Source organism: Pleurodeles waltl, chromosome 11 (genome assembly GCF_031143425.1).
Source record: "Pleurodeles waltl isolate 20211129_DDA chromosome 11, aPleWal1.hap1.20221129, whole genome shotgun sequence".
NCBI classification, from domain to species: domain Eukaryota; kingdom Metazoa; phylum Chordata; class Amphibia; order Caudata; family Salamandridae; genus Pleurodeles; species Pleurodeles waltl.
The window spans coordinates 73,506,751-73,578,839 of NC_090450.1; positions in this window are offsets into that span (position 1 = coordinate 73,506,751).

Consider the following 72,089-nt stretch of genomic DNA (forward strand, 5'->3'; position numbering starts at 1 on the left):
TCTATTTATGAACTCTTGCTTGGGAACGAAGCATATGATACTTTTTGCATCAAGCAGAACCTAGCTATTGTAAGAAAACTTGATTTAAGACTCTGGAGGGTGCGTATAGAATTTGGGCCTAGCTCGAGCTGGGTTGCTTTTATTTTTACACCCCCATGCATCGAAACCCATGTCTGCCAGAAAGCCTTAGTGGACCCATGGTTCAGGAGTAGGAGGCTGGCTGAATTACGAGACTTGGAGACTTGTTCAGGCAGGGGGCAATAATATCATATGAGGAGTTGGGGGACACATTTGGTGTGTCCTAGAAAGAGTTCTGCAAGTATTTACAAATTTATCATTTTCTAACCATAAAAGGGGGAGGGGCCTTGGGGTTCCAGAATACAGCCCTACTGGGTCAATTGACGGGGGTAAATCACTGTACGATTAGTCAACTGTGCATGGAGCTGAACTCATTAACACCTAATGATCTCAGTCTAAAAATTGGTTGGCTGGGGTTAAGGGTAGCTGAAACCCCCTTTCCTAAATCACTGGAATTAACCAACACCACCCAACTTTCGGCTAACCTACAAGCCCAGCATGACAAAACCTTGTACGACCTCTGGTATGAACCCCTGAAATTTGCGAGATGGGGAGGCACAGCTGGCATCACTTGTCTGTGGTGTTGCTCCAGTGATGCCGACTTAGTTCACATGTTTAGCAGCTGTCCTTCCTTGACTTCTTTTTGGAGTGAGATAACTAAATTTATTGATATGTGCCTAGGTAGGAGGTTGGTGCTAACTGCTCAACTTGGTTTGCTGGGAGTGCAGGGCGATATGGTCCCCGGTCCAGCCCAGAGGTTTATCTTCATTGCCTTGGCTGTAGCTCAGCTGTGGATTGCCTCTTTCTGGTTGGAAAAGGCTTCCCCGGCTTTTCAACACTGTTTTTCCCTGCTTCTGGCAATTTTTTATCTGGAAATGGTGCTGTATGAAAAAAGGGGCAAAAAAGCCAATTGGCCAGGGAAACAGATATGGACAACCTTATTAGAATAGTGTAGATGGGCTTACCCATGCTAAACTCTTCAGAGCCACACCAACTAGAAGGCAAAGACTTGGGGGACTTGAGGGGAGATTGATGGTGGTATGATATGTTGAACTCTTGCCAGGTACTAATGGCATGGTGAACATTCGGGTATGTGCTTTGAATATTAACATGGATAGCAATGCCTGGATTATTTTCTGCATGGAGCAAAAGTCTTTTTTTGCCTTTTTGTGGTGTTCATCTATATACTTTGCATTACAGCAAAATTTCAAATACAAAAGTTATATATTTGCTGTCTCCCCAAATGCTTTGATTTTTGGGTAAAAAATCCAAAAAGATTGTTAAAATAAAGATTGGAATTGAATTGTATATCTGGCCCAGCCACCACCTATATGCATTTTCCCTATGTTAGTGGATTGGACTGAGAATTGTAAGTCTGAACTCCTAACTGTATAAACCTTTGGGTCACATTTAGATTGGATATATATATATATATATATTATCAATGTTAGTTATTTTAAAATGGAATAATACATGTGAAGAATTTCATTGGTTTTGTTGGTAGTTCAATTACATTTGGATCTTGTAAGTATTTACATTACAATTAATTGGTATTTGTTAGTTTGTATAGAACATAACTTATCTACATATGAACACACATTTGCTATACTTTTGTTATTGTTTGTCACATAATCACACGCACCTTCTAAATATTTGTTTCATATACATTTAGGTAGATTTTAATTTTACGTGTATTTACATTTATTCAATACCATGCTTGATTACACATCCTATCGCACCATACCCCTATCACCCATTGTATGTGCAGATTACACAACAATACACTGCAGTCCCCTACATTGACCACACTCAGTTAGTCTATGTCCACTGTCTATTGTCCATCACAGTGAATACATCTCCAAACACTGAGCACACAACACTTACCTGTGCTTACACATGGCTGCCCACTAAGTATAGTGACGACAATCCATCCTGGAGGACAATTCAGATTTGGGCAATTCCAGTCTGACACCCAAACACTTCACATCAGATGTGTCATGCAATACCCAAAGCACTCCCAATCTGCCACAACCCAATAGCCAAGCTGTAAGAGTCACAGGTCATCTGAAGTCCCCCAAATATACATGTCGACATGATTTAGGCAGTCAGTCAGCAATGCAGCAGAGGACAAGCTAGGGCTTTGTTATACATGCCATATACACACCATGGTGACACATCAGGGATCTTCCAGGGCACTTACCAGGACCAGTACTAACTCATACTTTGGAAGGACACATCCCTGCATGTATAGCTCTCAGGAATGTCAGAACTGTGCAATCAGACATCAGCAAATCTACATGTATCAGGTTCCCAGGTTGCCTACCTACACATACCCTACAGTCAACACATCACCTATATATGCCTAGTCAGCTCTCAGCCCAGTACTCCTGTCCCATGAAGGGCAGTGCAGTGATGAAACATTAATAGCAGTCCCACAATCTATTCATACCAGTAACAGTACATGATCCACATAGTCCAAGGGATGGAAGGATAGTTGCACAGTCACATATACAGTTTGGCTACACAGATGGGAGTGGACTGACACCTCTGAGCCACTGATACAGATGGCTGGTGCTGGTCGCACACAATATACTACTGACACTCACATCCATCAAGGGGCCAGGTAGAGTCACGTATTTGTTCATGTCATTTGTGCTTCTTCACATTACAGACCTTGAGAGGTATGAAACAGGGAGATGAAAATCCACTGACAGCAGAGCATGGGGACATAACAACAAAAGATACTCAGCAAAGGTGCCTATTGCCCATTTCCAAATATTGATGCACATGCAGCATTAACTGCAATGCCACTTTGCCAACACTTAGGCACCAAATCCCAATTATGGCCAGCCAAGTCCCAGGATACAGTCAGTACTCACCCACTTGTGGCTACTGTGCTGCCCTCAAACGCACATCCACGTCAGGGTTGGCCACTGCCAAAATGCGGGCCATTAGGAGGGGGTCAGGGTCCGACGGGCACCTCTCCCTCGTTGGAAGGACATCCCCAGCTGGGCCTCCACGCTCCTCCGGGCCCAGCGTCTCAGGTCCTCCCACCGTTAGTGACAATGGGTGCTTCGTCTGGCATGGACCCCCAGTGTCCGCACTTGCTTGGCGATGGCATGCCAACTCCCCTTCTTTTGATGGGCGTTGGCCTGCACGGGTGACACAGACAGAAGGAGAAAGTTACGTAGACTGAAGCCATACCAACAGCAGTGGATTATAAACATCAGACCCACCAAATGCCCACACATACCCATCCTCACAGTCCACACGCCTAAACTCCATGCTCCCTACATGCATGTACTGCCTGACCGGCACACGTACGCCATTCGCCCTCACACACAGCCCTATCAGACATGACTATGGCATTGGGCTCACCTACTCCTCTGGTGCCCCATAAAGCGGTCCACACAGGGATAGGGCCAACAGCCTCTCTAGTGCTTCAGGGGTGAAGGCGGGGCCCTATCACCTGCAGGACGTGGCATGATGGCTCCCAGAGACAGTACACAGCAGCTCACCTCGTGAAGGTCTTACTTGTTAGAGTGTCAGGAGTCAAGTGAGCTAAGCTGCAGAAAATGGTGGTCACGGCCACCGGGTACAGGACCATCACCGCCAGTGGTGATCACCATTGGCTCCAGTCTCCCATAGGCATTAATGTTAGCCAATGCATTGTGCATGGTGGTACAACCGCCTACTGTCATGACAACATACGCCGGCGGAATTAGGTCACTACCAACTGTCCAGTGTGCAGGTTGGGCGGCTGCCATTTTAGCCACATATCATGCCATTCTGCAGAAAAAAAAGTGTGCCATAAACATTATACCACATATAGCGGGGTAGGCCTAAGTGGTGCCATCATGTTTTGGCACATACATGTGAGATGCATGACACAGTGACCCTATGTGGCTGGGTGTCTGATGACCAGCATGTCCGGGTACTTGTCGGCTGATTGGCGGTGTCACTCTATAGGTATATGAAATGACGACACACATGCTCAGTGCAGGACAGGTCAGTGTACCACACATGGGCAGCAATGTGCATCAGGGGAGAAGTCCATGCCTCTTCAGCATGCCCAATATGGTATGTGCCAGCTGTGTGCTCCATGTGGACAGTGTTAAGTGTGTGCAAGTTAGATGTCTTGTGCCAACATGTGTGGTGTGCATTTAACATTGTGCTATTTTTCCTCTCCATCCTATATACCCTGTCCTGAGGAGAATAAGACAAGCAGCAGTGTACCATCCGCTAGTGGATCTTGCAACCCTAGAGAAGAGGCACATAATTTAAATCTATCGTCTGAATCATCAGACCATCATGGAACCAGGTACCCAGTTGGAGCCACATCTATTGCCTGCCATACGTCATCCCTATGCCATCCCTCCCACAGTTCAAGTTCTGTCATTGCTACACTTTCTTGCCACATGATCCTTTCAGAGGACAGTGGGATTGGCAGCAGAGATGTCACAGCCCATGTTCAGCATTGTGGTGAAGGATGTACTGTGTGCTTTATTGACACACCTGGACAGCTACATCAGGTTCCCCCAACAAGGGGATTTGGCCCCTGTGAAGGCAGACTTCTATGATGTGGGACACATCCCTCATGTGATAGGACTATTGATGCACCCATGTACCCTTGTTCCTCCCAGTGCCAATGAACAGGAGTATAGGAACAAGAAAAATTACCACTCCATCAATGTGCAGTGGTGTGTCTGGCAGACCAATACATCTGCCAAGTTACAGCCAGGTTTCCTGGATCTGTGCATGACTCCTATATTCTGAGGAACAGCAATGTCCCACACATAATTACACGTCTACAGAGGGAAAGGGTTTGGTTCATAGGTATGTAAGCATTTGGTTGTATATCCCTGTGATGGCACCTGTCATCCCAATGTTCCCTGTGGCTGTACCCATCCTGTAACAGGTCCTTCCTCTGTACACACAGGTGACTCTGGCTATCTTAACCTTCCCTGGCTGTTGACACCTGTGAGGTACCCTGCCACTAAAGGGGAACACTGTTTCAATGAGGCCCACAACAGGGTGAGGCGTGTAAAAGAAAGGACAGTTGGCCTCCTGAAGGCCAGATTCAGGTGCCTGCAAGTCTCTAGAGGTGCCCACCTCCACAGTCCCCAAAAGGTATGCAGGATCATAGTAGCCTGCTGCATGCTCCACAACCTAGCCTTGAGATATCAGATATCCTTACTAGCTAAGGAGGAGGAGGCAGCTGGACCAGTGGCTGGTGATGCTGACATGGAAAGTGATGAGAAGGCAGATGAGGGAGGTGGAGCTGAGTCCAGGGCTGAGCTCATCAATCAGTACTCCCAGTAACATACAGGCATGTTGTCTGTGTATTTGCAGGTCTGGTATTTCAACATAGATTTTTTTATCTATGGTCCTCCTGATTAGGTATATCAGTGGTGGTGGAATGTGTTCATTTCCCAATGTGTGTGTTGTGGGAGTTGACTGACTGCATGTAAGGTGCTGAGTTGCAATGTATTCTCTCTGACATGTGTAGTCTCTGCAGGTTAAATGCATCACATATCTCATGGACAGGCCAGTATTGTGCAATGTGTCCTGCATTCACCTGTTCTCATGTTATTCCAGCTACTAACTATGCACTGTTAATCTTTGACACTCATACCTATTGCTTGAAGCATGCATGTTCCATATCCTTTGGTTACTGTGCACATTGTGGATTTTAGCACATGAGAGGTACCATGTTCAGTGTTTGGGGATGTATTTCCTGCGACTGTTGCTGTAGGGTTGTTATCTGTTGTGCCCTCTTTAGTTGTCTGCTATTCTGGGCACGTCCACTATGGCCTACATATGTGCTTTAGCTGTCACCATGCCTAATATCCTGATGGTGATTTCTGTAATGCATTTTTTGCAGGTTGGATGTGTAGGTTTACTCTGATGTGTGGCAACACTAGTGACTCCCTTACATCAGCCCTGGCACATATCTGTTGTACTGTGTCTGCTGCAGTGGACACCTCCCTCTGTAGTCCTTTACACTGCCTGTTGGATTGTGGTCCATTCCACTTTGATAAATAGGTAAACATACTTTTGCTACTGTACAAATAAATAAACATATGCAGTGGCTGTGTTCAGTGGTGTTTATTGTGACTTGAGTGACAAACAGGTAATGAGTGTGGTCATGGTAGAAGAAATCCTGAGAGTAGGTGACACAGCTGTAGGTAGCACAGGTCCAGTGTCGATGGGCTATGGGAAAATTGAGTTTAGGCACAGTAAACAGGGTGTCTCAGTGGCACCCAAGGGAGAGCTATCAGGTGATGGTCATTTTCTGGCAGTGGTTTTGGTCTTGGCATCTGCTCCAGCCGAATGTCCACATTTGCGGGGGCTTCTTCAGTTACAGAGGGAGGGATGCCCCAGGACTGTGCGTCCTTAGGCAGGGCCTCCATTCCACTAGCAGCCTCAGATGTTGAGGGCTCAGATGTGATGTGGTTAGTGGAAGGGGCCTGCTGGAGGGTGGAGGAAGCATGCAGGGTGGTGTTAATGTCCCTGTGCACCCCTGCAATGGAGGCCATGGTGGCATTGTGGGCCTGCCACTGCTGCATAATCTCCTGGTGGTATTCCCTCTGCAGCCTCTGTTCTTTCCCCATCATGGATATGATCTGACCCATCCTGTCCTGGGATAGTTGATAGGCTCCCAGGACTTGGGAGATGGCTTTCTGGTTAGATGCCTCCCTTAGGTGCCCTGTCCTCTGGCCCAAAGGTTCCCTCCAACGCCCCCTGCCCCCATGTGTCTGGGCCCCTGGCACGGTGCGCCCACTCCCAGTTTCACCAGGACCTTCATTGTCTTGGGTGTGAGGGGTCGACTCAGGTCCCTGTACTGTGCAGCACACTATTGATTGAACAGTCCTTGGGGCACAGGTTTAGGGACCAAGGGTTGGTTGAGTTGTTGTCACAAGGTGGGGAGGGGAGGGGGGGTTGGTGTGGGTAAGGTGAGGCAGGGAGTGGTAGACTGATCAAGGGTCCCAGATGGGCCAGGTAGGTCGTCTCTGTCCAGACATCCAGCAGCATTTTCCTGACTGGAGCCTTATTCCTGAGGAGGGCTGTCAGTCTCTGGTAACCTCTCCGTTGTTGCTGTGGCAGGGGTACCTGTGGATGGAGTGAGAGAGAGTTAAATGTTGTAGGTGTGTATGGTTGTCTGTTAGTCTGGTGCATACGGTGGCTTGACTTGATTCCCAGCAATGGCACTGACAGGTGCAGCACTGCTAACACTGTTTGTGGATGATGGATTGAGACATGTATACCATGCTCCTTGGGCTTGTTGAATTCAGCATGGTCACTTCAGCTCAGAGGGCTGATTGTGTTTCTGTGTGATGGTTCACATGACAGGTTTGCCCTGTTAGCTTATGTGCATTTTGGCCTGCTAGGTATGTGCTTGGGAATGGCAGTACAGTGCAGCATGGTGTCCAAATGGGAGGTCGGTATGTGTGTATGCAAGGTGTTTGTCCTGTCTGTGCCTGTTGTGCATGCAGTATACCTCCTTACTGTCATGGCCAGGACTGGTCCATTTCAGGGTAGTGTGGCTGGATTAGTGGCCCTTAGGATTGGTGACAGTGCTGTGTCTATGTCTGGGCTAGTTTCCATTGTGTAGTGCCATAGCATTGCTGTCATTGCCATGTAGTGGTCCTCAGTCGCAGTATCCAGTTGTAGCTAGTGCAATTGTCATACATGCAAGAGGTGTGATGTGACTTGCAAAATGCATGTTTTGTGGTGGATGGGCGAGTGCATTGTGGGAGCCTTAGTGATTGTTATTGGTAGTGCTATCCGTACACTTGGCAGGGTGTGTGTGGACATTGCGGGGTGGGTGGCAGTTTGGCATGAAGAAGAGGAGCATTAGGTTAGTAGGTGGGAGGTGTAGTGGGAGATGGAGTGATTTGGGGAGTGATTTTGTGATGAGAAAGCATGCTGGACAGGATGACCTTCTGGCAGGGGAGTGTTAGTTACTCACCAGAGTCCAGTCCTCCAGATATTCCAGTCAGGCCTACAGGATGTAGGATGTCCAAGACCCTCTCCTCTCATGATGTGAACTCTGGGGGAGGAGGTGGGGGCCCACCGCCAGTCTTCATTACTGCCAGCTGATGCCTGGATGCCATGGAACACACCTTCCTCCTAAGGTCGTTCCACCTCTTCTTGATGACCTTCCTTGTGCATGGATGGCTGCCCACTGAGTTGATCCTGTCGACTATTCTGTGCCATAATTCCATTTTCCTGGATGTGGAGGTCTGCTGAACCTGTGCAACAAAGAGTTGTGGCTCTACCCTGAGGATTTCATCGACCATGACCCAGAACTCCTCATCGGTGAAGCATGGGTGCTTTTGGCGTTCCATGGTGGTTGTGCTATGGGGGGTATTGTGTGTATGGGGTACAGTGTAAGGTGCTTGGTGGGGTGGGGGTGTTTGGCAGTGAGTGGTTGTAGGTGGTGTTTGTGTTTAGTTGTGATGTGTGTTTGGTGTTGGTGGTGCTGTGGTGCAGTGTGTGGTGAGTGTGAAGTGTATGAGTGCCTATGGGGTATTTGTGCTAAATGTTTGATTTGTGGCTTATCGGGGCCTGTGTATGTTGTTAGTTGCACAAAGGATTGTGGGTTGTGGGTGGGCTGTGTTATATAGTGCAGTGAGTAGGTGTGCCTGGTGTGTGGATGTGTGTCCGGTGTGGGGTATTCAAACTGTCCAATGTGGTGTTGTGTTCTGACAGGGTGGGTTCTTAGCACGCCGGTTCGGACCGCCACTGGTTTTCCACAATGGAAGGACTGCTGTGCTGATTTGTGAGTCATAATCTGGTGGGTGGAAAGTTGTTGGCGTGGCAGTGCGGGTGCTGCAAGCGCCTCTTTCCCACCCTCCTATGTCATGCCGGATTTGTGGCTGTTTTTGGGCGGAATACCTTGTGGACTCAATACGGCAGGTGGGATACCGCCAACACTGGCTGCCGCCACTGCGGTGGTCTTGCCAAGAGCCCACCAAAGTCATAATGAGGGCCATTGTCTGTTTTGGGCTAGTGTTATTTTATTTTCCATTTGTAAAGTGCTTTCAGTTTAAATTAGGGTTTATGCTTTTGAACCTAGGCATACAATGGTTGCTAGTTTTTCATACAATTGTACTTTATTGCTTAATATGGGCCTCATTATGAGTTTGGTGGTGAAACCCATGGGGGGGACGCCACTGCCATGGCGGTGACGTCCTCCCAAGCATATTACAATATGCCTGCTGGGCTGACCAGTGGGAACATTGTAATAATCGTTCCCACCAGGCAGAACAGTGCAACGACATTGGCTTTGGCCCCTTAAGGGAGCCGAGGCCAATACCGTGGCACCTTAGCAACCTAGGAATGCACACTGTCTAAAAAGCAGACAGTGTGCATTGTGACGATGCTGGGCAGAGGGGCACTGCATTGCCCATGCCATGAGTTCAGCGCCGCCCTGGCTGACCCCGATGCCGTCACCACGTCAGGAACAATGTTTCTGCTGGGACGACAGTCTTCAGGTGGGTCCTCCTGCCTGGTTCATAATGTGGCGGTCAGACCACCTGGTGTGCGGTGGTCCGACCGCACCGTGAGTGTGGCTGCCCTCAGACTGCCACACTCATAATGAGGCCCTGTGTAATTAAAGTATTGGATGTGTTTTAATAGTCTAGGATTTAGGGTTTGGGAAAAGGATTGTTAAATTCGTAAGTCTAGATAGCTGTGTTCCTTCTGTAATTCTTCAATGAATTGGCAGAGTGTACTGTGCCAACCTACTCCTGCACTGTTGGTTGTTGTTTCTTAATTAAATGTTCTATGGTGAACCTTCCAGTATTTTATGTAGAACCTGACTTAGCGTCTGTGTCCTGAGCAGAGATTGCCAACACAGGTGCCTTCAAAGTAATCAAGGAGTGGGATTAATTTGCCTTTATAGTCTTTGTAAAAGGTAGATTCTATAAGAAAGCCATAGAAACGTGTTACTTCTGTAGGTGGTTCAAAGTCCAGAGAAAACATTTTAAAAACAATTTGCAACTGGAAGTTGCTGTTGGTTGAGCACGCTGGATTTTTTTTGTGTTGCCAGATTTCTCTTTTGAAATAAAATGATATTTCATAAATTTTGGTATTTTGCAAATATTGAGTGTACCATAGTATATTTAACACCTGTAACTAATTGTGAAGGTAATTACTTGTTTTCTGTTTTATTAGTTTAGGAGTCAACCTTAGGCTGTTTTTGTACGTTTAGTAGTAAGGCTTTAGTGTTGTCTATGTATTATCCACAATAGTATATCATTCAAAAAATTGATGTGGGAGCCAGGTGGGAGATTGAGTCTGGGTTAATGGGTTTTGTTCTGTTGCAAATATGGCTATTGTGCTCTCATTGTTGAGGTTATCATATATAATGAAATATTTTGTCTGTGTGAGTAAGTATTAGATGGTCAGGGTTGTCTATTTCTGAGAGCAGGGAAAGCAATTCTTTCACTATGTCTTCTAGATATTTCTTTTTTATGTTAGGTACCAAGGGTAGTTGGGCTAAAGAGTGAGTTGGTCTACTATATGCATAGTCTTTCAGTATTGTTCTACTTGGATCTGGGGAGCCTTTTCAGGCCACGTTTTGGATTATGTTGCAGACCTCAATCTCTGGCACTTTAGGTGGGTGATTGTAATCATCTGCATTCTCTACTTGGTTATTTATAGTGATGTCCCTCCTCAGCAACCACTGGAAAAATATTTGTACATTTTAGTAGCTACATTCTTTGAGGGGCTTTGCAAAATTCTGGCAATCGTCTGTGTAATTACAGAAAGTGTAAATTGTTATTTCATGCTATTTTGTAAGGGATATTTTTGTCATCATCCCTTACATTGTTGAGTAATTTGCTTATGCCATTTTGGATGTTTGAAAACTAAAACTTTGCTTTTTTTCCTTTTTTGAGTTTAGCTTCTTTGGAGAGTGTTGTAGGTATAAAACAATAGATGGAGATCTATCAATAGATAAATACAAATAGTTTAAAATATAATAAAGAAAGTTAGTTAAGTTGACTTTTCTGTTTATTTGAACAGTGTAGCAGGCTTTCAACGTCTTTATAGGATACAAGCATGATAATGGCTTAATTTTATTCTCCTTCATAGTGCTTGTTAATTGAATCTTTGCTATGATTTGATATCTGTTGTTTGTTTGAAAGTGATTGGTTTTGTAGCTTATCTAATATTATTTTGCCAATTTCGTTATATAGAATACGGGTCAGTTGTGTGAAAGTATTTAGCAACTGCAAAGTCTGAAATTAGCTAAATCATAGTATTTGCGACTGCTAAATGGTGTGTACAAATCTCACAAACCCATTTAGAGATTCAGAAATATATTACCATATCACTAAATGATTTTAGGAAATCATAAGCAATCACTATTTGGAAGGGTTGTGTTTAGAATGTCCTTCCAAACAGTGTTTACTTATTGTATGTATTCATATTTTGCTATTGAATTCCATTTGCCAACACCTCCTCAAAGGGAGAGGATCTCTGAGTCTCTGAGTGACCCCCTTCCCCCATGAGAATGTTAAAGAAATATTTTTTGGAGTATGCACTGGTTTCACAAACCACTGCCAAACTTTAAAAAATGATAGTTAAATGGTTATTTTTTTTCATCGGTTTTTCATAGGCATCAATGTTTTTTTTAAGAACAAAGAATTGCATTAAAAACAAATGCTTCATTTAAAAGCAATCATAGACACGGTGGTCTGCTGGCCCAAGCAGAGTTCCATCTCTCTGATGGCTGTCATTCCTAATGGGTTGCAAATTGCGACCCATCTCATTCATTTTCATGAGGTTGGTCGATTTGCAACCCACCAGCAATTGGTAATTTAAAAATAAAACTATTATACATTGAGATTAGCGATTACAAAATAGCGATTCAGGAAAAAACCTATTTGGAAATAGCTATCCTAGGCGTTTATACATCTGGCCCTCAGTTAAGTTAGGTGTTTATTTTTCTTACATTGTTTTGCATTATTCATAAAGGTTAATGTCAATTTATTAACTAAACTGTATACATAAATATATAATGTGTTTCATCAATAATCTGTTTCTTATTCATTTTGTGTGTTGTTATTATGGTGACGGGGTCAATAATTGGTATGTATATATTTTGTACATTGGTATTGCGTTAATTTCGATATTTAGAATCATGATATTTGTGTTATGATATTTTTGCATTTTACATAGGGTTCATTCAAAGTCGATATTGTGGTTATTTTTGAAGCAATGTCACTGTAGTTGAATATTGTTTTGGCTGATATGCAATAGTTCAATCCTTTAGTGGGCATCTGTAAGGTGACACTCTTACTTCTCAGGTTTTACACAATCTCTACATGCTGGATCACAGTAACTAACACACTCTCACTGTTACTCATGCAGTCACAGCAGGGTTCCTTCAAAGCCGGGTACTGACCAGCAGGTTGAGGGCACCCCATCTGAGATGTGCATATGACAAGGGCCACTGTTGCTTACTAAGTAGGGAGCACCATCACGGGATCCTTTACAAAACCCAGTATCTTTGGGCATGAAAGGATGCTGAAGAACTAAATAAGCTCTGATGGGCAGTTTGGATTTGGGAGCCAACCATTTTCTTCTCTCGTCTATATGTAGGGTCTGTTTGCACCTCAAATCTCCCACAACACCAAGGATTTTTGGGTATGATGACTGTCAGGGAAAATACTCCATTGACTACAGATGATCAGGCAGTGAGGTGAGGTTGGAAAAATGCAGGGCCCCTCTTAGGAGGAAAAAAGACAATTGTCCATTAATAGATTCCTATGCAGGCATAGTGCAATATTGCCTTTTTTCCTGAGCGCCCACCTGAGACAGGTAGGCAGGGTAAAGAAAGAATGTCCACACTTCATTCTCTATGTAAAGGCCACTTTCAGACAAAAGTGCTGAATAAGACCAGAAGTTTATAGAGGATACTGCATGCTATTTTATTAACGTCTTGAGGAATTGATGTGAGGTCAAGAGGGTTTTGGAAGGTGGAGGGAAGAGATTGAGGAGAATGGGAGCAGTTCTCCACAAAATGTCCTGACTGCTGTCTTCTCTCCTTCTCAGGGAAGAAGGGATTAAAAACACCTACTGTGAGAATCATAAATTCTCTTGAACTAGAATGGTCTGGATTCCCATTTTAATGTATAAACAGAGATAATGTTATTTATGTTGTTAAAAAAAAACATTCCTGGGATGTGCAAGAAGTTCCTAGATATATTACACTATTCTCAGACCAGACAGAGAGATATTTTATATGTATATATGGAGTGACTCAAACAAATCTTTCAATACTACCTTCATGGACTAATTCACAATTTTACATAATCCCGTTTTAAGTCCCACATCCCCTTCTTAGCCATAACTTCCATTCTGATTAAAGCACATCCTGTAAGTACCAAGCATAAATACTGGAAGACAGAGCTGAATGAGCACATGATCAAAGTACTGTGGTAAGGAAAGCCAGGCTCAGAGAAATAAAGACTATTGGTAAATAATCAGGATATTAATCCTTTTTCTGCCTTCTTCATCGTAGTTCCAACAAGTGAGGATGTATCAACTATTAACATTTTTTACACAATGATAAAAAACCACAAGGAAGTCCTGCAAACTGCAGCATCATGAATGTTCATTACAAACAGCAGGCCAATAGAGCACAGCTTCGTAAACCAGCAACAAATGCCACGGAATAAGTACTCCAAACAACCAACTTAATATTTTCCACAAATATGTCTATAGCCTGCAAAGCTGCACAATAGATTCCACACAAACCCAAAATGTGCAAATCGTCCCAGAAAGCCTCTATGCCATAAGCTGAATGACTTACAAAAGCATCAAAGAAAGGAACCCCAGAAGAGGCATATATCTTTTTGATAACCAGCTTAGCATTTCAAAATGTTCTTTTTGAGAAAAAAAAACAAAAGAAAGTTTGGTACAGGGCTCCTTCCTTCCTAAGGAGCCCTGCATTAAAAGGAAAATGCATTGACAGGAACCGCTGTCACAGCACTCCTGGCAGTGCTTTATAAATGAAGACCAACTTGGCGGTCATTTATAAATCTGGGGGATGGTGCCTCCACCAGAACAATGGAGTAATACACTCTGGTACCCAGGTAGAACAATGGGCCTTCTGCCTAAATATAAATCAGGCTCTAGGGGCCAGATGTAGGTAGGTTTCATATTGCGACTTGCAATTTGCGAGACATAGCAACTTGCAAATTGCAACTCGCAATATGAAATGCAGAAAGGTGTCTCAGAAACCTTCTGTGACTCGCTATGGGGTCGCAAAGACCCACCTCATGAATATTAATGAGGTGGGTAGCAGTTTGCGACCCCATAGCGAGTCTAGGCACTCACAGGGATAGTGGCCTGCTGGAGACAGCAGACCACCATGTCTGTGACTGCTTTTAAATAAAGCAGTTTTTTTTTCTTTTTGTAGCCCGTTTTCCTTAAAGGAAAACGAGCTGCAAAAAGAAAAAATACCGAAACCATTTAGTTTCGGTTTTTTCAGAGTAGGCAGTGGTCCATAGGACCACTGCCTGCTCTGAAAAATATTTTTTGTGGCATTCACAAAGGGGAAGGGGTCCCATGGGGACCCCTTCCCTTTTGCGAATGAGTTACCATCCACTTCAAGTGGATGGTAACTGCGAGTTGGTTTGCGACCGCTTTCGCGGTCACAAAGCAACTCAGCATCGCGATGCGGTCGCAAATAGGAAGGGAACACCCCTTCCTATTTGCGAGTCGGAATCACATTTTGCGAGTCGGTACCGACTCGCAAAATGTGACTCTGCATCGCGATGGCCGTTTTGCATGTCGCAAACTGCGTTTTTCGCAGTTTGTGACATGCAAAACGGTTGCTACATCTGGCCCTAAGAGTCTAAAATACAAAAGGAAGCACAGGTCCCAAGAGTCTGAATTACAAAAGTAAGCACAGAAATGTTGCTTACCGTCCTCCACTGGATGGGTTTGGAAGCCCAGATTATCACAAACATGCCTGAGAAGATTCAATAAATCAGAGCCCTTGACATGTTGGCACTATGGGCTCCACTGTAGCTCCTCATCACTCTCAGCAGAAGTCTGACTTAGCCCTAGCACAAATACAATATTTGCAATAGAGGCTTTTCACACACCAGTGCATTAGGGCCTGCAATAGTGAGGGCAAAAATTTAAAAACTAGAGCAGCCTAAGTGACAAAATCGTTATGGACCATTTGCCACATATAACCCGATGATTACTCAGTAGAGGATACTGGAACTGTTGCAAATACCAACCATAGAGAGAGACTTCCATCATCAGTCAATAGCCAATGTTCGCATGACCATGCATGAAAGTGAGGTCTGCCTTGTCAGGGTTAGACAGAAATAGCATCATTCCCTGAAGCCGATGCAGCATGTCTCCTACCCATTCTTTGCTACTCTGATTGACACACCCCTTACAGTGCCAGAAGACAAATAGGGGAAATGTCAGAGCAGCAACCAACAAGAGAGAAGAGCCCTGTTGATGTGAGGCACAAACTAAGCCCAACATCATTTGAGGATTCCACCTGGCTCACTGCTTACTGATGACAGATCTGGTGTCCCAAACTCACTGGTCATTAGAACTCCCAATGCACTGTTGACTAATAGTCCATCTCACTTCTTAAACTTACACGTCATAGATACCACACTCTGATCTCATTTGCAGATTTCTCAGATCCTGGTAGGCCACAGAATTCCTAAATCTCAATTACATCTGTAAGCCCACCCGCAGACTGTTCTTGGTTCAAGCTTTGTTGTATGAGATGAGGTCTGGTGGGACTCCTAAGAGGATTCAGCTGTTGGCAGGAGTCCTCTGTTTGTCCCCCTATTTCAGCAAAATTAGGATTGAGACAGATGCTTTTTTATTTGTGGTCTTGATTGGCGTGCATCATGGTGTTTTGCTGCCTTAACTGTGTAATGTTGTGACTGGGACACGCACCATAGCGGGTCCTAAATCTTCTTCTGGAGTCTTCCTATGATGCTTTTGTGTGTCCTGCAGAAAGAAACGAACAATGACAGTGATTTCAACTTATGGGACAACATCATCACCTACGCAAAGGTAACTCCTGGGAGCTGAATAACCAACATCCCTTTTGTATGATACATGCAATATGCATGACTGCTTCAAGATTTAGTTTAAAAATGGAAATAGATACAGACAATTAAAAAGAGTTTTGAAAACAATACAGGGAGAACTGACTCTTGGTCAAAAGGCAAATTGCAACTAGATTCAAGGGATATTGCATGACAAAGCAATCCAACACAGATCCCCAACTCAAACTAAGATAAAAACAACTCAAGCCTAGCCTGCAGTCTAGAGATCTACTATTTTGATTACTGGCCACAAGCAGGAAAAATGTTGAAGTATCTTGTTCGCACAGTTTTGAAAACCTGGCATACTTGATAACCTCTGTTTTGAGTATTCTTGTGCTGTAGCAGAAACTTTAGGGCTGTCCTTCATGTCGCAGAAGTCATCTATATGTGATAGTTTGTGCATTATGTTAAACATAGTACTAATGGTTTGAATGTAAAACAATGCACTGGTAAGTCATTTTCAATGTGCATTCATTTAGACTAATGTTAGAAACACTTCTGGTATTGAGTATATTATGATGTAATTTAGAATAGTAGTATGTATTAAATGATATTGAAATTCTAATGAGTAATGATTTAAATACATGTCTGAAAATAGAGAAATGTAGTTCCATGTTATATTGACTGAAATGTATTAATAGAGTTATTTTGTCTAAAGTTACTGAATATAAATACTAATGGAGAATTATTAATGAAGAATTAACAGTTTGCATATTAAACTGTTTTATTTGATTTAATAATGTGCTGTATTAATTTACTTTCATTAGCTTAAGTGAGGCCTCCTAGCCCTGTATTTCATGATTGTGCGAAAAAATTCAATGCCATTTTGGTTAACTTTCTTTCAGATCTCGTTCCCATGAGAAGACTAGCTTTGGTAATAGACACCTATTCTTTTATACATAGAGAGAAAGTGAGATACTGTCCTTGAACGTGGAACATCCTGAACTGTGGACTAAATGTATATACAATTGTTTCCAATGCACGTGGAGCTACATGGATGGATGCTGTTCCCATTACAGACCAGAAACATGAATTTTGCAGCTTGGAGTTGTGTGATCAATTTTTGATCCATGATGCCCTTCAACCTAAAATGAACTGTTGCCGGATCAAATCAAATTTCTGTATAAACTTTGATATACTGATGACCAGCTTCACTTTGGTCAGAAACTCTTTATATTCCCCTTGGCCAGATTTTCCAGAACCGTTGGAGATGAAGAACCCTGCATGCTGAGCCCCTTTGAGAGGTAGCTCCCTCTCTCCCACTGCCCCTTTGACATGCCTCTCTAAGATTTAGAGATTTTCTTCCTAACCCCTGCAGAAGACTCTTGACTGATCTTATGACATGCTGATGCTTCCCTCTTTTGCCTATGTTTTGCTCACCTTATTTAGTAGCTTGTTGCCTAAGATTACATTTTACCAAATTATTTTTGACCTTTTTGTCTTTTGCCTGCATGTGTTCCACCCCACGCATGTATTCCCCTGAATTTGAAACTTGTAGGGTTTCCCTGTGCCCAGCTAAATTGACGCTGTTGATAATTGACTTGATGATTATCAAAGCTGAGCAATGCTTGATTTCTATCTCTCAGGTAATCTTGTTGATGTTTTGCATTATAGTTCTTGAATGTTTCATTTTACTAATGTTAGTTCTCCTCAACTTTTTTTGTTGTCTTAAGCAACCCTTGGTGTATCTTTATAACTTTGTTTTGCGAATTGACTACATGACTTTGAGCTTAAGTTTGTAATAAAACCCCTCCCTTCACCATATACCTCACTGAAGTGGTCATACTGTGTAACTTAATTGTTTTGGATTTAAATTGTCTTAATGGTTTTAGCACATCCTATGCAGGTCCAAAGATGCGTTGACCTCGAAGGCTATTGATTCCTGCAAAGGATGAAAATGCTCCAGCACTTAAGTATAAGACACATAAATTCATTCATCATAATTTGCATCCCTGAAGAAATCTTGGTTGCTGTTCATGCACCTAGTGATATGTTAACCTGAAAAGAGTCAAGTACAGTCACATCAGTGTAGGGTTGACATTTCAGAGATAGAAGGTAAAAGAGAGATCCATGGTTGAGATGGAATAAAAAGAAACAAGAAGCTTGATTCTAATTTGGTATTACATTGTATATCTCTTAAGCCCCGTGCAAGACAATGGAAGACAGTTATTAATTCTTGGGCTCTGACAGAAGATGCTATTAAAAAAAAACTTTTAGATTGTCCCCTTCTTATATTCTACCACCACCATTTTTGTTGGGTGCAGTTATCTGGAGGATGGTCGGGATGGTGAGGGGAAGCAACGACCCAAATTATTTGTGGTGGTTATTGGCACAATCAGTGATTGCACCTATCTGTCCTCTGACCCATGAGCTGAAGCACAATACCCAGGTGACAGCCACTGTCAGTAGGCCATGCCAAGAAACAAATACATAGAAACAAGCATCTCATCTCATAAAAAAGCAAAAACACAACCAAAATCACTTAGCTTACCACAAGTAGTACAGCTAAGCATATTCGCCAAAGAGGACAGACTAAACAGAATGTGCTTTACGCAGATCTAAGTTGTAAGTAGAGGGGGATTTAGTGCCAAAACAGAAGTCATATTGTTTGACAGAATGGCCAAAAATCTGAACTCAACTTTGCCTGAGCTTCTTCCAAGTCCAAGCATTTCAAATGCTGAAATGTAAGCTGGGTTAATTGAAGAATACCCATCTCACACCTGTTAGGTTGGCTCGAGCAAGGTTCAGGAGATATTGTGAAAATCAACTCTATAAAAAACAATGGGAAGTAAAAAATATATAATTATAAGGGAATACTGAGTGACAGGCTCAGATCATTGCCAACCCAAGATGGAGTATGGAGTTGTTGTTTTTTAACCAATCAAAAGTGTTTCCTTCGGACTAAACCATCCACAAACATCCTTTCTCTATTTCTGTTATAGTTTAAGACTGCTGTAAAAAGCTCAAAGCAAGACAAACCACTAAGATAACACCACTGAGTTTGTGAATTTTCTAGGAAAGCTTGACACATTTGCCCAGTCCACCAGACTTACATTTTTAAAGTCCAAGCTTTCAGGAAACAACTTCTCTCTCTGCTGGTCCCCAAATCCCCAAACGTTCAGGAAACAATCTTAAGGTAACATTATGAAAAGTTGCAGGAAAGCCACTGACATCTGCAGTTAAGATATCCAGCTCTAATATCTAGTTATAACAGGTTCCTTAGATTCATCTGCAAGTGCTCAGACTCTCTTTTTCACTTTGATATGCTTTTGGATTTCTCTCAAGGACATAACCCGGAAATGGATTTTCTAGACCCCCGGGCACAAAGGACTTAGGTAATACACAAACATGAGACAGAAAAAGTGGTGAAGTACAACAACCCCACAACACTAAGTACTACTTGATTAAGGTGTGCTTTAGGTAATCAGTCCTGTAAGAATTCACAGGAATAGTGGAACCCCAACCCTCTATCTCCATGAACAGGCACAGTCAAAAAGCACTAAGAAGCTAGGATTATTATATTTTTTAAATTCATTGACATCAAAATACTATCCTAGAGCACAATATGAATGGTAACTATAATGAAAATAATATTAAATGATTAAGATAATGGCAATGATACTTGTAAGGATGTAGAACAACAGAAAATATTGTGACATTATGATGGTATTGAAGGGCTTCTTTACATCAATACCTTCAAACTCTCCTTCCTGTAGGCTAACTAAGCTGAACTTAGCATGAAAAAGGGGCTACTCAAGTTCAATAAATGCTTCACACCTGCATACCTTTTTGTCAACAATGGAAGCAATGCCATTGGAAACAGCCACTGCATTGTCCTCAGGTTTGCAGATAGGCCACGTGGAGGACTCAGTGTCCCTTCCCTGTAGCACTGAAAAAGGAAAAGTGATTAGAGCTACTGGATGATCCACAAGCTTAAACGCCTGGAGTGAATTTCCGTTCCATCTAACAATATTTTGCTCCAATTTATGTACTTCATCTGAACACTGTCTTAACATTGTTGAACATTTTTAAAATAAACAATTAATAGTAAAGCCACTCAAATCTTTCACCTACTTACATTCATTGTTTATTGTTTGAGAAAGAAAATTTCAGTTTCTATAAGTATTTGTTCATTGTTTAGAAACAAAAAAGCAGTTCAAACCAGGTAACAATAAACATGAATATATTCAAGCAATCTGAATTATCATGTTGCAGTGAATAAGGACATTAATAATTTTGCATTAGTTTGAAGCATATACCTACCTAAACAAACATATAATCCAAAAGGAGAATATCTAAAATAAAAACATATGAAGATTATTACAACTTCACCTTCTGCACTACCCAGACACAGGGGAGAAGTTTAACAAGGAAGGGCAGTTTTAATGTCAGTTGCAGCTGGTCCACTAGTTCTCTCCAAGGCAACCACATTTTTATCTTCAGGATCTGCACCCTCTATTCACTTACCTGAAAACTGATGTTCGATATTTGCAGCATCGATTAGGTCACTCAATGTGAAAATGAAAGACAGATTATGAGCTCCCCAAAATGTACATTTTGAGGGAATTCCCCTGACTTCACAGTATCACTTCCAGTATTTACTTGACACATTTTGTAACAAAGATAGGTGAGAGAGGGACTGAAGGTAATAAGACAAACTATTATAGCTATGTGACATTCAGTTTTAGGTATTAATAACAAGCCGCTTAACAAGGACTAAACTTTCAAGGAACGTTGAACAAACATCTATGAGTGCCTATTGTTTTTCTGCTTCTTACACACTGGATTGACTCTTTGAAAGCAATCAGTGTTGTATCCGCAGTAGCGCCTGATTCACTGAAACTAGCTATGATGTAATTAATCTTGAAGCACCTTGAGTTGGTAACTGGAAAATTGTAAGAATGTGTTTCTGGAAGTGTGTTTCTTATAAAGGGTGGTAGAGAGTTCACTACACTCAATAAGGACTGTTCAGTTAGTAACATGGAATTAGTGTTGTTATAGTTATGAGTACATTTCAGAGAGGCAGAGAGACAAGCTAAGTCATTTTCAAGCAAAGTCATTTTCAAGTTAAGCCACAAAATTAACCAACCTGTTTGTGTTGCCATACGAAATCACGAAAACAGTTTCAACATATTGTTTCTGGCTGCTAATATGTACAATGAAAGGGTTGCTGAAGATAAAAATGAAAGTTATTTTAGATAGTCAATTTGGGCTCAAACTGCACCCATAGCTGTGCTTCACATTGTAAACATTATTTATCATCAATTTAATGATGATTGCCCATAATTCAACCACCTACACTGTAATTTTCATGGTCATTTATTTATTTCTATTCCTCATGGTATATGTTTACTTTAGGGTGTTTCAAAATTCAACCAAATCAATGTTTTTATCAGAGTACTTGATAAAAAATAGCTTTGAAAATGTCATGAGCATTCTTAATGAAAGAAGATACTTTACGGTTTCCCAATAAATATAGGATATAATGTTATTCCATAATTCTATAAGAAAGGGGCTGAAGTCTGTAATCTGGTGAAAAGTTCTCAAATAATGATTACAGATTTTAAAATGAACAATAACACTGTTTTTGAAGTAGACAGGATGGACATTGCATTCACGTTCTGGACCATATAGTGCACAGAAATGCACCTCACTAATGGGACAGTCACAAAATGTACTATTAAAAGACTACAACCAAGGACTGTTCCAAAGATATCTTACAGATCTTAATTTGGACAGGTCACCTAATCAATTTGGAGAACCCTAACTCCAAATAGTCAAACTACTCCATTTTTTTCAAGAGACAGGTAATAAATAAAAAATAAAAAAACAATTGGGTGAGTTTCAGGTTTGCAAACTCAGAATAATCCAATTTTCACATTAACCAAAAGTCACTGTATTCTTCAAAACACTTAAAATACCTCATTAAACCAATCTCAAATTTGCCTTCAAAACTGAGTATTCCCCTTTAAGTGCACAATGCTAATGGTCAACAATGGTGTGTTGGCCATCAATTTTAGCAAGCTTTTTAACCTCAACATTATAAAGCAATCCATCACTCAATGTTAATTTCAGAAAGTATGCTCTCCCACCCCTGCACATTTAAGGATTTATTTGTCTTGAGACTGCAGATAATCTTAATGTTGATCTTAAAGAGTTCCTTATCCTTGGCATATCCTTCTAAAGAATACAATAACCAGATGAAAATGTGTATATAAATCCCCCAAAAACCACATAAAGAGGGCCACACTTATAATTACATTGTAAAAAACCCTTGCCTAAGTTGATAGTGCTCGTCAGTTGCCTAAGTCCAGCATGGGAAGAAAATCAGAATTTCTTTTCTAATTGGTTGTGAATGCAGCCAAAGACCAATTCCCACAGATGTTACTAGACCCGGGAGCAATTTTTGTTATACCAGTGTAATTTAGCATAATCTCCGGATTCCGCATTGTGAAAAATAAGCACAATGCATAGGATTACACCAATATGCCACATCGTGTACCTAGAAGTGCGTTTGGGTAAAAATGTTAATGCAGGAGTATGGTAAGAACTTGATCGACATAAACAACAATGCAAGTGACCAAAGCATGAGCAGCGTTTCTTTAATGTGGGCACTGCAGTGTTGAATAAAAAGAAGTGAGTTCAGATAAAAATCCTAACCCAAGAGCATAGGAACAACACAATCAAAGTATGGCAACAATGTGAGTCATCCCAAGGCGTGCCACTTTTTTTTACTGCGGGCACTGATAAAATAAAGTTATCCTGTGTGAACCTTTTTTACCCAAGCAGACCATTCAAGTAAATTTTCTCTGTGAAATACATGTTTTTCGGGTTATACAGAGGAAGTGAGGCAACTATGCACAAGTATCAATTTCTTCTTCCCCTCCTGAAGACCCCTTCTTGTGTTTTGTCCAGCTCTTGATCATATTTGATTTGAATTTTGGAGGAAGAATATTCATCTTGTTTTGACTGCAGTCATTCTCCCTTGCAGGCTGTAATCTTTACTTGTTTTGTAAAATCAAGTATGTTCTGTGCAGTTCTTTGCAAAATAATTGCATTGAAGTCAACACTGTTCCAGTTCATTTTGTACTTTTTTGTGCTTTGCTAATGGCCTAGAGATTAAGACAGGGAGGATAGAGGCAGCATATATTTGGATGATAGAGGCCTGGGGCTATTAGCAGGCAGGTCCTCATTTCATTCTGTTTTTTTGAATTTGGTTCAAAATTGACCTCATACTGTGAAATGTTTCACTTTTGGGACCTAGTGTCATAGGCCTTAGATTTATATTTTAATGTATTTTCTTGCTACTTGTGTGATAGAGTCTATTTTTTATTTTTATTATTATAGATGGCCTTTATGGATGGCTCTGTATTCAAGCTAAAGGTGGGGATGATGGATAACAAGTAGAGATGAGGGATGAGAAGCAGGAATAAGAGATAGGGATGATGCATAAGAAGAATGGAAGAGAAATAGGGATGACGGATGAGAAATAGGGAAGACAAGTAGGGATGAGGAGTGATGAAGGAGGATGTCCGAAAATGGATGTTGTACACCTCTTTGATTGTTGCTCACATTGTGCAGTCATCTCCCGAAGAGGCCTCTGCATGGCAGAAGGAAAAAGAGATACAGTCACCCCAATGCATCCAAGCAGATTACTTAATTACTTCTATGTTCAGCAAGTCTGTTTATATAAAGGGAAGCCAGCCAAAAAGTTAGCAATCGATCTACATTTTTCATAGGTGGAAGAAGAGTGTTTTTTGGATTTTGTGGAAGCCTTCTCTCCAAAATGGAAGGTTCCAAGCTAGACCAAGTCTTCCACTATTTTTGTGCCATTGCTGCATCGTCAAATGCTGGAATTGATTGGCTGATCAGTGAAGGAGAGCGCTGTTCAGTCCATTCAACCTCAGGACAGGCATGCAGCCAGTGATCAAGCCACAGACCTTATGCACATCACTTCACAATGGGTCTCCTTCAAGAAGGTTAAGCAAAGGCTAGCCTCTGATCTCTCCATTGAGGATGCTGTTCAAGACATTCAGCACTATGCAACAGCTACAGTGTTTCCTATGGAGAAATCACATGCATCTGCCAAGATATTGGAAGAATGTAGCACCCAGAGCTCTCAGCATTTGGATGCCACTTACACTGGCATTAATATTGTCAAATCCATGGTTGAATGATACTACAGAGTCCTATGTTTAGCGCATTGCATCAACCTCATTTCATTGGGCCTCTTAAAAAAAGCAGTAGGCAACAACATAGAGGTCATCTGTAACCAGATTTGCACTCATTTCAGGCATTCTGTCAAAGCTAGGAAACGTTTGAGGATCATCGATCTTGTTAACTGACTGCCCACAAAATTCCTCATATAGGAGTCCTCAACCTCTTGGAATTCTACATTCTAAATACTGCAGTGTCAGTTTGAGCAGTATAGGTCTATCGATAATCATGTACTACAAAGAAGAGAGCATACAATTGCCAAAGCCATGATAATGGTGGTTGAGAAATGGGGACTAATGGAGTGTCTGATCCAAATGCAAGGGCCTTTTGAAATGTTGAAATGGGAAGTCAGCAAGAGGACAGTTCCATGAGCCAAGCAATCTCATTGTTGTTGTATATGCTGCAAAAACATTTGCAAAAGGTGGAACAAATATTTACCATTGTCAGAGAAGAAGCTGCTGATTTGGTCAACAGCATAATCATTTGTTTAAACACAAATCAAAGTCAGAAAAAAAGATTGTTTTCACCGATCAGCATATCTATGCCACCTTACTTGATTTATGGTATAAAAAAGTGCTAGCATCTTTTCATTCCTTTTTCAACAGCGGATGTCTCAGTTTACTTGAATTGGCTCTTCAGAAAAGCATATGAGCTATAAGATGAAAGATTGCAGATTTAAAGTGATGTCTTCAACCTCCATACAGTGCAATGTTGGGTCAGAATTGAGAAACATGTCACACCTGCGTCAGCATCCACCAGTGGGAATGCTATACCCTGCTACTAAAACTGACAGCATCAACAGCGTCACTTCCAATATCTGCAATTAACTGGCATGTTTCAGGTTTTAAATCAAGTGCACAGGTGAGGCTTTGACAACAAGTATCAACAACACTGACACTTAAGAAGATGGTACAGGACAATTTGGATCACCCAAATGAGGACTTCGTAGACCAAGACCCAGTGACATATTGAAATGGGGAGAGGGAACAGTGTTCAGAACTCAGTAGGCTGGTATCAGTATGCCAGTATTTGGCAAAACCTTTAGCCAGTGTATTTTTGGAGTGTGTGTTGAGTGCAGCTGGGGCAATTGTCGCAGTCAGAAGGACCACTCACTCTCCTCAAAATATGAAGAGGCTGATAATGATTAAACAGAATAAACATTTCATGCCAAAAAATGAAGGCTCATAAAGACAACCGTGGATGAGAAGTGTCTTCGAAATCAAACATTTAAAGAGTGACCATCTGCCACACCACCTACCAGAATTTGTGGATGAACTGTACTTTCCAATACGAAAAAGAAACAGTAACACATCTGAAATGTTTGCTATTAAAAAGAACCAAATGATAGGCAGAGTGCTTCTTTTCTCTCACAATCTTCACTCCACAAAGTATGAAGCACATGACTTGCTGCATGACATTTTGGTAAATGTGCCCCTCTGTTTAATCTGCAGTGGTTTTTAAAAATAGAAGAACTGCTCCCTCTTTGAACCCTGTTTAAAAATCAAACACTGCATCTTAATAACAGCGGTGGAGTGGCAGCATTTATTAATAATTCTGCATTACAAGAGTAACACAGAATTACCAGATTCATCTAGGTCCTCAGATGGAATTACAAATTCCTCTCACCTCTACTTTCAGCTCTAGTAACAAGATCTAGAAGTAATATGTGTTTGGGTTGGGTATTGGTCAGGACTTTCAGGACACAGATAAACATGTAGCCTTTATTCCATCGGTTATTGTAAATAGTATTCCCCCATAGTGGTGAGTGGTATCTGGATGAGGCTAATAGGACAATCCACAGATATTACTGCTACTGACTGCTGAGAAGGTGGGCACTCTCAAGTGACATCAGGTCATAAAGGGGGAAGGTAAAGTTAATGCATCATCAGTTTTCCAACACTGATTGGAAATGGATGTACTTGAAGCATGCGTCCGGGCTAGCATGGAGTTAAGGGAGATCAAGTCATACCAAGAATAGAGAAAGGACAATGAAAATGGACACATTAATTGGACATTGTCTTTATGATGGGCCAGGGCGGGGGTTCAATGGGTGCTCTTGTAGTAGTTAGGTGGAGCAGTCTGTTTTACAGACGTGAGTACAACAAACAGAGCTATTAACACTAAGGTTGATATTAAGCAGCCAGAAAATTTAAAAACTCCTAAGTTGAAAAAATAAAGTATTTTAACAAAAAATAAACAAACCCACTCCACTCCCAAAAAGTCCACACCCTCCCTAAATCTTGCAGAAACCATCCTAATAAAATTACCGTTTCCCCTAGTGTCACTCTTCCACCACACACAACAGCCCCCCAAATGCTAAAAAAAAACCTCAAAATAAAATTACCCGTCCTTAATGTGCTCCACTTTTATCACCCACAATGGTCCTACTCCCTCCCTAAATCCTACAAAATCCATAATAGTAAAGCCATCCTCTACAAAACTGCCCCACCATCAAAACTCACAACAGGTCCTCCTTAAATCCTTCAAAAATTATCCTAATAAAACTATCCCATTCCGAGCTACCTCACCCTCACCACCCACAACAGTCTCACACCCCCTAAAAAAGATGCCCCACAATATCATTTAGTCGTTTACATATTTTTTCCTGGTTTACTTTTTTTTCCTCCAGGCCTTTGATACCTTGAAATTGTGGACAATGTTGGAGGAGGGGGCTGCTCTCTTGGAGGATGTGCTTCTATGGCAGTGTTGCTGTCTCCTCTCTGCTAGCTTGATTCTGAAGGCAGCGGCCGTTGCATTCTCCTCCACCTACAGGATAACTAGCTGATGGAAGGCTGCTGCTATGTCCACTATCGTATGGACGCACCGCTTTGCTGCTATTTCCCACTGCTGATGGTATAAGCCCTTACCCTTGGAAGACTTAGGAGTTGGACCTTCAGTGAGGACAGACTGATGCTCTGAAGAAAGATGTAAAGAACATGAATTGTAGTATTCACTGCAAGAACATATGTGTATAGTCAGACCACATGTTCGTCCTAGTCTCTAGGGTGACTGTCATTTTTTATGTGATCCTGTGCCCCTGTTTATTAAATGGATTCATTGGAGTAATACTTTCACCAAACAATGTATGTTTAAAAAAAATGACTAAACCGCACAGTTATAGTCATGCACAATTTGATTACATATATCATCCAACAATAACTAAGCAAACCTGGTGGGGAGTCATGATTTTGGACACCTACTGCCACATAACTTATACAACAACAGTAATAATGCCAGTAGCTCTGCTCCTTTCCTACTCACTACTCCAACTCCTGCCGCAAAGTCCATTCCCAAGTTCCAACACACGCCACAGCCTTCACCCTAATTTATTTCAGTACAATAAATATATTATGCCTTGGTTAAGAAGCATAAGTGTTAGGTAATGTCTGAAGCATCAGGTCTTGGGCTAATTTTAGGTATGGCCATGGATAGGTTGGTTCATGTTACAAACACATTGTGTGGTCAGTGGAAGGCAGAAGACAGACCAGTGAAGGAGATACCATAAGAAAAAAAGAAACTTAGGAAAATGCTGTGGGAGAAATGTGGCACAAGCTGAGATAGGAATGGAATGGAACATAATAGGAGATGGTAGTAGCTATTGGTGGGCAGTGGGAAACACACCTCTTCTACTATCCATTAATTTAAATGGCAGAGAGGGAGTGACAGAAACACAGGAAGGAAGGTCGACCATTCGGTACTGGCCTTAAAACTGAGTGAGAAAGGGATATCTTAATAAAACAGCATTTGTCATTGAGAAAGGAAAGTAAGTTACTACCTAGTCTAGCAGTAACCATTTCCTCCCCCTTATCTTCCACCTCAGTGCTTTTGATCCTCCCAGCAATACTCCTGTGCCATATCAGCCTGGGTAGGTTCTGGACAAAAAAATTGCATTTATTCTGAAATTATTGCTTGCTAAAGTGAAGGAGGAGGGATTATTCAGGACAAATGTAAAAGAGGGGGGATGAGGGTGAAGCCACAGTAAGAAAAAAAATAGAGGGCAGAAGGAAAAAACAAAAAAAAACAGAATGGAGAAGAGTGCAGAAACAGAAAGAAATATAAAAGGAAGCTCAAAGAGTTGTGAGGAGTTAACGGAGGCTAAAGTAGGCAAGGAGAAATTATTAAAAGTAAGAAAAAAAAACAGAAGGCTTCCATACATGATAACCTAGGTTAGATTAATTGTACATCCAGTAAGGTTAAATAGATAAAACCATGACTTAACAAGCACTTAAGCAAATGTCGGTAGATGTGCTGGGGGCTGCAGTCTTGTTTCTTTGGCTCTCTTCTTGGATAATGCTGAATGAAGGAAAGAAAAACCACATTTAGTAATTTACAGGCAAACAAATCTCCTGAAGTAACCAATCCTATTTGCTCATTTAACCTCCTGTCAGAAATTGGGCTGTTGGTTAACTGGTGGAGAACCCCTGGTCAAGCAGCAACCACAATCCTTGTCAGGGTAAGGAGCAAGCAAAGATATTGCATTTTTAAGTTTTTAGGTAAAATAGTGCCAAAAGGCGTAAAGCTCCAACTGTAGGTATCTGGTCATGTTAGACAGGGTATAAGTCACAAGTTCAGGCTGACAGCAATGGAGCATTGGGTGGCTACAGAGATCCTGTTAGGCCCACTGAACAAGGTATCTTAAATGCATGTTAAAGATGCTTCATGCAGCCAAAACAATGTATCGGTTCTGAGATGCAAAGAGGCTGCTGTGCGATGTCTTGTGTCGTCATTGAGGATCCTGTTGATGAGAAATTGGGGATGAGTCGCACAGTCGGGGAGATGGGCCGGTTGCAAGGAGCTGCAATGTAGAGTTCATCATTGTTATCGATGCTGCTATCGACGAGAAATGCGAGGACCTGTAACAGGGATGTTTCTTGCAGTTGGTGTTCTTCAGGTGATGCAGGATGTGAGCCACTGTGATGGGTCCAATCCACACAACAGCAGGGATGTGGCTGATCTGTTCAGTTTTACGCATGCAACAGACTGGATGCAGTTGTAATATTGGATCCACAGGCTGGCAGAGCACTTTAGGCTCACTTCCAAGTGTAAGGAATGTGGCAACACCACTGAGCAGGACAGTCTCACAGATGGCAGAGTCAAGGGGCAGGGTCGTAGGAAGCTTGTTGTGTCCCAGAGACTTCAGATCAGGAGGCCAGCAAACTAGCCTGGAGTCACTCTGGGTTCAGGATTTAAGAGAGCGGGTCCAGTCCAGCAGGATTCAGGTCAGTACAGCAATGCAGGAGTCCAGCAGTGTGCAGTCCAGCAGAGTGGCAGTCCTTCAGCTGCACAACATTCCTTCCTTGCAGACTATTCACAGGTCCAGAAGTGTACTAAAGTGGTGGTTTTAGAGGTCCATATTTAATACCCTGGTGCTCTAGTTCTGGAAGGTGAGAGAAGCTTCTAGACAGTGGCTTTGAACTGCAAGGAATTCCCTGCACCCCCTGCCGTGGCTCTAAGCTGGCTGGAGTGACAATGCAGGATTGTGACACCCTTTGTGTGAAGACAGGACAGAGAATATTCAGCTGTAATGTAGGCTGTGCCCAGCTCCTCCCTCCCATCCTTCCAGTGATCGCCCATCCAGTCACACCTATGATTTCAATGTGTGTGGCTATCTAAGAGGAATACACAAATCCAAATTGCCAACAACACCCAACCATTTGACCAGAGACCGGTGGTCAGCACCAAATGGGTAAAACATGACATTTTTAAAAGTGCCTTTTTTCAGGATTACAATTTAAAATCAGACTTCACTATAAGTTAGGATTTAAAATTGTGATTCCAGAGACACCAAACATGAATCAATTATCTCTTCCTATTTGGAAATTACTCATATAAAATGTAATAAGGCAACTCCAATGTTATCCTATGAGAGAGATAAACCTTACAGGATTGAAAAATGAATTTAAAGTTTTTTCACTACCAGGACATGTAAAATTTCAAAGTACATGTCCTACTTTTTAAATACATTGCACCTTGCCCCTGGGCTTCTAGGGCCTAACTTATGAGTGAATTATATGTATTAAACAGGAAGATTTGAGACTGGCAAAAGGTTTACTTTTCCAGGTTTACATGGCAGGTTAAACTGCAACCACAGATTCTGCAATAACAGACCTTGACATGTTTAAAGGGCTGCTTAGATGGGTGGCACATTGGTGCCGCAGGACCACTAGTAACGCTTAATTTATGGGCCCTGGGTACATGTAGTGCCACCTTCCTAGGGGCTCACAAGTAAATTAAATATGGTAAATAGGGATAAGTCAATGTTAACATTGACTTATTGACAAGAAGTGAGCACATGCACTTTAGCAGTGGTTAGCAGTGGTAAAAAGCTCAGAGTCCTACAGCCAGCAAAGACAAGGGCAGAAAAATGGAGGAAGAAGGCAAAGGTTGGGGGGATGCGCACCCTAAGGGTTTTAGATTTAACACAACCATTCCAGAAAAAAAAAACTGCCATAAAAATGATTAACTAATTATTAACTAATTAGCTAACTAATTAAATGAAGTAATATTCTTCTTCACTGCATTTTGACTATTGTCACAATAAAGTAATAGAAAGTTCAACAATTTTGCATCCCACAGTGATGGAGAATGTGCAGTAGCAGAAGAGAGTCAAAATGAGCCCCATCATCCTAGTGGTATAACTGTCCTCATCACTTCCTTCCCATCAACCTAAATGTTTTCATACCCTGCTCACTGTGGAACAGACTCTGAGTTCTGACACAATACACTCCATGACATGCCCTACTAGTCTCACAACAAGCACTTCCAAAGTCTCAATACATATTTATATAAATATATATGTTTATCTCTCTCTCTCTCTCTCTCTCTCTCTATATATATATATATATATATATATATATATATATATATATATATATATATATATATATTTTACAGTGGTGGTCAACACTGTGTAGTTATAGTTAGATCAGACTTTCCATGGTATGAGTGCTTTTTGTTTTGCCAATAAGTTTGGAGCCATTTGACAAATCCGCACAAAACGTTTAAAAAAATGTGGCCATCTCAGCTCCTTCCTTGAAAGGTTTGAGCTGATTTGTTAAGTGAGGCTCAAGCACATTGATTTTGCAGGAAAAAACCAGTGGTCAACCCAGCGCTGTGCAAGAAGAAAGGGTTTGGCATCCTGCAATGTGGTTGGCCTTGCTGCCCATGAATTCCTACTGTGCAAGGTTTTTTTGTTGTGCCAATGGGTGGTAGGTAGCCCATGAGGGCACAGGCTGTGGCACCTGCCCACAGGCCAGCCCCTGCTGCACACAGCTTACTGCAGGCGGCTGCTGACCATCTGCAGAGGTGGCTATGCCACTGCATTACAACTAGTTAACATGATCCTGAACCCAGATAGCCACTAATGGATAATCTATGGTCAACAGAATCTTTAGTCCTTCTCACAGATTTTTTGTAACAGGCTTTGGGGCAGATTTAATAGCGTAGGGCCTCCTTGCGTCACACTAGCAGCATTTTCTTTATGCTAATGTGGCCCAACAAGGCCAAAATTGCAGCTTCAAATTTACAAAGTGGCGCAATGCATACATTATGCCACTTAGTAACCCTTTGAGTTACATTTTGTCTCGCCAGGCATAATATATGGAAAGGGAGCGCACTTCTGTTAGGGGGGGGGCAAAAAAATGGTGCAAAGAAATCTAAAAGATTTCTTTGCGTCATTTATTTCAGCACTTTTAATGCATGCTTAGTGCAGGCGTTAAAAGGAAGCATGCCATTGTTTTCAATGGGCCTCAATGGGCTTTGAAGGATTAGCATCAAAACTTTTGACGCTAATCCTGCAAAGCTACGAACTAGCGTAAAAACTTTTGCCACTAGTTCACTAACTACCGCCATGGTGTGCCGTATCTTAGATACACATGGTGACGTTAGGGTGGTGAGGGGTGCAAGAAAAATCTAGTTTGGTCAGTAAACTATAACTGGTGAATATCAGTGATTTGTTTGGTTTATAAACGTGACTGCCCTCTCAATGGCTTGCTAAAGGAATTCAGTACGGTAAATGTGCAATTTGTGACAATTTGTCAATTTGTTTTTTTTTCCCATATCGTTTTTTGTATTTTCTATTGATTCTACAAAATACGTTTCTTCATAAAATATTATCCAACTTACAAAATCCAAAATTAATCAACAGAGCCTTCTGACTGATTCGTTTTTACTGTTTTTTTAATAATACATATTAAAACAGCTACACAAATCAACATAAAACACATGCAAGTAATTGCAGCACTTGAAATTTCCTTCTTTGGCATCTATTATTCATGTCAATTATTGGTCACTGTCTAGAGCTCCTTCTTCCTTTGATGGGAAGGTATTGTCTTTAACAGTTCAAGAAGATATCTGATGTTGTTTCTTTTATATGACTGTTTTACACTATTACGAGGAATTTCCTATTTTTTCCTGATTATGTTCGAGGTCACTCTTGAAAAAAATCCTAAAAAAATCTCTTTGTTTTCTTGCCCTTGAAGACAGGGTATTTTTGGGACAGAATTGCATCTAGTACCCTTGCGCGCATTCACACTCTCCCCGCAGCTTCCTATTTGTGACTGAAGGTCTTACACCAGATGCCAAAGAATCTCTCTTTCAGGCTCAGAGACTAAACTGTGCAAGGATTAATGGGCTCGCGATGCACGAAAGCCATTTCTCTGAAAATCGAACTCAAAATAACGATAAGCATATTTCTCAGCATGACACATAAGCACCGGCTAATTGCATGAAGAGAGAATGGAAGACGCGAAGGCAAATCCTGCAAAAGGCACTATAGCAAGAAGAGTGGAAGCATCTGTTTAATATATAGAATATTAGAATTTAATTTCGTTTTTGTGGTGCTCTTGTGTAGTGGTGGTGCACAGCGGAGCACGCAGGCATTGCAGCACAGTGTCAGCAGGTGCATGCCACCAAATTACTGCTTTTCATTTGCATATTCATCTGCTAAGAAGCATGTCATTATCATATCAAAGGGAGCCTAAGCAACATCTAGCTTGGAGAGATGTGGCATAGTTTCAATATGAGCAATTAATGCGAGATGAGGGCTCTCTTTCTGTCATGTCTCCCAGGGCTAGTGGCAATCGGGCTTATTATGGGCTACTGGTTAGGCTGGGGCACCGGGTGCCAGGCAAGGCTAGGAGTGGAGAACTGCATATTGCATCTAAGCGATATATTTTACATAAGTATGGTTTTGACTAGTGAAAAAATATAAGTAGTACCGGGCCAATAATATACACAGACATCGAGGTAAAATAGGGGAATTTACGTGCAACATTAGATTAAATAGGGACACTGTGCTTGCACATATTTAGACACAAATATATTCATTATTTTATTGTTGTGTTTCTCTTACGGAGAATGGACCTTCATTTATACTTTCTGCTACTCTTTCTAAACTGTTCCCAAAAACAAGGAACCTGGGGCCAGATTTTCTAAGAATTTTATGGTCGCAAACACTCCATTGCGGCGTTAACGACCATAAAATAATGTTTCAGAAGTATTAATCCCATTTTAGGAGTTGGCAAAATGTGTCTGACTCCTAAAATAGGAATGCCAATGGATGCTGATTGAGTATCTGAAATGAGTTGGGATGTGGGTGTCCCTTATAAATACCAAATCGGTATGCTAGAGATCAAAGTTTTGAACCAAGAGCTGGTCGTAAAACACTGAAAAGTTACAGATACCTCAAAGGAAGTGGCAACCCATCCACAAAAAAGGAAGGGGTCCCTTGGGTCGCCTTCCCATTTGTGAATTATAAAAAAAGATGTGCTGGGGAATTGGGAGGAGTCCCCGGGTCCAGTGTCAAATCTTAAACAAAAACTGGGCTTTTCATTTGAAAACTCTTCAATACTCATGAGGTAAGTTGTGTTGCAAGTTGCAACCTGCTAGGAGTAGGAATTTTACAAACTGACCTATTAATAAATAGAACAATTCATAAAATTCTTTGCTGGTCACAAAAATATTGTTCACAATTTGGGACAAGACTTTTGTGACCAGTTATGCATACATCAGGCTTTAAGATACAAAACACGCACTCACCATCTGCTCTTCTACAGATTAAATAGAAAATAAAGCTCTGGCCCTCATTTAGTGGTATACACTCATGCTCTCATTCTAACTTCGGTGGGACTGATAGGAGGTAAAACAACCCAAGGCATATCCATATAGCACCTTTTTAGTGTTCACCCCAGGTGACTTAGGCCCTCATTGCAACATTGGCAGTAAATCCCGCTTACCGCCGTGCAGAAGACCGCCAACACACCGCTGCGGCAGCGGAAATCCGCTACAGCTATTACGACCCACAGGCCGGGATGGAATCCGCCAAAATCTAGACACCCACACAAGTCCGCCACACCAAAGGGCAGTGATAAACTGGGAATAATAAAAACCTCTAACGTCACGCCAACAGGAGTACACCCACACTATCACGACCCACGAATCCACGCAGCGGTCTTTCAACCGCGGTATTCCATCGGCGGTACACACTGCTGCACTCAAAATACACACACATTCTTACAAAACACAACCACATTGGACAATTCGAAATACACACACCTGATACACATACACACACCACTCCCACACACCCAATCCAATATAAAACACACACCCACATCACCCACAAACCCCTACGACAAAAATTGAGAACGAAGCACATAGAGAGACACCACCATCAACAAACTAGCATCCACAGGCACACAACACCATCACTCACACAACATCCACGCACATCACATAACACACACAAACACATCCCCTCACACATCACAACACACACCACCTCACACATCACCCACACCACACCATGGCACCGCAAAGACACCCCAGGTTCTCTGAGGAGGAGCTCAGGTTCATGGTGGAGGAAATCGTCCGGGTAGAGCCACAGCTATTCGGATCACAGGTGCAACACACCTCCATTGCTAGGAAGATGGAGCTATGGCGCAGAATCGTAGACAGGGTCAACGCAGTGGGACAGCATCCAAGAACACGGGATGACTTCAGGAAGAGGTGGAACGACCTACGGGGGAAGGTGCGTTCCGTGGTCTCAAGACACCAGACTGCAGTTCAGAGGACTGGCGGCGGCCTCCCACCTCCTCCCTCACAACTAACAACATGGGAGGAGCAGGTCTTGGCTATACTGCGTCCTGAGGGCCTCGCAGGAGTAGCAGGAGGAATGGACTCTGGTAAGTCAAATCTTAACTATTACATCCCCCACCGTACCTGCATGCTATCACATACTCCCAACCTCACCCTCACCCCCATCACTCCAACACCTCACATATGTCCCACTATCACAAACCACCCATCCTAACACCAAGCCCTGCATGCAACACCAAAGTATGGACACCCATCACCAAGCATGTCCACTACAGATACCCACACAGATCCCCAAACCAAATATCACAGAAGGTCCTAGACAAGAATGTGAGCACTGGGGTATAGGGTCACCCACCAATTGCACACAATGGCACACAGAGATGCAATAATCATGCCTTTACACCCCTGCAGGACCCCTACCCAACGTCAATGGACAGGAGGTTCCAGGCATGTCCACCCCCCCCCACAGAAGAGGCCCACAGTGATGACAGCAGCACTGTCCATCTGGATCTAGATGACCAGCCCGGCCCACCTGGGACCTCGGGACAGTCGGTTCCCCACACACTGGCACATGCCACCACTGAGCCTCCCCCTCAGGAAACACCAGCACAGTACCCACCCAGCGGGCCCATTCCTCTGTCCCCAGGACACGTCAAGCAGCAGTGTGTCCACCACTACAGGGAACCCAGGCACACCCACAAACCCAGGAACATCAGGGACCTGGGGGCAGTGGGCACACGGTTCAGGACGACAGAGGAACAGGAAAACAGGGGAACTGGGAGGACAGCTGTGCGACAGGGGGAGGACAGGCCCAGGGAATCCACTCTCCACAAGGCCCTCTCCAACATCATGGGAGCGTACCATCATTCCCAGGAGACGATGGCAACGGTACTGGCCAAGTTTCAGGAGACCCAGCGGCTGCAGGAGGAACAGTATTTGGGGATCAGGGAGGAACTCAAGTCCATCAACACCATCCTGGTCACCATTGTAGGGGTGCTGAAGGACCTTGTAAACGCCAGGAGGGACACTGTGGCACAACAAGGGGCCCCTGACACTAGCCTCGATGATGAACAGCCCACCACCTCCGCTGGTCCTAGTGGACAGGAGGCACCGCCACAGGACCACGACACCAGCACCCCACCCCCTGCAGATGGAGAACCACCCCACAAATGGAACCTGAGATCCAGGAACAAGACAGAGAGCAATGCCAAGACCCCCGCCAAGAAATGAGACCACCCTGAATGTCATTCTTCTGTCCCACTTCATCACCCCGTCCATCCTTAAACTGCCCTAGCTCCACTTCCTATGCCCCTTTGGACAATGCACCTGTGAGACAAATAGACTGGACTATGCCATGGACAGTCCTCCACCATCACCCCTGACCATTTTACAACCCCCTCCACTATTTTGCACTTAAATAAACACCCTTGAATCACAAAATAATCTGGAGTCAGGCTGTGCTTTCACAAATGTGTATTTGCAATAACTATGGAATATAGCAATGTCAATTTACTTGTTCACATACCAATGTAACACAGCTGTAGTCCATGAAGTAATGTAGCAGAGGTCACACAGTGGGACCCACATCTGTGAAATGGAAAGGCAAAGTGACAAGTCATGGTCCATAAACTGGGTGAAAATGACAGACATATGATAGCTCTAACAATTGTATGAGATGTAGGAGGCAGTGATGTCTTCTTACCTGTGTCTCACTGGAAGTATTGCTGGATCACGTTGTTTCTGTTGTCGATATCCTCTTCTTCTGCCTCCTCTTCTTCACGGTCCACAGGCTCCACAGCTGCCACAAGACCTCCTTCTGGACCATCCTCATGCAGAAAAGGCACCTATCGTCGCAAAGCCAGGTTGTGCAGTATACAGCAGGCCACGATGATCTGGTACACCTTCTTTGGTGAGTAGTAGAGAGAACCACCTGTCATATGGAGGCATCGGAACCTGGCCTTCATGAGGCCGAAGGTCCTTTCGATCACTCTCCTAGTTCGCCCATGTGCCTCATTGTAGCAGTCCTCTGCCCTTGTCCTGGGATTTCTCACTGGGGTCAGTAGCCATGGCAGGTTGGGGTACCCAGAGTCACCTGCAAATGTCGAGGGACAACTGTTAGACACACACTAACCCTTAGGGACAACCCCGGACCCAGACAATCATTCACATGGTACAGGGTCCTTATCCTCACCTATTAGCCACACACGGTGCCTCTGGAGTTGCCCCATTACATAAGGGATGCTGCTATTCCTCAAAATGTAAGCGTCATGCACTGAGCCTGGAAACTTGGCGTTAACATGGGAGATGTACTGGTCGGCCAAACACACCATCTGCACATTCATCGAATGGTAGCTCTTCCGGTTTCTATACACCTGTTCACTCCTGCGGGGGGGGGGGTACCAAGACCACATGTGTCCCATCAATGGCACCTATGATGTTGGGGATATGTCCCAGGGCAGAGAAGTCACCTTTCACTGTGGGCAAATCCTCCACCTGAGGGAAAACGATGTAGCTGCGCATGTGTTTCAGCAGGGCAGACAACACTCTGGACAACACGTTTGAGAACATATGCTGGGACATCCCTGATGCAATGGCCACTGTTGTTTGAAAAGACCCACTTGCCAGGAAATGGAGTACTGACAGGACCTGCACTAGAGGGGGGATTCCTGTGGGATGGCGGATAGCTGAAATCATCAGCTCTGGCTCCAACTGGGCACACAGTTCCTGGATTGTGGCACGATCAAGTCTGTAAGTGATAATGATGTGTCGGTCTTCCATTGTCGCCAGGTCCACCAGCGGTCTGTACACCAGAGAATGCCGCCATCTCCTCACCAGCCCCAGCGTACTTGCCCTATGGACGAGAACAGCGAGCACAGTCAGCCAACACTGAGGTATTAAAATAAGAATTTATTGCACACATTTGTCAATCCGCAAAGTGCCTGTCACTGTGTGTATGCAAGGCCTAGGTAGGTGTGACAGATCTAAAAATAATGCCATGTGGCCACCTGAAATGGCGGCTGCCGGACCTGTAAGGTGGGACAAGGGAATATGAGGCAACTGCGCTGGCGTTGTACACTGTGGCAATAGGCAGTCAAAGAGCGCAGCACAATCCTGCATTGGTTAACATTGTACCCTATGGGTCCCAGGAGCCAATGATGATGTACACTGGCGGTGACGGTATGCACCGCTGTGGACGTGACCGCCATTTTCTCTCTGTTCACTCACTTGATACCTGACTTTCGACAGGAGAGGACCTACACTGCAAGTGCTGCTGTGACCTCAGTCTGGAAGTGACGATGGCTCATGTGTCTGGGGAAAGGGCCCCTGCCTTCACTTCGGAGGAGTTGGAGAAGTTAGTGGATGGGGTCCTTCCCTAGTACACGCTACTCTACGGTCCTCCAGTCAAATAGGTGAGTACACTGTGAGCATGCTTTATGGGCAATGCCTGTTTGGAGTGGTGTAGATGGAAGATACGGGGGGACTGAGGCCTGCATGAGCGGACGGTGAGTGTATGTGCAACAGGGCAAGGGTGGGAATGTGGGCCAATGACTGTGACGGTCCAGACGGTTAAAGATCATCCTTTTCCCCTGTACTATTCCTCTAGGTCAGCGCCCACCAGAAGAAGGATATTTCGCGTGCCATCGCCAAGGATGTCCGGACCCTGGGGGTCCACCACAGACAGAGCACCCACTGCCGGAAAAGATGGGAGGATATTCGCCGCTGGAGCAAGAAGACGGCAGAGGCCCAGCTGGGGATGGCCTCCCAACGTGGGAGGGGTGCCGTCGCACCATGACCCCCCTGATGTTCCGGATCCTGACGGCGGTGTATCCGGAGTTGGATGGGCGCTTGAGGGCATCACAACAGCCACAAGGGGGTGAGTACCGTCACATCCATCTGACTCTGAGCGCATTACAAGGTGGCTGGGTGGGGGAGGTTGGCAGTGGGCAGTGGGTTACCCTAGGCCAGGGAGAGCTTTGTAGGCAAGGACCCTTTGTCAGGCAGGCTATGTGGCACCCCAACCCCACCAGTGGTAAGAGCCATCTACACCTAGTCAGGCTCCTGTGACTTCCATGTGTGCAGCAATCGGGCATAGGCCTTGTACCCCATGTCCCTGTGATTAATTAGGGAACAGTCAGTGCATGGCGTAGTGCAGAGGGCTGCTGTGTCTATAGTGTCCGCCAACGGTAGCGGTATTGCATGCACTGAACATGTCTTTCTTCTTTCTCCCCCCCCCCTTTTTGTGGTCTCCCTGTTCTTGTGTGCATTAGCATCATCAGGCGGAGGAGCAGTGACACCGGAGCACTAGGGAGCTGCATCCAACATGGCCATGGAGGGCGAGACAACGGAGTCTGAATTCACCAGTGGGACGGAGTGCGAGGGGAGCTCCACTGCGGAGACAGGAGCAGAGACCAGCAACACCAACTCATCCTCTGATGGGAGCTCCCTTGCGGTGGCGGGCCCCTCTGTGCACCCGCATCTACAGGTACAGCCGCCACCCCCTACCAGCACCGCCCTCCCAGCAGCCCCTCAGCATGTGCCCCATGGCCGCTCACCCAGGAGGGTGGCATCTCCTTCGTCCCAGGCACCTCAGGCCCTGCCCCAGTCAGCCCTGCTGCCCTCAGTGAGGAGGCTATTGACCTCCTGAGATCCCTTACTATTGGGCAGTCTACCATTCTGAATGCCATCCAGGGTGTAGAGAGGCAGTTGCAACAAACAAATGCATACTTGGAGGGCATTCTGGCCAGGCAGCCCAACAGTGAGCATTTCAGGCTCTGGCCTCTGCACTGATGGCAGCCATTATCCCGTGTCCAGCCTCCCCTCTCTAACCTCCTCCACCCAGACCCAATCCCCTGTACCTTAGCCTATCCCAAGCACACCATCAGACCAGCATGCACACACCTCCACACACAAGGGTGGCTCAGGGAAACATAAGCGGCACACATCCCACAGGCACTCACACAAGCATCATACACATGCACACATACCAACATCCAATGCCTCCACTGTGTACCACTCCTCCACGTCTCCCTCCTCCCTCCCAGTCTCGTCTCCACTCACACCTGCATGCACTACATCTTCAGCCACTACCTCCATCACCAGCACGCCCATCACAACACACCGCTCACGTGCACTCACCACCCCAACTACCATTCACACATCCCCTGTGTCCTCTCCCAGTGTGTCTGTGAGCCCACCTCCCAAAGTACACAAACGCAGTCACACACTCACCCAACAGACATCCACCTCACAACAGCCTCCAGCCCATGCACCGTTTCCACAGAGCCCGCCGCCAGCACCGATGCCGTAGAGCCCGCTGCCAGCACCGTTTTCACAGAGACCGCCGCCAGCACCGTTTCCGCAGAGCCCGCCACCAGCACCGATGCCACAGAGCCCGCCACCAGCACCGATGCCACAGAGTCCGCCGCAAGCTCTGCCGCTACTGACATCGCCGCCAGCACCGCCAGCGGCCCGCGACATCCTGAGCCAGTGGCACCACTGCAGACATGGCTGCCATCCCCAGTGGTCAGTCGTACGAGGCTGGTGGTCAGCCTGGCAAACTTGCATGTTGCACCACCGTCAGTGGAGTGTCACATCCACTACCTCAGTCCTTGGCAGGATGAAGCACTCTGGGCACAAGGCCCCCTCCAGAACCAGTGGAGAAAGGCATTCACTACCTCAGTCCTTGGCAGGATGAAGCACTCTGGGCACAAAGCCCCCTCCAGACGCCAGAACCAATGGTGAAAGGCATCCACTACCTCAGTCCTTGGCAGGATGAAGCACGCTGGGCACAAAGCCCTCTCCAGAACCAGTGGCGATTCACATCCACTACCTCAGTCCTTGGCAGGATGAAGCACTCTGGGCACAAAGCCCCCTCCAGGATCAGTGGAGAAAGGCATCCACTACCTCAGTCCTTGGCAGGATGAAGCACTCTGGACACAAAGCCCCCTCCAGAACCAGTGGAGACTGTTATCCACTTGAGAGACTGTGGCTTTGCACTCCCCTGGATAAAGCAGTGGGCAAACAACCCACTGGAGAGACCTGAGAGACTGTGGCTTTGCACTCCCCAGGATAAAGCAGTGGGCAAACCACCCACTGTAGAGACCTGAGATACTGTGGCTTTGCACTCCCCAGGATAAAGCAGTGGGCAAACCACCCACTGTAGAGACTTGAGAGACTGTGGCTTTGCACTCCCCAGGATAAAGCAGTGGGCAAACCACCCACTGTAGAGACTTGAGAGACTGTGGCTTTGCACTCCCCAGGATAAGCAGTGGGCAAACCACCCACTGAAAAGACTTGAGAGACTGTGGCTTTGCACTCCCCAGGATAAAGCAGTGGGCAAACCACCCACTGGAGAGATTTGAGTGACTGTGGCTTTGCACTCCCCAGGATACATCAATGGGCATGGAGCCCCCTCGTGGAGCTGGCGTCGTGCACTCATCTGGCTGAGGTGCCCCCCTTCCCTTCCCCCTGAGGTGCCTGTTTCATTTCGATCTGATGCCCCAGCAGTGTTCTCTCCATTTGAAGTCTGGTATTAAGTGTCAGCCTCGCCCGTGCATTTTGGTCCCAGTGGTCCACGGACTATGAATGGTGCACTATCCGGACTTGTTTAGTTGGTGTACATAATTGTTTATACTGTATTTAAAGTTTTGACTAATGGATTTTTATTGATTACAATCATTACAATAATTTCCTTTTGTCATTGCGTTTTTCTACGGGGGTTAGGGGAGTGTAAATGTAATGTTGCAGCATGTATTGGTGTGTGTGTTGTTGTGGGTGAGGGCGGGGTGGGGGTGTTGCGTGTTGCGTGTGTGTTTCATTCTCTTTTCCCTCCCCCCTCACCTGTGTTGTAGGTGCAGTACTCACCGTGGTCTTCGCCGCCGTCTTTCATGCTCCTGGTAGAGAAGCAGGAATACTATCGCAGGGAGGATTTGGAGTTCTGGCTCCATGGAGTCCTGGTTCCTCGTGGGTTGTGTAGAGGTGAGATGTTTCCACTTCCAAGTCCTGTTCCCGCCATGTTTTTGTTCGCGTTGGTTCCGCCCCGGAAAATGTGGCAGATTGGCCTCTCATAATAGTGTGGGCGGAACATTGTCTTCCGCCTGTCTGTTGGCGGTGACCGCCATGCTGTTTGTTTGTACCGCCGTGGCGGTCTGAGTGTTTAAGTGGCTGTCTTTGTTGGCGGTTTCTGCCATGGTTGTGATCCCATTTTTTTTCCGCCGGCCTGTTGGCGGTCTTACCGCCGCTTTACCACCGACCGCCAGGGTTGTAATGAGGGCCATAATCTCCAGAGTTTCTGAGTTTAAATGACTGATAACATGATGATTCAGTTTTAGCAAATTGGAAAAGCAAGTTTTCCATTGTGTTGACCTTTTCCACACAAGCATATTCCTCCAGGTGGATTTTTCCCATAAATAAATTGAAGGTCAAATTGCAACCTAACTGGAAATATTAGGATGGGAAGCATAATGTTTTTGAGGTCAATCGTGGCATTCTTGTGACACTCAAAATAAGGCAGTAAAAAGTAATCCCCTGATGTGGTAATAAAGGACTAAGGCGGTCATTCTGACCCTGGCGGTCTATGACCGCCAGGGTCGCGGATGACGGAAGCACCGCCAACAGGCTGGCGGTGCTTCATAGCCCATTCTGACCGCGGCGGTAAAGCCGCGGTCAGAAAACCGGGGCCGGCGGTTTCCCGCCGTTTTTGCCCCGGCTGGGCGAATCCGCCATGGCAGCGCTGCAAGCAGCGCTGCCATGGGGATTCTGACCCCCTTACCGCCAGCCTGTTTCTGGCGGTTGTCACCACCAGGAAGAGGCTGGCGGTAACGGGTGTCTTGGGGCCCCTGATGGCCCCTGCTCCACCCATGCCACTGGCATGGGCAGGGCAGGGGCCCCTGAACAGGGCCCCGGCCGGCTTTTCACTGTCTGCCTAGCAGACAGTGAAAAGCGCGACGGGTGCAACTGCACCCGTCGCACGGCCGCAACACCGCCGGCTCCATTCGGAGACGGCTTCTGTGTTGCAGGCCTCCTTCCCGCTGGGCCGGCCGGCGCTAACATGGTTAGCGCCCTCCGGCCCAGCGGGAAGGTTGTAATGCCGGCAGCGGTCTTTTGGCCGCGTAGCGGGCAAATGGCTGTTCCCGCCTGGCGGGCGGCTACCGCCGCCCCCCAGACTTGGAATGACTGCCTAAATGTACTAAGATTGGATTCATGAAAAATGGTCGCAAATTATCCATTGATAGATTGTGAAGATAATCTGTTTTTATGAACTGACCTAAGTATTAATAGTTTGGCTTACAAAATAGGGAATTACAAGTGGTCATAGAACCATCTGCCTAATTATTATTCATTGGGCAAGTCACAATTTGTACCACATGTGATTTGAAACAGACCACCATCCCTGCAATTGCATTTTAAAATAGAAAACTAAATTTTTTAAGCACCCTAAAAAAATAAATTTTAACAACTTCAGTGAGAGTTGACAGAGATGCACTGGGCCACTGCTGACTACCCCCCCACCAAAGTTGCCACTCAGATTTATAAATGAAAAGGTGTCCAAAGGCGATATCTTTCCCCTTTGAAAATCAGTTGTCACTCCAACTTGAGAGCCTATCAATTGTAGACATCCCCTTCAGGCCATTAAATGTGGTTGAAATCATCCCAGACAAAAGGCTGATAAGAAAAGGAAAGAAAGAATGAAAATCCCACAAAAATAGCATCCTTTTTCATTTGAAACTGATTCCCCCTTTTTTTTTTGTCAGACTTGTTATCGCTTATTGTCTTAGACACTCTTTGTTTCATCACTTACAACCCGCTCGGCTCTCCCCTCCAGTCTCTCTCTCTCTTTCCCCTTGATTTAGGAGCTACCCATACACCTGGCGTAGCCAGGCTTCTCTGGGAGCGTGGCGGAAAGGAAGACTCTGACGGCATTTGCTCTGCATCTCGGATTCTTCTCTTTCGGGAATTTCTTCTCACTGTGGAGCCTCTTTAATACATCTGGACTCCTTGCTGGACATTGGCTTCCCAGCTCCTGCTCTCCTCAGACGTTTCTCCTTCGTCTTCGCTCAGGGAACACACCACCACACATTTGCCCTCCGGGTTCTTACCTCATGGTTCCTGGGCTCCTCCTCTTGTTTTGCCGACTCGTGCAGGCCTACTGGTACTCTTGTCTTTCTTTGTTCTGCCTGACTTGCTGCTAGCTCTACCTCCGAAATATCCAGCCCTGTAATACAGGAAGGGGGGCAGGTTTGGTTGAATTCGACTGAGGGAAAGTGATTGGTTAAGTTCTTATCCCTCGCGTTTTGACACCTTATCGATCACCCTCAGGGTACAGGTATTAAATGCACAGGTAGACAATTTGCCATCATAGTATAGGCAACACTCTGATGCCAATTTCCAAATGAGTCCAAAAAAATATATTTCCATGCCAGCTTCTAAACAGGTAATGTTAACTACATATTTCTACATAAAAATGTACATTATAATTGCAAAGAAACAGGGTCTAATTTAGGGCTTTGCCGAACAAGATCCTTACAGCTATTTGGCAGGTTTCCCACCACCAAACCCTTAGACCCCTTGTTTTTTACGAAGTGCGGAGCTACCCTTTCACATTGTACTTTTGACAAATGTGCATTTGCTAAACTGCCTGTTAGAAATGGGGATTCTGGTTGGTTAGGGTATGCACGTAAGCCAAGCATAACTCACCCACTATAGTCAGTGTGAGGGAGTTACACACCCAAGATAACCCCTGCTCACCCCATTGGTAGCTTGGCACGAGCAGTCAGACCTATCCCAGAGGCAATGTGTACAGCGATTGCAAAACACACACAATACAAGTGATGCACTATCCCCACCACAAAGGAAACCCAACCTCAAGGGGGAGAAGAGGTTCCAACAGTTACAACTAGTTCTAGGAGTGTCCCTTTTCTCCTCCAGCACAGGCTCCAGACATCAGTTGGGGAAAAACGAGCCTTTTGTGTGAGGCTAGGGCACAGCATTTACAAATCCAGGTGTGCCCCGCCTCCCAATCTCTCAGCCCAGGAAGACCATTCAAAATGCAGATGCACCTCTGTGACACCTCCACCCTCCCTGTGTACAGGCTGTCTGAAAAGTATGCACAAAGTCCAGCTGTTACTCTGCCCCAGTCGTGGATTGGGGTCAAGCTGCAAAACACCAGAGTCATAAGCAAAGAGAAATGCCCACTTTCTAGAAGTGGCATTTTTATAATGGTAATACAAAATCCACCTTCACCAGTAAGCAGCATTTCTCACTACCATTACAACCATACCATACCAAACATGCCTACGCTACCCCTCATAAATCAGACAATACCCCTTAGTCAAAATGCAGGGCATTTCTAATGCAATCCTATGAGCAAGGCAGCACTCACAGCAGTGAGAAACCAAATAGGCTGTTTGTCACTAGCAGGACAGACCACGCAACAGCGCACATGTCCTGCCTTCTTTATGCATAGACCCTGCCTCTAGGGCTAGCTAGGGCCTACCTAGGGCAGACTTACATGTAGTAAAAGGGGAGTTCTGGGTCTGGCATGTAGATTTGGTTGCCAGGTCCCTGTGGCAGTAAAATGTGCATGCAGGCCCTTTGCTAGCTAATTCTTTGGGTGGCGCAAGCAGCTCTGCAGGCCCACTAGTAGCATTTAATTTACAGGCCCTGGGTATAGAAATACCACTGTACAAGGGACTTACAGGTAACTTAAATGTGCCAATTAGGTGTAAGTCAATCATGCCAACTTAAGAAGGGAGAGCACCTGCACTTTAGCACTGATCAGTAGTGATAAAGTGCTCAGAGATCTAGAGCCAGCAACAAGAGGTCAGAAAAAAATAGAAGGAAGAAGGCAAAAAGCTTGGGGATGACCCTGCAAAAAAGGGCCAGGTCAAACACTAGCAGATGCACTTTTAATAATACAATCTCTACTGACATTGTGAGAATCTTTAAATCAAGTGTGTAGTGTATGGAGGGCACAGAGCTGAGTGAGATTCAAAGGTTTTATTACAGAAAATAATCCTCTAACACACATTCCAAGAGATGACATCCAGCCAATTTGCCCCCAACCCTCTTCTGAGAACCTGAGTACCCACACGGTTCCATGGAAGCCAAGGTTCAAGGAGTTAACAGGTAAGAGAAGACATGAGATAAAGGAAGTAAGCAGGCAACACCAGTGGTGTAATGAGAGTTGAGGGGGTCCCCTGCAAACGTACATGGAGAGGGCCCCCCTCCCTGGCCCACCACCTACCACTTTTGCTGAGGGGGCTTCCTGGAGCTCAGGGAACCGCACGCACTGTGGGGGCTTATGTTATGCCACTGGGTGACATAGGAGAGGTTGCATGAGGCAGAATATACAGGGGCAAGGAAACAAGAAAAATTAAAAACATGTGAAATACCACACTTTTTCCCCTCTTGCAAGAGCAAAGTTCAAACAAACAATGCTGGTTGCTATCAGATTATGAAATATTCGAAATGTGTGTATAATTTATTAGATATTTAAGGAAAAAAGTATTCATAGAATTGCATTGTGCACTCATGAAAGCGAATACACTAGATATTTCCTGTAGTTCAGAAATGTCAGTTTTCAGTTTGAACATTTTTCTATATCAGGTCTTACTTACTCTTACCCCTTATCTGAATAATCTAACAAACTATCTCTATCCTAACAATTATTTAATAATGCAGGATCATATTCTTCATGATCACAAACTTTTAGAACTCTGTTGAGATTCCACATATTGCCATAATGCAGCTTGACAGCTAATTTACCGACATAAATCAGGTTTCTATTAGAAGAAAACAGTGACAACCTTTGGTGACGGAATCAAGTTTTGCACTTTATTCTACTGGTATTTGGATAATACATGTTCTCTAGTTTTTTTGTACATATTGTACATATTTGGGTCAATCCTAGCTCAGTGAAACTATGATTACCAAGTGTGACACAAGTCAGAAGGAACAAGGTATTCATTGAGGTATAGTTCCATCTCAACTGTTAGGTAAATAGTTTACGCTGTATGTAGTTCTGCTACATTTGCTAAGTATTATTATCCTATGTCAAATGTCACCAGGAACTGTCATCTTGTGTCTGCTAATCCCATGATATGCATGGACACTGTCTCTACATGCACTCAGCCACATAACAGCAGCTACATGTGATCAAGCACACACACAGGCACAGAGACATTTATGCACTCATACACACAAACAATCTGTTTGTCCCCACATTTTTTTCCTCACTCAACAGCCTCTGGTGCAGATGTCCAGCTTCCCTCGCCTTTTCCCTCACCTTTCCTCCACTTAATGTTGTGGAATCTGGACTTCCTATTTGCTCTCCTCCTTTACTGCATTTTAGCACAGCCATTGCTAGGACCCGAAGAGAGAAATACGTATACTCACAAATAGGTCCAGCCTTTCCTCTCTCTCTCTCCTCATTCTCATCATGGATATTTTGGTTGCAGGCTGGGGAGAGCTTCCAGCAAGGAAGGGATGGACTAGGATGACACACCTTATCCCTACACCTTTTTTGCCAGTTGACTTTAATGTATGGATTGCTAACAAATGAGGTGCCCAGAGCATTACCATACCACCAGCACAAGGCAATGCTACGCTGTCCCTAATCTACTGTCCTAAATTGACAGTACACCTGTGTGTAAATTTCAGATCTGAAGACATCGGAATCATACGTGTGGTGCATACAATGATGGATTTAGCTGCTTAAGTAGTTCAATTACTAAGTTCATCCTGCACTGATAGGTAGCACTACCTGGGTGGCAGAGAATCACCTCTCTAGTGCACCAGAAACTAACAGAAATTACTAAGCAACATTAATTTTATCTTTGGACTAACATAGGTTACCAGGACAGTCCATCTTGCTGCATCCTGCAACATAAAGCTATAATTGTTCAAGTGTTATAGCTAGTATTTGGAAATTCTGTCTGTTGCTGAATCGAACTGTTCAAAGTATCCACTTTGTCTCTGGATAGCTCTCCCCTCCTAAGATTTGGCTTTAATGCTGCCTTGTAACAAATTTAGTAGTAACACAATAAGAAAGCAGTTATGTAAGCCAAACGGAATTGTATGTTCCTCTCGTAATGGAGCCAAACAATTAAATTCCTGTCCTCACAATCACTACAGTGGGGGGTAAACATATCATCTTTTTATGGCTGCATCACAACATGCCTGACTGAAAGTAATGTGGTGTAGGTTATTATTTTATCAAAGCACAGCATTGTTTTACAATGAAGACATTCTTTGTTCGGTATTGTTTCGATTTGTTTTATTTAAGGCAGCGTACATTACAAGCAGGAAACAGAGAGCATGCTAAAAAAGAGGAACATTAAAAAGAGAAGAGTAAATTCAGGCATTAGTTAAACAGTTATTGTTTGAAGAGGTGCTTTTTCAGTTGTTTTAGAAAATCCAGTAGATCTAAATTTACTCTGATGGATGGAAAGATTTCCATAGACTTGAAAAAAGTGTGAAAAGGGATGCTTTGGTACATTCCTATTAAATGTAGACTTTGAAAATTGATTTGTTTCTATTTCCTTTATTATCATGTCCACCAGTAAGATGCAGATTTTCCTTCAAATAGAATGGTAATCCTGCATATGTGGTCAAGCACAGAAGCTAATGGATACTCTTTGAATTGTATTTGAATTTATAAAGTGCATTAAGTCACAAAACATATAAGTGCTAACACCAGAAAGAGCACATGAAAAAGAGAAAAATAACCATGCACACCAATACAGTTGAGAAAAGAGCCAGCTTTATAGTAGGTCATAAAAAGCTGCAATATGGGTAGTCAGCGATTTCCAGAGTTTGGCCGCGGCACTGAAAAAGCACGACCACTGGCCTTTTGAAAATTAGGAATGCTTATCTTCCTCACAGATGAAGATCTCAGCTGTCTCTAAGGGATGTACAAATTAAAGGCAGTTCTAAGGGGCATAGGTCCCTGCTAAAGGTCTGCCACCTAGACCATGCAAAGAGCTTTAAAAGTCACACGCTTCCTGACAGGTAGTCAATGAAGGAAGCACAAGCTCTCCTTAACTGAGAGATGTTTTGGGACATACAGTCATGGGCGGCTCCTCCATTAGGGTGGCAGCTGCGAAACCTTTACAAAGAAACAATAATAAACAGTTTCTATTATAATTTTGTTATAATTGGGCGGGGCCACAGGAGTGACAAGCAGTGAGCAGGAGTGCTGGGCACTCTCCCTCAGAACGCATGTGTGCTTGGCTGGCCGTCTGAAGCCAGTCAAACACACATGCGCAGTAGGCTCTCTCCAGCCTGGCAACACAGTTGCAGGGTTCGGAGAGAGCCTGCACAGACTCCCAGTCTGCCCAGTAGCACCCTGGCTTGGTTCTCCAGCCAATCCTGACGCTGCTCTGAGCAGCCTCAGGATTGGCCGCAGGGCAGGGTGGGAGCCTGTGCCTGCAGAATAGAAGAAGCTGATAGAGTGGTACGCGAGCAAGGTAAGTGTTTTTTTTTTTTTATTAAATTTTTATTCCCACCATACACCCCCCCCCACACCCAAGCGGGAAGGAGATATTGTTTCGAAAGTCGTCAACATATCCAACATTACCAGGATAGACACACCTCCCTGATCCACCTGGCAAAGGATGGAGTCTGTCGCAGCAACCAACGCCGATTCTGTGTTTTGGCCACTTCGGAATCCATTCTGCGATGGGTCCAGCAGATCTTCTGTGATTATATACTTGGCTAATTCTTAATTAGTGTATTTTTAAGTCATTGTAGCTGGGGCAGGCTGGAGAGACACTGGATGAATATTGTTTTGGTCCCCAGGATCCCCTTTTGGTTTATTTTTTAAGGGGAATAACCTTAGCCTCCTTTTATCACTGGTGAAATGCTCCCAATTTAAGTACCTGATTGTAGACCTTTTCCAGAAGAACTGCAATTAGGTTCAGCACAAGTTGTAAAACTCTGGGAAGACATTGGTCATCTGGTGAGCCTGAAGTTGTGTGAGCTAAAAGCTATTTTATTTTCACCAAGGAAAATGGAGTGAAAACAGTTGTAGTAGCATTGAGGGCCTGATAGGTATAGCCTTCTTCCACCAAAATGAGTCAAAGACTATCCTCATTCATATTAAAATTGAGAACATCTTCAAAGTTGTATACCTGAAGTGCATAGCAATGCTATTTCAGAAGCTTTGTGAATTCTCCAGTGCATGCAGGACTTGGGGAGTCGAGAGATCTTTGACTACCTTGAAAAGTTGATTTGGGGTGTGAGTGTCTGATCTAAGTTTGTTGATAAAATGAGCAGACTTGGTAGCTGTAATAGCATTTTTATACCTGAGGATCATTTCTTTATTTTTCTCTTCTAAGAGTAGTTTTGCCCTCCATCTCCAGTCTGCCAAACTGACACTGCTTCTGAGGTATTTTAATTCCTCAGAGAACCAAGGTGTTGATGCTTTGGTTATAAGACTCGTCTTGTTTTTGCTGGAGGCAACTTGGTCAATAGCTGCCCTCATCCAAGTGTTAAAGTCATCTGATGTCAACTCCTGGGAGCTGAAATTTTCCACATGGGTCTTACTGAGGACTAATTACAACTCTCCGGAGGAGACTTTACTCCAATTTCTGTAAGTTATAGTTTTACTCTGCCTTTGCTCCGTGACCTTCTGTCTAAAAATTCCAACTATTACTGCTAGATGGCCAGACCAAACTTACAAGGAGAATATCTCTCACTACCAGTGACGAGTGACTGAACGAGCTTTAAACAAGCCTTATTTAGCACTTACCTCTTTATTGGCTCCTGCAGTCATCCTATGGTTGAACACCAGCTGCAGACTTGGCAGGATTCAGGAGGAACCTGAGATGAGCAGATTGTCAAGCATTGAGAGCACAGTGCTGCCCTTTGGGACAAGAGACCAAAGACCTGCTTCACTACACAAGATGGCAGCATCAGCCTAGTGTTGAGTGGACTCCCAGGTCAGTGACATCCATGCCAGAGAGATATGGTGCTAGAAAATGAATTGGAAAAAAATAACTAACTGAATGAGGATTGGGTGTATCAAGAGAAGCAATTAGCTTGGAGAATTAAATAGCATCAGCAGAGAACCTGGATCGAGATGAGGGGAGAAACACGCAACCACTAAGGGGACTTGGAGTGCAAAGGGTTTTTAAACTAAGGGCCTGATTATGACCTTGGCGGATGGATTACTCCATGCCAAATGTGACGGATATCCGTCACGCCGTATTACGAGTTCCATAGGATATAATGGGCTCATAATTCGGCAGGCGGGATATCCGTCACATTTGGGACGGAGTAATCCCCTCCGCCAAAGTTGTAATGAGGCCCTAAATGTATCTGTTAGACCAAAAAGAAGTGAAGCAAGGGGAAGAGTGAGATAGCTTACACCATACCTCATGACTGGAGTCCACAGTTAAAGCAACCCCTTTGCCTTTTAAGGATAGAACAAAGATGAGAAAAGCTGTCTGCATTAAAACAACCACCAGCCAGGAGACACTCTGGAGGAGAAAGGCTCACCAAGAAGCCTTGTCAATAAAAGAAAGCTATAAACAGTGGTCGGGTGACTCTCCATCTCTGATTTTTACTTCAAAACACATGGAGACCTAAAGCACTAGGCAGTATCCTACTTGCATACACTCACTCTACTTTGGAACACAATGTTGACAATGTAACAGTGATCTCAGGCCTTCTTACAGAAAACGAGAAGAAGCTAGTGTGGCTGAGTTGAAATTTAGCCTGGAAACAGTAAGAACTATGGTGAAGGAAATACAGAAGCAGGTGAGGGGAATTGTAGGAATCAATCACTGGTGTCCCTGCAAAAAAATGATAGTACTAGTAATGAAAATGTCTGTCTAGGACTGGCTCAGCATCAGGTGGCACTACAACACTTACCCTCCTTCACAAGGAGTTTGAGCCTGCAACCTCCCAGACATCCCAGAGACCAGTGATAGCTTGACTGTTAATCTGCAGTGATCAAAATTATATTATCATCATCTATGCCAAGGAAGAAACTTCCCTTTCTACGATTAAAGATTAATTAACTTAATACACTAAAATGGTGAGTGTTACATTTATTTAGGTGAAGGAAAGGTTAGTGGTGCACTCATGATGCTGGTGCTGCTTGGCGATGGGCTTTGGGTCTCAAGAGGGTGCACTATGCACAAGCGCATGAACTCAAAATCAGAAGCTAAAGGTCACAGGAGGCCATAAAACTCTCACAGCATGCTCTTGCTTTCCAGCTCGCATTTTCTGGAGCCTCATGGGAGAAAAACTCTGCCATGCTGTGATTGGCAGACTTTGGCCAGAATTTGGATTTTAAAAGTAACGAGGAGTGACCCAAATTCCACCAACTCCCTATATATGACCTGTGATGCGGGGAAATGAGAGACCCTAATCTAGTACAAGAGGAAACAGTCTTACTGCTAAGGAGAAGAAATATGCCATCATACTCCATATCACGTATATAGTAATAATACATTTATATATATGCATAATGAAAGGAGACACTTTGCAGTGATTATCCCTTACTTAACCTAAATTTCTGAACATACACATGGAAAATAAGAGCATGAAGAATTAATGATAAATAACATTGACAAATTAGAGAGTTTGATAGCATCACTTAAAGTTATGGAGCCAGGGAATAGTAACACCGGATGGATACTTGTGACACAGTAAATCCTACTTAAGGGATAGGGAATGGGCATTCCAAGGTGTGGTTTGCCTTGAAGGTTTGGCAACACCAACAAAACTGGACCTTAGTGGGCAACCCCACACCACTCTCTAACCTCTTTCTACCCACGAAATTGATTAAGATTTACTTCAGCTAATGTGGACTGGAGTAACTCTCCTTCCAGGATGGATCGGGGTGCGGATCTCCCACAGATTTGCAGTGGGTATCGGGGAAGAGCTGTCTCTTTAGGCATAATGTTATTTTTTTCCCACAGACAAAAAGAAAGAACAAAAAGAACAAAAATTTGCATTTGAGCTGCTCAATTTGACCTGTGCAGATTTCAGAGCTATGTGGAACTCCACCAAGTGGGAAAAGACGCCCATTAGCACAGCTTTCCAGGAGTATTACTAGGAATGTTGGTGACTACTATATAAAAACGGTAAAAGTGCATTCAGGTGGAAATCTAAATCTCTGCTTGTACTTTTACATTTTTATTGATGCATGGGGTCTTGTGTGTCAGAACTAGGGCCTCTGTACATTGTAAGACTTCATTAGTGCATGACTGTATTTTGACCCGAGTGCATGCTTGCCTTTATTTTCTTTTGTGAGCCTGGCTGTGTGTTTGAGTGTTGGTCAGTGTGAACAGACGCCACTGGTAGTGCCTTTCAAAGTGCTTGTCTGCACGTATTTTTAACGTGTCTTTGTATCAGTGCTTAATTTGTAAATTAAAACGTGCCGGTGCCCAAAGCCCTCCTCTTAAATACGCGGCTGCTGCAATTAAATGTGGGAACACGGAATACTGAGGCAGCATAATCCTGAAGCCATCTCTGGCCTTTTCAATCCATACAAGGCCACTCCCTGCCCCTTCATCTCCCTCCTGCACCTTTCTGCTTTCTCCATTTGTGACGCTTTTTCATTTTCCCTCCCTCCGCGTTTCCCAAATGTGTCTTTTGCTCGCAGCAAATGCTTGAGGCATAAGAATAAGCCCTGGCCCACAAAAATAAGTGCCGGTGCTCAGCACCAGAAACAACAAGCACAAATTAAGCACTGCTTTGTATGCTGCATGCTTCTCTGTGCTTGCATTATACCAACACCAAACCTTATTCCTTTGTGTAGCCTTTCTCAACATGTGTACAATATTCACTTTATTGGAATTATCATCAGGGCTGCATTTAGGAACAAGATTGCAAGCTCCAACTGGTGGAAGCAAAATGTGCATTACACTTAGCATAGTTTTGCTTCTCTTGTGGAACCGTGCACTCCAAATGAGAGTGTTCCTTACACTGCGCACACCAGGAATATTTGCAGTGATATCTCGATAAGGTACATGTATTACTGCAACCCATATTTGTGCTCTTCCAGCACACTTACTTAAATGTGGAAACTCTGTTTCCACGTGTTTATCCGCATTTAAAGGTGCACTAACATTTTGCCCCCACTAACAGACAATGGTTTCCCCCTGCTGTGTTTCTCTTGGCTCATATTTCTAAAGCAAATGACCATACAATAAAAAATCGTGCAAAATCCCTTAGATTCGCTTACCCCACATTTAACATGATCGCTCAACTTACCGACCCTGACTAAGGCCCTGATTTAGAACTCAGCAGATGGGTTACTCCGTCACAATGGCGACAGATATCTCGCCCGCCGAAATCTAAATGCCAATCTATCCTATGGGATTTAGATCTTGGTGGATGGGATATCTGTCATGGAGTTCTAAATCGGGCCTTAGGTAAGGATTATAAGCTGATGATTTGATTAAATGCACTATACAGCCTAGTTCCGTGTCCCTTTAAAAGCTTACTCTTTAATTTTTGGCAGGTTAATTGTGTAGGATTCTAACTTGTGCATTCAAGTTGGCTTAGGGTTCTATTCTGTAGAGGTTTAACAGGTATTATAAATGCTGGATAGGAATAAGCTGAGAAGAGTGAGAGGTCACTACCCTCTGTGTGGCAGGGCTGAAGAAGAACCACTTCATATGCACCTTAAAGTCTTTGAAATTGTTTTCCTTCATTCTAATGCATCACCGTAGCTCTATCTTGTGGGATTCCCATTTGAATTTTTTGCTTCATAGGTGACCACTGCTGGCAAGCAGGATACTTCCATGCTACTCTCTCGTAAACTGCATTAGAGACAGTGGCAGACCAATAATTTGGGACTGGTTTTCACAAACAAACACATTTAGTTCATCTAACACAATCTTCTGCTACTTTTGATTGGTGTTGTGCATGCACATTGGCTTGTTTGTATCAGGAAGCAAGATTTTTTCTGCATAGATCTGGAGGCTGTCAGTGCTAACTTGTTAGTCTCACTGGATACTAAAATAAACATTCTTTTTCTCACTTGGAATGAAGATCAGCATTCATAAATAAAATTCAACATATACTTAAAGAGGCTGAGTTCAAGCAAATTATAGACCCATACTTCCTGCAGATTTATTTAGATGTGATGATAAATGCTACTTCTGTCTAATAATTTGCCAGTTCCCACCGAAATGGTGGATGTACGAGTAAATTAAGTCACAGAACAATGTATTTTCATAAAAATAGGCCTTCCAGAAATAAACTGAGATTATTTTCCAAGCAATATAATTTATTTTGTTTAGACTAATAACACTAGTGATATTTATTTGTATTGTTTTAATGTCATTCACAGCCCTTCCTACTTCATTATAGCTTGCGCGTTCAAGCAGCTTCCTTTGCAAAGTTGTTTTCTGTTTTGTAGAAATCTAAATATTTCTGTTCTGCGGGGACAAATATGTAACTACTCGTCCACTCACATTTTTACCAACACCTTCCCATTATGCAAAACCATCGTATATCACAGGCAGATGTTTCGGAGTAGATACAAAACAGATGCTTGTATATCCAAACGTTCCTGCATGGAACATTATTTTAACTATTTTGAGAACAAAGTAACAGAAGACACAACTTCAAAGGATCTCAACATAGTTCAGTTTCTATCACAAGGACTTTTTCTTTAAGTTGAAACTACAGTTGCCATTGTGTAACCAAGACGTGTGCGAAAATATCTTATACACTTTTAAAATATTGCAAGTTCAGGTACAGAAGCAGTTATCACCATTTTCAGAAACCAATGGACATTATAAGTTAAACGAAATGTTTAATTTTTGTATTATATAGTTAGACACAGTCCAGCAACATAAAGAGAAACATTCACAGAGACAATCAGAGTAAGCAAGCCAGTTAGGTGCTTCTAGAGTGGAAACAAAATTATAGGCACTCAAGAACCAAGCCAATGCAAAGGTAGGCACATACCTCTTCATACAACATGCAGTTATACATAGAGGCATATGCATCTATATACAGGTACATGTGCACACGTGCATAACGCAGACAATTTATCAGCATACAAATATAATGGTAAATGCAAACCTGCACCTCCCAGGATGCGAAGTTCTGTTGGACAAAAATCCAGAACAGATTGAAGGCGTTGCCAATGAAATTCACCTTAGTCAGTTTCAACCATGCACACACGAATGGTTGAATAGAAATTAAAGCAAGATGTGTTTTTTTTTTTTTTATGGGAAACTCAAAGATTAATTTTCTACACAAAACAAGTTCAATATACATCTGTAATGAAGACAAGCCTGGCACCACGCTACAGGAGTGTGAAGGGCCCGCTGAACCACAAATATGGCTTTGTACTATTGTCCATACCAAATAGTTATAGTGGGCCTAGTGCCATCAAGCTGACCTCTATGTTTCTTCCACTGCTATTATTCAGTGAACTCATTTTTATGGGCGAGCGCTAAACTCCCATGCTGTAATCTCTCTTTGGGCTTCTAACCACGCCCATGGCACGTCAGTCACTTTCATTGGTTCCTAGGCTTGCCTTTTAAAAGCTGCCTGTCTTTATTTGTGAAAGGCATGCATATGCCATGCCTTTTTCGGTGTTTAGCCCACCTACACATCACCTGTAAACTACTGAAACCGTTTGAGGCTCGATGTTTTCAGCATGGTTTCCGGACTTCTTTATCTTTGTGCTGTGTATTTTTTCTTGCAATTTGTGTGGCAAGAAAAAGTCCGGTTAGGAGTTTACAACGCTAATAGTTCTAACTCGAGCAAACGCGAGACCTGTTGCATTGCAAATTATTGTTATCATTCTGCTTTCCCTGAGAGTGCACATGTGTCCTTGCTCTCTCCCTCGTGTGCTGCTTCCTTCTTCCTTCCATTTTTTATTACACTCATTCTCACACTCAACTCCTTTTTCGCTCCAGATGAACGACACAAGTCCCCTCCACCTTTCCCACAGCTTGCTCTCCAGGCCTCCGCTTTCCACTCCCGGGTTTATTTAATTTATTTCTGTGGTAAAATGGTCTTTCACACATGGAAATGTCAGCAATCCCCACTCCCCCCGCCCTGTCTGTATTGCTCATGCATCACCACGCTCCCAGCTTTATGCACTTTTTAAAATTGTAAACATTTTTGCACATATGGAATATCATATATTTTTGAGCACCCAGAAGCTGCAATTTGTTGCTAACCCTCTTTGTTTTAAACAGCTATTTTGCTCATATTTATTTTTTATGTTATTTTTTTAGGGTTTACTCCTATCTAGGAACAGTGAATAAGAAAATAAATGAAAAGGCAGCTGCTTTAAGCAAGCTGTTTGCATATGCATTAGTGGTGATGGATATGCAATCATGGTGGGCCATCATCCCGTCATTAGACATACACATCATGTAGTGGGTCACATCACAGCACCTTTTTAAAACATTTTTTTCAAACAATGCCAGACAGCAACACACATGACCATTTCTTTTGCCGATGGTGCGCAGCATCAGCAAAGCTTACTGATAAAGCTAATAGTAAACAAAAGGAAGACCTATTGGCTTTCCTATTGCTTGTTTGGTTATGAGGTGGAGCAATTCTCTTATCATGTCAGTGGCGAAATTAAATATGTTTGGCCTTTGCAGCAAAGTAGAAGAAAACACATTATTATTCCATATATTACACCTGATTCATAGAGAAAGGTGCAAATCTATATCTACAGGTCATCTCGTTGAGTGCATTTGAAAGGGTTTCAGGAGTTCAGAAAAATGTTCCAGAAATACGTCTGCATAATGATGACTGCTGCTTAGAAATGCAGTTTTGAACAGGTTACACATCCTAATTGTTCATTTTGTTGAGCATTTACCAATTAGACATTTCATAGTCAACACAAATTAAAACTAAAATTGCCATTTTGTTAGTGGAAGTGTTGGGCAACTTTGTATGTGTTCTGTCAGCCTTTGGGACACAATTTCTCAATCCAGCATAATATTGGGTTACAACAATAAGTAGTCTGGGAGCAGGACTCTTTGCATGAAGAGAGGAAATTAGCATAGTTACGTGGTTCCTTTAATGGAGAGCATTACGATAATAAGCCAGAAGATGACGTTTGCATCATAAGGTCTGAACCTAAAAGTTCACAACAAAATATTGTATAGAAGATACTCTTGAAAAAGATCCAACATTTTTGTTGCATCTTTAAGAAAGCTTGTTTGCATGCACGTCTTTATTTTGTTAAGAAAAACGCTTTAAACCCAAAAATATTTTATTATGCCTGCAAAGAAAAATTAATACACAATGGTGACAATTGGCCATCATTTTGTCTTTATAATAATCTAGGGCATCCAAACAGCAAACATTTATTAAATTAAAAAAACTGTAAAAACGTATTTAAGTTGTCACTGTGTCACCTAAATGAATACCACAAAGAGCACACACGGGCTCTGGTATAACAGAAGGACTACTTGAACCCCATGATCAAAACATAGGTGGACATTACAACCCTGGCGGACGGTTTTAAAGCTGCGGTAATACCGCAAACAGACCGGCGGAAAAAAAAGGGAATTATGACCGTGGCCGAAACCGCCAACATAGACAGCCACTTTAACACTCCGACCGCCACGGCGGTACAGACAAGCAGCGCGGTGGTCACTGCCAACAGACAGGCGGAGGACAATCTCCCGCCCACACGATTACAACCCACCAATCCGCCACCTTTTCCGGGGCGGATTCACCGTGGATAAAAACACGGCGGAAACAGGTTTTGCAATGGGAAAACGCTCACCTTAACACACTCCACGAGGAAGGAGGCCACCATGGAGCCGGAACTCCAAATACTCCCTGCGCTTGTCTTCCTGCTCCTCTACGAACACCAGCAACAGTGGCGCTGAAGACAACGGTGAGTACTGCACCTACGACATAGGGGAGGGGGGAGGCAAAAGTCAGGGGGACACACACGCAACACCCCCACCCCCAACCCGACCCTCGCACAATACAACACACACACCAATGCATTTCCAAACATCACAGTAACAACCCCCAACCCCTCGGAAGAATGCAAAGACAAAACCAAATTAGTAGAACCATTGTAATGTATCCAAATACAGTAAGCTCATATATACAGAAATATATACACATTCCAAATATATACATCACGATTAGTAGTGCAGGTATGCACAATTCAATGTCCGTGGACCACTGGGCCCACAAAGCATGGGCGAGGCCCACACTAGATACCTGTCCACAAACGGAGAGAACACTGCAGGGGAATCAGATAGAAATACAACAGGCACCTCAAGGGGAAGGGGAGGCACCTCACCCGGATGACAGCACCACGCCAGATCCACGACGGGGCTCCATGCCCATTGATGTAGCCTGGGGAGTGCAAAGCCACAGTCTCTACAGTGGGTGGCTTGCCCACTGTACCATCCTGGGGAGTGCAAATCCACAGTCTCTCAAGTCTCTACAGTGGGTGGCTTCCCCACTGTACCATCCTGGGGAGTGCAAAGCCACAGTCTCTCAAGTCTCTACAGTGGGTGGCTTCCCCACTGTACATCCTGGGGAGTGCAAAGCCACAGTCTCTCAAGTCTCTACAGTGGGTGGCTTGCCCACTGTACCATCCTGGGGAGTGCAAAGCCACAGTCTCTCAAGTCTCTACAGTGGGTGGCTTGCCCACCGTACCATCCTGGGGAGTGCAAAGCTACAGTTTCTCAAGTCTCTACAGTGGGTGGCTTGCCCACTGTTCAATCCTGGGGAGTGCAAAGCCACAGTCTCTCAAGTCTCTACAGTGGGTGGCTTGCCCACTGTACCATCCTGGGGAGTGCAAAGCCACAGTCTCTCAAGTCTCTACAGTGGGTGGCTTGCCCACTGTTCAATCCTGGGGAGTGCAAAGCCACAGTCTCTCAAGTGGATAACAGTCTCCACTGGTTCTGGAGGGGGACTGGTGCCCAGAGTGCTTAATCCTGTGAAGGATTCAGGTAGTGGATAACAGTCTCCACTGGTTCTGGAGGGGGACTGGTGCCCAGAGTGCTTAATCCTGTGAAGGATTCAGGTAGTGGATGCAGTTCTCCACTGGTTCTGGAGGGGGACTGGTGCCCGGAGTGCTTCATCCTGTGAAGGACAGAGGTAGTGAATGCAGAACTCCACTGGTTCTGGAGGGGGACTGGTGCCCAGAGTGCATCACGCTCCCGTGACGGTCCCAGTTCCGTCACTGTCCCAGCTGCACATGGGCTAACAATGCTTGAGTTGGCCGTCTTTGCCCTGTTCAGCAGTGCTTTGCCATGGCGGTCTTTGCCCTGTTCAGTGGTGCTTGACTTTGCAGTTTCTGACCTCTTCAGCGGTGCTTGCCATGGCGGTCTTTGCCCTGTTCAGAGGTGCTTTGCCATGGCGGTCTTTGCCCTGTTCAGCGATGCTTGCCCTGTTCAGCGGGGCTTGACTTAGCTGTCTCTGACCTGTGCAGCGGTGTGTGGCATGATGGTCCCTCAGTGCCCAGCGGGGCTGTGGCTGCCGGGGCCCTCCAGGGCACTGACACTGGCGGTAGTCTCCGGACCAGTGAGGATAGTGCTGCCCTCCAGGGCACTGACTCTGGCGGTGGTCTCCGGACCAGTGACGATAGTGCTGCCCTCCAGGGCACTGACTCTGGCGGTGGTCTCCGGACCAGTGACGATTGTGCTGCCCTCCTGGGCACTGACACTGGCGGTGGTCTCCGGACCAGTGACAATAGTGCTGCCCTCCAGGGCACTGACTGTGGCGGTGGTCTCCGGACCAGTGACGATTGTGCTGCCCTCCAGGGCACTGACTCTGGCGGTGGTCTCCGGACCAGTGACGATAGTGCTGCCCTCCTGGGCACTGACTCTGGCGGTGGTCTCCGGACCAGTGACGATAGTGCTGCCCTCTAGGGCACTGACTCTGGCGGTGGTGTCCGGACCAGTGACGATAGTGCTGCCCTCCAGGGCACTGACTCTGGTGGTGGTCTCCGGACCAGTGACGATAGTGCAGGCGGTGGCATCCTGGGCAGCGGGGAGGATGGCGGCTTTCTCCGCCGTGCTGCTCTTACCAGACTTTGGAGACTTCTTCTGCCCCTTCACCACCTTGGGAGGAGTCACGGCTGACTCGGCACTCCCCCCGGGACCCTTGTGAGCGGCTTTGCCGGCAGGAGTCTTCCCCCTCTCCCGTCTGGCACTGTCCAACTTCTGGTGCTTTACAGGGGGTGGACTGGCAGTGCTTTGGCTCCGTGTCACACTGGCTGCCCTGGTGGCCGGTGCACTCCACATAACTCTAACACGCACCACTGGTACCGGACTTTTTTTGGCTGAGGTGCTAGTACGGGACCTATGAATTGGAGGGGTGGGGGTGGTGGGACAGAGGTCAAGGTTGCTCAGGAAAAGTTTCTGACGAACACTGGGATGGGTAGCTGGAGGGGGTCTGGGAGTGGAGGAAGAGGAGGTGGTTGTAGGAGGTGTAACTTTAGATGATTTGGGTGCAGGTGCAGGTTCTGGAGGCTGTCGTGAGGTGGATGGATGTTGGGTGTGTGGGTGCCCGCGTTTGTGTACTTTGGGAGGGGGCGTCACAGACACACTGGGAGAGGGCACAGGGGACGTGTAAATGGTAGTGGGGGTGGTGACTGCACGTGAGCGGGGTGTGGTGCTGGGTGTTCTGGTGCGAGTCCTAGTGGCTGTAGATGTAGTGCATACAGGTGAGAGTGTAGACGACACTGGGAGGGATGAGGGAGACGACGACGAGGGGGACACAGTGGAGGCAGTGGATGTTGCTGTGTCTGTATGTGGGTGATGCTTGTGTGAGTGCCTGTGGGATGTGTGGTGCCTATGTTTGCCAGAGCCACTTTTGTGTTGAGGTGTGTGCATGCTTGTCTGATGGTGTGCTTGGGATAGGCTGGGGTACAGGGGATTGGGTCTGGGTGGAGGAAGTTGGAGGGGGGAGGCTAGACACAGGGACAATGGCTGCCATCAGTGCTGAGGCCAGAGATTGCAGGGTTCGATGATGGGCAGCCTGACCAGAATGAATGCCCTCCAGGAATGCATTAGTGTGTTGCAACTCCCTTTCTACACCCTGGATGGCATTCACAATGGTAGACTGCCCAATAGTGAGTGACCTGAGGAGGTCAATGGCCTCCTCACTGAGGGCAGCAGGGGTGACAGGGGCAGGGGCTGAGGTGCCTGGGGCGAAGGTGATGCCCACCCTCCTGGATGAGCGGGCACGGAGCAAAGGCTGAGGGGCTGCTGGGAGGGCGGTGCTGGTAGGGGGGTGGCGGCTGTACCTGTAGAAGTGGGGGGCACAGATGGTACCGCCACCACAAGGGAGCTCCCATCGGAGGACGAGTCCGTGTCGCTGGTTGCTGATCCGGTGACCGACGTGAAGCTCCCCTCGCCCTCTGTCCCACTGGTGTATTCTGAGTCCGTGGTGTGGCCCTCCATGGCCATGTGGGATGCAGCTCCCTCGTGCTCCGGTGCCACTGTACCTCCGCCTGATGATGCTGATGCACAAAAGAACAGGGAGAGCACAAAAAGGGGTGGGGAAACAGAAGAAAGACAGGTTGAGTGCATGGATTACCGTTACCCTTGGCGGACAATACAGACACAGCAGCCCCCTGCACTACGCCGTGCTCTTGGCCTCTACAGATGCAGTTCCTGGGATATGGCCTACATGGCTATGAGTGTCATCTGTCCACATAGATGACACAGGGGCAAGTATACCTGTACTTGGCCCTCTACAGAGGTGGGGTGGAGTGGCACATGGCCTGCATTCTGGAGGGGCCTAGCCTACGGAACTCGCCCTGGCCTAGGGAAACCCACAGCCCTCCTCCCCCACCCAGACCCCTCCACTGCGCGCAAAGTCATTAGAATGTGAGTGTACTCACCCCCTTGTGTCTGCTGTGATGCCCTCATGCGCCCATCCAACTCAGGGTAGGCCACCGCCAGGATCCGGAACATCAGGGGGGTCATGGTGCGACGGGCACCCCTCCCATGTTGGGAGGCCATCCCCAGCTGAGCCTCCGCCGTCTTCTTGCTCCAGCGGCGAATGTCCTCCCATCTTTTACGGCAGTGGGTGCTCCGTCTCTGGTGGACCCCCAGGGTCTGGACGTCCTTGGCGATGGCACGTCAAATATCCTTCTTCTGGTGGGCGCTGACCTACATGACATGTACAGGGGAAGAAGAGAAGTCATTACCAACTGCACCGTCGAAGTGAGTGGCACACATCCCTACCCTTGCCATGTGGCACATGCATTCACAGTCCTTCATGCTCGCAGAACTCTGCCCCCTTCCTACTGACATCCAGCCCTCTCCACCCAGGCATAGCCCTTACAACGTGCTCCCTGTGTACTTACCTGTTGGTCTGGAGGACCGTAGAGTAGCGTGTACTGGGGGAGGACCCCGTCCACGAGCTTCTCCAACTCCTGTGCAGTGAAGGCAGGGGCCCTTTCCCCAGACGCACCAGCCATTGTCTATTCCAAACCGAGGTCACAGCAGCACTTGCAGTGTAGGTCCTCTCCTGTAGAAGATCAGGTATCGAGTGATTGAACAGATAGAAAATGGCGGTCACGTCCGCGGCGGTGCGTATCATCACCGCCGGTGCACTTCATCATTGGCTCCTGGGACCCATAGGGTCCAATGTTAACCAATGCAGCATTGCGCCGCGGTGTCCGACCGCCTACCGCGACGGTGTACAACGCCAGCGCAGTTACCTCACATCCCATTGTCCCAGTTTAGAGGTCAGGCAGCCGCCATTTCAGGGGCCCACATGGCTTCATTTACAACTGCGTCACACATACCTAGGCCTACACTCAACACACATACAGGAAGAATTTTGTATTTTGTGTCGTGTTCTGTGTAGCTGTGGGTACATACCTGAGAATTAGTTGACTCTGTAGTCGCTGTTGTCCTTCTTAGGCACCGTCAGCTGGGACATTTGAGGAGATCTCGGAATCCTCCGGTGTACCGACCTCTGGTGGACCTGTTAACAATGGAGGAGCGACATTTAATCATCACCTACAGGTTTGACGGTGCCACAATCCAGGAACTGTGTACCCAGTTGGAGCCAGACCTCATGTCACCAATCCGCCATCCCACAGGAATCCCCCCTCAAGTGCATGTGCTATCAGTGCTCCATTTCCTAGCAAGTGGGTCATTTCAAACAACAGTGGCCATGGCATCAGGGATGTCCCAGCCTATGTTTTCCAAAGTGTGGTCCAGAGTGTTGTGTGCCCTGCTGAAACACGTGAGGAGCTACATCGTTTTCCCTCAGGTGGAGGATTTGGCTACAGTTAAATGTGACTTCTATGCCCTGGGACATATCCCTAACATCATAGGTGCCATTGATGGCACCCATGTAGCTCTGGCCCCCCCGCAGGAGTGAACAGGTGTACAGGAACCGGAAGAGTTATCATTCGATGAATGTACAGATGGTATGTTTGGGAGACCAGTACATCTCGCAGGTAAATGCTATGTTCCCTGGCTCAGTGCATGACGCCTACATCCTGCGGAATAGCAGCATCCCGTATGTGATTGGTCAACTCCAGAGGCACCGTGTGTGGCTATTAGGGGACTCTGGTTTCCCCAACCTGTCATGGCTACTGACCCCAGTGAGGAATCCCAGGACCAGGGCAGAGGAACGCTACAATGAGGCCCATGGGCGGACTAGGAGGGTGATCGAACGCACCTTCGGCCTCCTGAAGGCCAGGTTCAGGTGCCTCCATATGACAGGTGGATCCCTATTCTACTCACCAAGGAAGGTGTACCAGATCATCATCGCCTGCTCTATGCTTCACAACTTGGCTTTGCGACGCCAGGTGCCTTTTCTGCAGGAGGATGGTCCAGATGATGTTGTTGTGGCAGCTGTGGAGCCTGTGGACAGTGATGAGGAGGAAGCAGAGGAAGAAGACATTGACAACAGGTACTCTGTCATACAGCAATATTTCCAGTGACACACAGGTGAGAACACATTCCTGCCTACTACAAGTACTTTCACACTTCTACCTCTATCTTGTCTGTCAATTTGTAGTAGTATTTGCTAACTGAGTGATACATTTCTATTACGGTTTCACAGGTGTGGTTACCAACGTGTGTCATCTGTTTGCATCCTTCATGGGCTTGTGATGTGTAACATAGGTATGTTGACATTACATTTTCGAACGGTTTTTGTCATTGTCATAGATATTACAAATTTTCAAAATCACAGACTGACTCCAGATTGTTTTGTGGTTCAAGGGTGTTTATTTAAGTGCTAATTATTGGAGGGGGTGGCAAAATGGTGATGGGTGATGGTGGAGTAATGCCCATGGCAGAGTCCAGTCTATTAGTCTCACAGGTGCTTTGCCCATATGGGCATAGGAAATGGAGCTGGGGCAGTTCCAATCTGGACAGGGTAACAAAGTGGGATAGTGGGAGGACAATCAGGGTGGTATAATTTCTTGGCGGGGGTCTTGCCATCTTGCTCTGTCCTGTTCCTGGATCTCAGGAACCGCTTTCGGGGTGGTTCACCGTCTGCAGGGGGTGGGGTGCTGGTGTGGTGGTCCTGTGGCGGGGCGTCCTGTCCACTAGCGCTGGCGGAGGTGGTGGGCAGTTCATCGTCCAGGCTAGTGTCAGGGGCCCCTTGGAGTGCCACGGTGTCCCTCATGGTCTTTTGTATGTCCTTCAGCACCCCTATGATGGTGCCCAGGGCGGAGCTGATGGTTCTGAGCTCCTCCCTGAACCCCAAATACTGTTCCTCCTGCAGGCGCTGGGTCTCCTGAAACTTGGCCAGGACCATCGTCTCCTGGGAGTGGTGGTATGCTCCCATGATGGAGGAGAGGGCCTCGTGGAGAGTGGGTTCCCTTGGCCTGTCCGCCCCCTGTCGCACAGCGGCCCTCCCAGTTCCCCTGTGTTCCTGTGCCTCCGTCCCCTGGACCGTGTGCCCACTACCACTGCCCCCAGGTCCCTGTTGTTGTTGGGGTGGTGGGTTATCCTGGGTTCCCTGTAGTGGTGGACACACCGCTGATTGACGTGTCCTGGGTACGGAGGTATGGGCCCGCTGTGAGGGTGCTGTGCTGGTGTTACCAGAGGGTGGAAGGTCAGTGTTGGGCTGTGCCTGTGCAAGGGGAACCGACTGTCCCGAGGCCCGCAATGGTCCGGGCTGGTCATCTGGATCCAGTTGGCCAGAGCTGCTGTCGTCACTGTAGGCCTCTTCTGTGGGTGGGTGGAGTGGAGATGTCTGGACCCTCCTGTCTGGTGACGTTACGTAGTGGTCCTGCAGGGGTATAAAAGCATGATTATTGCATGTGTGTGTGTCATGGTGTGCAATGGGTGGGTGTGCGTGTACCCCGTGCAAGCATTCCTGTGTGGGGGCTTGTGTGATGATGGTTGGGGGGGTGTTATGGGTATGTGCAGTGGGCATGCTTTAGTGATGGGTGTCCATGCTTTGTTGTGTCATGCAGGGCTTGGTGTAGGGATGGGTGGTTGGTGTTCTTAGTACATTGGTGAGGAGTTGGAGTGATAGGGGAGGGGGTGAGGGTGGGGGTGTGTGATAGCATGCAGGTAGGGTGGGGGATATGATAGTTAAGATTTGACTTACCAGTGTCCATTCCTCCACCGACTCCTCCGAGGCCCTCTGGATGCATGAGGGTCAAGACCTGCTCCTCCCATGTTGTTACTTGTGGTGGAGGAGGTGGGGGTCCGCCGCCAGTCCGCTGAATCGCGATGTTGTGCCTGGAGACCACTGAACGCACATTCCCCCGTAAGTCGTTCCACCTCTTCCTGATGTCCTCCCGATTTCTTGGGTGCTGTCCCACTGCGTTGACCCTGTCCACGATTCTTCGCCATAGCTCCATCTTCCTAGCTATAGAGGTGTGCTGCACCTGTGATCCAAATAGCTGTGGCTCTACCCGTACGATTTCCTCCACCATAACCCTGAGCTCCTCCTCGGAAAACCTGGGGTGTCTTTCGCGTGCCATGGGGTGGTGTAGGTGATGTGTGGGGTGGTGTATGTGTTGATGAGTGTGGTGATGTGTAGTGGTGTGGGGTGTTTTGTGCGTGGATGTTGTATGGGTGATGGTGTTGTGTGCCTCTGTGTGGTGGGGTTGTCTATTGCTGTGCTCTCTGTCTGTCGCATTCGTCTCTAATTTTTTGTCGTAGGGGTTTGTGGGGGATGTGGGTGTGTGTTTTATATTGTGATGGGTGTGTGGGAGTGGTGTTTGTATGTGTCTCAGGTGTGTATATTTTGAATTGTCCAATGTGGCGGTGTTTTGGAAATGTGTGTGTATTTTGAGCGCGGCGGTGTGTACCGCCAATGGAATACCACGGTTGAAAGACCGCCGCGTGGATTCGTGGGTTGTAATAGCATGGGCGTGTTTCTGTTGGCGTGACGGTGGAGGATTTGTTTTCGCCAGTTTATCACTGACCTTTGGTGTGACGGACTTGTGTGGGTGTCTGAATTTCGGCGGATTCCAAACAGTGGGTCGTAATAGCTGTGGCGGTATTCCACGGCCGCGGCAGTGTGTTGGCGGTCTTCTGCACCGCGGAAAGCAGCTTTTACCGCCGATGTTGTAATGACCCCATAATGTCAAAACAAACTGTACAATTTTATCGTAGTAAATTGAAGTTACAGCAAATCATAAAAAACACATATAAAACAGAGGCCGAAGATGGCTAACTCAAAACCGTCTTTCCCTCCATACTTGATATTACAGTTCATAAAGAATTAGTGATAGATGTTGTCCAGACAGAAAATGCTGTGTGTGGCCGGACTTTAAGAGTTTCCTGCAATTCTCTGTAGTTGTGGTCTGAAAACACACTACTAAATTGATAGTCAAAACAGGAGGGCACTGGGTATTTGTGTGTGCCCTGTTGTATTACAGTAGATAAAAATAAGGATGCAGCAACCAGACAATCATTGTTGAGTAATTCACCTTTCAAATTTGGATTATTTGTGCAACACTCTGGGATTTTCTACAGCAAGATTATTCAAACCCAATTTCCTCTTTCAACTTGTTTGTGCAATCACAGGAACAGTACCTTATTCTCATACTTACGGCCATTGCCATACTGACTATGGCGTAAACATTTGTAAAAATGTTTTTTATTTCTTTAACTAACGTGCTCAATATTTATTGCAATATTTCTACCAATCTCCATCCACCCTGAGATCTATAATATTGATTGTGTGTGGTTTTTCATGGAAGTCATGCTGTGGTAATCTAAATATAGGAGCACATTGTGCTATCATAGAGTAACATATGGGTAAACTATATTCAAGAGCTATGTAAAGGGCTATTAAGTAAAAATCTAATTACAAGACAGCATCTTTTAGATCCAGGCAGATAAACTGCTCAGGATTGTCAGGTCGACAGACCATAATAAAAATAGACCTGTATTTATTATTGGAATTTCCATGAAGCTGATGTTTTTCTTCGGGTTGACTAATTAAGAGACATATTGGACTTCTAAGGTGATAAAATATACCTTCGCTTTGGACACTTATATCTGGTAACCATAAAGCACATGCAGACTCTGCCTCCACATGGTCATAAACCTTTTTGAAACTTCACAGTCTCTAATGTGGTCTTTGAACTATTGGGAAAGACTGTGACCACAAGGACATCAAAAAACATATAGTTTTCTGTTTTGTTGCCGTATACGGGGAATATTGGGCATCCAGTCTTCTGTATCTGGCTTGCCTGAGGTAAGAGTGCCACCCTTTAGTAGCTACTTTGCATTACCACTGCAAATATATTTGTAATTGAAGCAGATGTCTCATTGAAGAGGACACAATCCGGGGAAAGGTCACAAGGCAGTAACCATCTGTAGGAAGTTGGCTCTGTATGTGCTATTTCAAAGTAAGGAATAGCATGCACAGAGTCCAAGGGTTCCCCTTAGAGGTAAAATAGTGGTAAAAATAGATAATACTAATGCTCTATTTTGTGGTAGTGTGGTCGAGCAGTAGGCTTATCCAAGGAGTAGTGTTAAGCATTTGTTGTACATACACATAGACAATAAATGAGGTACACACCCTCAGAGACAAATCCAGCCAATAGGTTTTGTATAGAAAAATATCTTTTCTTAGTTTATTTTAAGAACCACAGGTTCAAATTCTACATGTAATATCTCCTTCGAAAGGTATTGCAGGTAAGTACTTTAGGAACTTCCAATCATAAAAATTGCATGTATACTTTTCAAGTTATTGACAAATAGCTGTTTTAAAAGTGGACACTTAGTGCAATTTTCACAGTTCCTGGGGGAGGTAAGTTTTTGTTAGTTTTACCAGGTAAGTAAGACACTTACAGGGCTTAGTTCTTGGTCCAAGGTAGCCCACCGTTGGGGGTTCAGAGCAACCCCAAAGTCACCACACCAGCAGCTCAGGGCCGGTCCGGTGCAGAGTTCAAAGTGGTGCCCAAAACACATAGGCTAGAATGGAGAGAAGGGGGTGCCCCGGTTCCGGTCTGCTTGCAGGTAAGTACCCGCGTCTTCGGAGGGCAGACCAGGGGGGTTTTGTAGGGCACCGGGGGGGACACAAGTCCACACAGAGATTTCACCCTCAGCAGCGCGGGGGCGGCCGGGTGCAGTGTAGAAACAAGCGTCGGGTTTCCAATGTTAGTCTATGAGAGATCTCGGGATCTCTTCAGCGCTGCAGGCAGGCAAGGGGGGGATTCCTCGGGGAAACCTCCACTTGGGCGAGGGAGAGGGACTCCTGGGGGTCACTCCTCCAGTGAAAGTCCGGTCCCTCAGGTCCTGGGGGCTGCGGGTGCAGGGTCTCTCCCAGGCGTCGGGACTTTAGGTTCAAAGAGTCGCGGTCAGGGGAAACCTCGGGATTCCCTCTGCAGGCGGCGCTGTGGGGGCTCAGGGGGGACAGGTTTTGGTACTCACAGTATCAGAGTAGTCCTGGGGTCCCTCCTGAGGTGTTGGATCGCCACCAGCCGAGTCGGGGTCGCCGGGTGCAGTGTGGCAAGTCTCACGCTTCTTGCGGGGAGCTTGCAGGGTTCTTTAAAGCTGCTGGAAACAAAGTTGCAGCTTTTCTTGGAGCAGGTCCGCTGTCCTCGGGAGTTTCTTGTCTTTTCGAAGCAGGGGCAGTCCTCAGAGGATGTCGAGGTCGCTGGTCCCTTTGGAAGGCGTCGCTGGAGCAGGGTCTTTGGAAGGCAGGAGACAGGCCGGTGAGTTTCTGGAGCCAAGGCAGTTGTCGTCTTCTGGTCTTCCGCTGCAGGGGTTTTCAGCTGGGCAGTCCTTCTTCTTGTAGTTGCAGGAATCTAATTTTCTAGGGTTCAGGGTAGCCCTTAAATACTAAATTTAAGGGCGTGTTTAGGTCTGGGGGGTTAGTAGCCAATGGCTACTAGCCCTGAGGGTGGGTACACCCTCTTTGTGCCTCCTCCCAAGGGGAGGGGGTCACAATCCTAACCCTATTGGGGGAATCCTCCATCTGCAAGATGGAGGATTTCTAAAAGTTAGAGGCACTTCAGCTCAGGACACCTTAGGGGCTGTCCTGACTGGCCAGTGACTCCTCCTTGTTGCTTTCTTTGTTCCCTCCAGCCTTGCCGCCAAAAGTGGGGGCCGTGGCCGGAGGGGGCGGGCAACTCCACTAAGCTGGAGTGCCCTGCTGGGCTGTGACAAAGGGGTGAGCCTTTGAGGCTCACCGCCAGGTGTTACAGCTCCTGCCTGGGGGAGGTGTTAGCATCTCCACCCAGTGCAGGCTTTGTTACTGGCCTCAGAGTGACAAAGGCACTCTCCCCATGGGGCCAGCAACATGTCTCTGGTGTGGCAGGCTGCTGGAACTAGTCAGCCTACACAGACAGTCGGTTAAGTTTCAGGGGGCACCTCTAAGGTGCCCTCTGGGGTGTGTTTTGCAATAAAATGTACACTGGCATCAGTGTGCATTTATTGTGCTGAGAAGTTTGATACCAAACTTCCCAGTTTTCAGTGTAGCCATTATGGTGCTGTGGAGTTCGTGTTTGACGAACTCCCAGACCATATACTCTTATGGCTACCCTGCACTTACAATGTCTAAGGTTTTGTTTAGACACTGTAGGGGTACCATGCTCATGCACTGGTACCCTCACCTATGGTATAGTGCACCCTGCCTTAGGGCTGTAAGGCCTGCTAGAGGGGTGTCTTACCTATACTGCATAGGCAGTGAGAGGCTGGCATGGCACCCTGAGGGGAGTGCCATGTCGACTTACTCGTTTTGTCCTCACTAGCACACACAAGCTGGCAAGCAGTGTGTCTGTGCTGAGTGAGAGGTCTCCAGGGTGGCATAAGACATGCTGCAGCCCTTAGAGACCTTCCTTGGCATCAGGGCCCTTGGTACTAGAAGTACCAGTTACAAGGGACTTATCTGGATGCCAGGGTCTGCCAATTGTGGATACAATGGTACATTTTAGGTGAAGGAACACTGGTGCTGGGGCCTGGTTAGCAGGGTCCCAGCACACTTCTCAGTCAAGTCAGCATCAGTATCAGGCAAAAAGTGGGGGGTAACTGCAACAGGGAGCCATTTCTTTACACAAGCCCCCCCCAGCCCACAGGCCAGGAGACTCAGCCCAAGCTGGGAGAGTCTTCCTAGTCTGTCAGGCGAGGAAGAGTAGGAGAAATAGGCTGGTTAGTTGCAGGGCCTACTCTGCCTTACATCCTTCTGTTCAGGTCATTCCCTTTGGGGAACTGACCC